At 45.4% G+C, this 71,371-nt stretch overlaps 3 protein-coding genes across 7 annotated transcripts; 1 reads left to right on the plus strand and 2 right to left on the minus strand.

The window, feature by feature from the left end:
- Positions 1–9,020: 9,020 nt before the first annotated feature.
- LOC106603890 (RING finger protein 145) lies at positions 9,021–48,382 on the minus strand. Of its 2 annotated transcripts, none has more exons than XM_014198103.2 (11): positions 48,319–48,382; positions 46,235–46,448; positions 30,637–30,745; positions 30,255–30,346; positions 15,500–15,735; positions 15,181–15,356; positions 14,785–14,925; positions 14,408–14,590; positions 14,019–14,166; positions 11,767–12,123; positions 9,021–11,378 (listed from the first exon to the last, which is right to left on the minus strand). In XM_014198103.2, exons 2-11 carry the CDS (start codon positions 46,416–46,418, stop codon positions 10,914–10,916), a joined length of 2,091 nt encoding a protein of 696 aa, XP_014053578.1. In that variant the 5' UTR covers positions 46,419–46,448; positions 48,319–48,382; the 3' UTR covers positions 9,021–10,913. The 2 variants fall into 2 exon arrangements, with proteins under 2 accessions (XP_014053578.1, XP_014053577.1); XM_014198102.2 differs by having other exon boundaries at positions 48,176–48,370.
- A 6,724-nt stretch (positions 48,383–55,106) lies between these two features.
- LOC106603889 (ubiquitin-like domain-containing CTD phosphatase 1) lies at positions 55,107–63,564 on the plus strand. Of its 3 annotated transcripts, none has more exons than XM_014198099.2 (11): positions 55,107–55,319; positions 55,775–55,952; positions 56,123–56,214; positions 56,422–56,507; positions 56,677–56,792; positions 57,000–57,098; positions 57,178–57,215; positions 57,483–57,581; positions 57,689–57,805; positions 62,902–63,029; positions 63,164–63,564. In XM_014198099.2, exons 2-11 carry the CDS (start codon positions 55,799–55,801, stop codon positions 63,189–63,191), a joined length of 957 nt encoding a protein of 318 aa, XP_014053574.1. In that variant the 5' UTR covers positions 55,107–55,319; positions 55,775–55,798; the 3' UTR covers positions 63,192–63,564. The 3 variants fall into 3 exon arrangements, with proteins under 3 accessions (XP_014053574.1, XP_014053575.1, XP_014053576.1); XM_014198100.2 differs by having other exon boundaries at positions 55,126–55,315; XM_014198101.2 differs by lacking the exon at positions 55,107–55,319 and adding an exon at positions 55,432–55,617.
- Positions 63,565–66,185: 2,621 nt separating this feature from the next.
- On the minus strand, positions 66,186–70,338 carry LOC106603888 (interleukin-12 subunit beta). Of its 2 annotated transcripts, XM_014198097.2 has the most exons (9): positions 69,745–70,338; positions 69,504–69,600; positions 69,012–69,296; positions 68,787–68,892; positions 67,666–67,844; positions 67,292–67,443; positions 66,927–67,051; positions 66,587–66,617; positions 66,186–66,481 (listed from the first exon to the last, which is right to left on the minus strand). In XM_014198097.2, the coding sequence occupies exons 2-8, from the start codon at positions 69,598–69,600 to the stop codon at positions 66,590–66,592; spliced, it is 972 nt and encodes a 323-aa protein (XP_014053572.1). In that variant the 5' UTR covers positions 69,745–70,338; the 3' UTR covers positions 66,186–66,481; positions 66,587–66,589. The 2 variants fall into 2 exon arrangements, with proteins under 2 accessions (XP_014053572.1, XP_014053573.1); XM_014198098.2 differs by lacking the exon at positions 66,587–66,617.
- Positions 70,339–71,371: the final 1,033 nt, after the last annotated feature.

Consider the following 71,371-nt stretch of genomic DNA (forward strand, 5'->3'; position numbering starts at 1 on the left):
CGGTTTTGTAGCAGTGGCTTCTTCTTTGCTGAGCGGCCTTTCAGGTTATGTCGATATAGGACTCATTTTACTGTGGATATAGATACTTTTGCACCCGTTTCCTCCAGCATCTTCACAAGGTCCTTTGCTGTTGTTCTGGGATTGATATGCACCAAAGTACGTTCATCTCTAGGGGACAGAACACGTCTCCTTTCTAAGCGATATGACGGCTGCGTGGTCCCATGGTGTTTATACTTGCATACTATTGTTTGTACAGATGAACGTGGTACCTTCAGGCGTTTGGAAATTGCTCCCAAGGATGAACCAGACTTATGGTGGTCTACCATTTCTTTTGATTTTCCTATGATGTCAAGCAAAGAGGCACTGGGTTTGAAGGTAGGCCTTGAAATACATCCACAGGTACACCTCCAATTGACTCAAATTATGTCAATTAGCCTATCAGAAGCTTCTAGAGCCATGACATTTTCTGGAATTTTCCAAGCAGTTTAAAGGCACAGTCAACTTAGTGTATATGTAAACTTCTGACCCACTAGAATTGTGATACAGTGAATTATAAGTGAAATAATCTGTCTGTAAACAATTGTCATGCACAAAGTAGATGTCCTAACCTACTTGCCAAAACTATAGTTTGTTAAGTGGTTGAAAAATTGAGTTTTAATGACTCCAACCTAAGTGTATGTAAACTTCTGACTTCAACTGTACATATGGACGAGCGATGTCAGAGCAGAACAGTCTAAGATACAGTAGAATAGTGTAGAAAAACAGTATATACATATGAGATGAGTAATGCAAGATATGGAAGCATTTTTAAGTGAATGAGATACTGTAGAATAGTATAGAAAAACAGTATATACATGTGAGATGAGTAATGCCAGATATGTAAACATTATTAAAGTGACTAGTGTTCCATTTCTTAAAATGGCCAGTGATTTCTAGTCTATGCCTATAGGCAGCAGCCTCTAATGTCCTAGTGATGGCTGTTTAACAGTCTGATGGCCTTGAGATAGAGACTGTTTTTCAGTCTCTCAGTCCCCGCTTTGATGCACCTGTTCTGACCTCGCCTGGATGATAGCGGGATGTACAGGCAGTGGCTTGGGTTGTTGATGTCCATGATGATCTTTTTGGCCTTCCTGTGACATCGGGTGCTGTAGGGGTCCTGGAGGGCGGAAGTTTGCCCCCCGGTAATGCATCACCCTCTGGAGAGCCTAGCTGTTGCGGGCAGTGTAGTTGCTGTACCAGGTGGTGATACAGCCCGACAGGATGCTTTCAATTGTGCATCTGTAAAAATGTGTGAGGGTTTTAGGTGACAAGCCACATTTCTTTAGCCTCCTGAGTTTGAAGAGGCTCTGAGCCCTCACCTCCTCCCTGTAAGCTGTCTTGTCATCGTTAGTAATCAAGCCTACTGCTGTTGTCGTCTGCAAACTTGATGATTGAGTTGGAGGCGTGCTTGGCCACGCATTCATGGGTGAACAGGGAGTACAGGAGGGGGCTGAGCACCCACCCTTGTGGGGTCCCAGTGTTGTGGATCAGCGGAGGTGACGTTTCCTACCTTCGCCACCTGGGGGCTGCCCATCAGGAAGTCCACGATCCAGTTGCACAGGGCGGGTTTCAGACCCAGGGCCTCAAGCTTAATGATGAGCTTGGAGGGTATTATGGTGTTGAATGCTGAGCTGTAGTCAATGAACAGCATTCTTACATAGGTAATCCTCTTGTCCAGATATAGGGCTAGGGCAGTGTGCAGAGTGATGGCGATTGCATCGTCTGTGGATCTATTGGGGCGGTAAGCAAATCGAAGTGGCAGGTAAGGTAGAGGTGATAGGGTCCTTGACTAGTCTCTCAAAGCACTTCATGATAACAGGAGATCGCTACTGGGGGATAGTCATTAAGTTCAGTAACCTTTGCCTTCTTGGGTACAGGAAAAATGGTGGCCATCTTGAAGCATGTGGGGACAGCAGACTGGGATAGGGAGAGATTGAATATGTCCGTAAACACACCAGCCAGACAAATCTCAGCTTTACATAGGTTGGTAGATGCATTTCATCAAACATCAATAATACAGAAACTTCTCATTGCTTTAACTACTGCTGGAATGTTTAGCCTAAGCTATTTATTATCAATGTCCAACGGGACGCCAAAGATAAAACCTTTTACCAGTGCCCTGTTTCGAAAATCAAAAAAACTGTCCACTTCATGCGTCAATAATTTTGTGAGCCACAATGCACACTCCTATTGCTCTTTAGATACACACGATAGCAACACCATATCAATACCTGGTTACTATGACTACATGATATCAACACCATACCACTCCTGGTTACTATGACTACACAATATCAATACCTAGTTACTATGACTACACGATATCAATACCATACCACTCCTGGCTACTATAACGACACGATATCAATACATGGTTACTATGACTACACGATATCAACACCTGGTTACTATGACTACACGATGTTACATTTACATTACATTTAAGTCATTTAGCAGACGCTCTTAGAAGGTTTGAAGGATTACTTTATCCTATCCCAGGTATTCCTTAAAGAGGTGGGGTTTCAGGTGTCTCCGGAAGGTGGTGATTGACTCCGCTGTCCTGGCGTCGTGAGGGAGCTTGTTCCACCATTGGGGTGCCAGAGCAGCGAACAGTTTTGACTGGGCTGAGCGGGAACTGTGCTTCCTCAGAGGTAGGGGGGCCAGCAGGCCAGTGGTGGATGAACGCAGTGCCCTTGTTTGGGTGTAGGGCCTGATCAGAGCCTGAAGGTATGGAGGTGCCGTTCCCTTCACAGCTCCGTAGGCAAGCACCATGGTCTTGTAGCGGATGCGAGCTTCAACTGGAAGCCAGTGGAGAGAGCGGAGGAGCGGGGTGACGTGAGAGAACTTGGGAAGGTTGAACACCAGACGGGCTACGGCGTTCTGGATGAGTTGTAGGGGTTTAATGGCACAGGCAGGGAGCCCAGCCAACAGCGAGTTGCAGTAATCCAGACGGGAGATGACAAGTGCCTGGATTAGGACCTGCGCCGCTTCCTGTGTGAGGCAGGGTCGTACTCTGCGAATGTTGTAGAGCATGAACCTACAGGATCGGGTCACCGCCTTGATGTTAGTGGAGAACGACAGGGTGTTGTCCAGGATCACGCCAAGGTTCTTAGCACTCTGGGAGGAGGACACAAGGGAGTTGTCAACCGTGATGGCGAGATCATGGAACGGGCAGTCCTTCCCCGGGAGGAAGAGCAGCTCCGTCTTGCCGAGGTTCAGCTTGAGCTGGTGATCTGTCATCCACACTGATATGTCTGACAGACATGCAGAGATGCGATTCGCCGCCTGGTTATCAGAAGGGGGAAAGGAGAAGATTAATTGTGTGTCGTCTGCATAGCAATGATAGGAGAGACCATGTGAGGATATGACAGAGATAAACACCATACCACTCCTGGTTACTATGACTACACAATATCAATACCTGGTTACTATGACTACACGATATCAATACCATACCACTCCTGGCTACTATAACGACACGATATCAATACATGGTTACTGTGACTACACAATATCAATACATGGTTACTATGACTACACGATATCAATACCATACCACTGCTGGTTACTATGACTACACGATATCAATACCATACCACTGCTGGTTACTATGACTACACGATATCAATACCATACCACTGCTGGTTACTATGACTACACGATATCAATACCTGGCTACTATGACTACACAATATCAATACATGGTTATTATGACGACACGATATCAATACCATACCACTCCTGGTTACTATGACTACAGCCACTTATCCCAACGCCTTCTTCACCATCCTTGTTTCCCAAATGAACATCCTTATTCAAAAAACATACTCCAACAAGCAACAATTTATCAGACTCATTTTCCACAACAATTTTTGCCCTTTTTGTTCACTGTTGTCTACCCATTATTCTCACTAACTGTACTCAACACGCTTTCCGCCATCTCAACCCATCCCTCGCAGTCAATAACCCATCCCTCGCAGTCAATTTACCCATCCCTCGCAGTCAATAACCCATCCCTCGCAGTCAATTTACCCATCCCTCGCAGTCAATAACCCATCCCTCGCAGTCAATAACCCATCCCTCGCAGTCAATTTACCCATCCCTCGCAGCCAATAACCCATCCCTCGCAGCCAATAACCCATCCCTCGCAGTCAATAACCCATCCCTCGCAGTCAATAACCCATCCCTCGCAGTCAATAACCCATCCCTCGCAGTCAATTTACCCATCCCTCGCAGCCAATAACCCATCCCTCGCAGTCAATTTACCCATCCCTCGCAGTCAATTTACCCATCCCTCGCAGTCAATTTACCCATCCCTCGCAGCCAATTTACCCATCCCTCGCAGTCAATTTACCCATCCCTCGCAGTCAATTTACTCATCCCTCGCAGTCAATTTACTCATCCCTCGCAGTCAATTTACCCATCCCTCGCAGTCAATTTACCCATCCCTCGCAGTCAATTTACCCATCCCTCGCAGTCAATAACCCATCCCTCGCAGTCAATTTACCCATCCCTCGCAGCCAATAACCCCATCCCTCGCAGCCAATAACCCCATCCCTCGCAGCCAATAACCCCATCCCTCGCAGCCAATAACCCCATCCCTCGCAGCCAATAACCCTTCCCTCGCAGCCAATAACCCTTCCCTCGCAGCCAATAACCCTTCCCTCGCAGTCAATAACCCTTCCCTCGCAGCCAATAACCCTTCCCTCGCAGCCAATAACCCTTCCCTCGCAGCCAATAACCCTTCCCTCGCAGCCAATAACCCATCCCTCGCAGCCAATAACCCTTCCCTCGCAGCCAATAACCCTTCCCTCGCAGCCAATAACCCTTCCTTCGCAGCCAATAACCCCATCCCTCGCAGCCAATAACCCTTCCCTCGCAGCCAATAACCCATCCCTCGCAGCCAATTACCCTTCCCTCGCAGCCAATAACCCTTCCCTCGCAGCCAATAACCCTTCCCTCGCAGCCAATAACCCATCCCTCGCAGCCAATAACCCATCCCTCGCAGCCAATAACCCATCCCTCGCAGCCAATAACCCATCCCTCGCAGCCAATAACCCATCCCTCGCAGCCAATAACCCATCCCTCGCAGCCAATTACCCATCCCTCGCAGCCAATTACCCTTCCCTCGCAGCCAATAACGCATCTCTGCAGTTACATGCTAGTTCGGTTGAAAGACGGCTAATGACTGCATGTGGGGGCATTTAAATGGGGAGCTCCACCCCTTTCAGGTGGACTTTATTGTTCTTAACAAGCTTTAATGGAGGTGTGTGGTGACCAATGAGGGGAGGGCTCCCCTCCAGGTAGGAGAGGAGTGGGAGGAGTTTGAATATGGTTTAGTTTAGAGCAGGGGCGTCAAACTCATTCCATGGAGGGCCTAGTATCTGTCGGATTTTGGTTTTGCCTTTCAATTAAGACCTAGACAACCAGGTGAGGGAAGTTCCTTGCTAATCAGTGACCTTAATCAATCAAGTCCAAGGGAGGAGTGAAAACCCGCAGATACTCGGCCTTCCGTGGAATGAGCTTGACTCATGTTTTTTTTAGAGCATTCATTTACAGATCATTCAGGAAAGTGTTCAGACCTTTCCACATTTTGTTGTTACAGCCTTATTCTAAATTTGATTAAATTGTTTTTTCCCCACTCATCAATCTACCCCATAAAGACAAACCAAAAACAGGTTTTTAGAATTTTTTGCAAATTCATATATATATATATATATATAAAAAACAGAAATATCACATTTACATAAGTATTACTACCCAAATGCGATGGTATGCATGCAACGCTTTATTATTAAGGTGATTGTGTTCCATTCGTTCCGGTACCGCAGAACTCCCCAGGCCCCCCCCCAACCCCCTCTCTCTGACTTTTTGTTCCGGCACATCCACAGTCAATAGTGACCAGCTCTTTCAGTAGATCCAGACTGACAGAACAACAGAACTGGTCCTGATTCAACTGAATTCCCTGCTGGGCCATTTAGCTGTTTACTCTCACACAGAGACAAAGATCAGACTTGTTTTCTTTGAAATGATAGTTGGGAGAGGGAACTTCTTGATTCTTATAAATGGCTACATAGGAGAATCTCAATTGCGCACTCTTCACGTCCTTTCTCCTCGCCTCCTTCTCAAAATCCATTGGAGAAGGTCAGAAGGGAGGGTATCTCTGGCTTTCTAATCCAATGTGTTTTGAGAAGGAAGCGAGGACGTGAGGAGTATGCAATTGAGATTATCCCATTGAGTGAGCGAGAACTAGAGATAGACAGAGGACTCCTCTTTTTGCACCATCTCCCAGATGTGTGGGTTTATATCATAGAGATGGAAAAGAGGGCATACCTCGCATCTTTGCCATTGATCCTTTCTGTGATCATTTCTATGACAGCAAAATTTGCCTTTTGAAAATGTTAGCCTCATTTGGTACTTGTGATTGGGCTCTATAGATGGAATTTGTCCATGGAAACCTTGGAGTTTATAGGCCATGTCCTGTGACTGACCATGTGTTTGAACAATGCTAATTTATTTGAGTGACAAAGATTTTATAAAAACATATTAGAACATTTAAAAAAACAGTAATGACGTCAAACAAAATACGTTTGCTAAATTTAAAGATGCACTATGCAGAAATCGCTCCGCCATTTCGTGGTTGTTAAATTTCAGTTGACAGAATCATTGTAACCAGGTTTTTCCAAAGTGGTTCATGGCAATTACGAAAAGATACGTTACAGTGAAGTCGTTGTGGCTACAGTATTGTACGTACAACTCATGGTTGTTCACCATCCAAGACATTTTAGAAAATACACAATCTCAATGTAATAACATGTGTATTACCAGTTATTTACACAATAAGACTTGAGGTATGGTATACAGCCAATATACCACAGCTAAAGGGAGAGCCTGGACTCAGATCTTAACTGCGGTATAGTGGCCATTTATCACAAACCCCTGAGGAGCCTTATGGCTATTATAAACTGGTTACTAATGTAATTAGAGCAGTTAAATTAATATGTCATACCTATTGTATAAGGTCTGATTTCCCATGGTTTTCAGCAAATCATAATTCAGGGCTCAAACCATCCAGTTTATATGGTATACGGTCTGTGTATTGTAAAGTGGGACTGACAGACTTGACAAACTTTAATGCAGTGCCAGCGCAGGCTCCAAAAACGTGGGTGTCTGTCTGTGCTAAACTCAAGACCAGGGAAGAACCTCAACTGCTTCCTCCTTGCATCCTCTCTCCTCACCTCATTCTCAAAACCCATTGGAGGTTGTCAGAGAAGAACACCCCTCACTCAAATCTTACCTCACCTCCTTCGGAAGCATAGGCCGTTCTCCATCACACTGATCTGGGAAGTCTTCTCCAGCTAATTCCACCCCATGCCAGTTCTCTTCACATTTGCCTCCACCTTCCACCCCTGTGGCCTTTTCATTTCTTTTATGTAACCTTTATTTAACTAGGCAAGCCAGTTAAGAACAAATTCTTACTTACAATGACGGCCTACACCGGCCAAACCTGGACGACACTGGGCCAATTGTGCGCCACCCTATGGGAGTCCCAATCACGGCCGGTTGTGATACAGCCCAGGATCGAACCAGGGTGTTGTGACGCCTCTAGCACTGAGATGCAGTGCCTTAGACCGCGGCTCCACTCGGAGCCCTTGTGGGTTTTATTTAACTTGGCAAGTCAATTAAGAACAAATTCTTATTCACAATGGCGGCCTGCGGGGTTCCAGGGTACAGCCTGCGGGGTTCCAGGGTACAGCCTGCGGGGTTCCAGGGTACAGCCCGGGGGGGTTCCAGGGTACAGCCCGGGGGGGTTCCAGGGTACAGCCCGGGGGGGTTCCAGGGTAGAGGGTACAGCCTGCGGGGTTCCAGGGTAGAGGGTACAGCCCGCGGGGTTCCAGGGTACAGCCCGGGGGGGTTCCAGGGTACAGCCCGGGGGGGTTCCAGGGTAGAGGGTACAGCCTGCGGGGTTCCAGGGTACAGCCCGCGGGGTTCCAGGGTACAGCCCGCGGGGGTTCCAGGGTAGAGGGTACAGCCCGCGGGGTTCCAGGGTACAGCCCGGGGGGTTCCAGGGTACAGCCCGGGGGGGTTCCAGGGTACAGCCCGGGGGGTTCCAGGGTACAGCCCGGGGGGTTCCAGGGTACAGCCCGGGGGGTTCCAGGGTAGAGGGTACAGCCTGCGGGGTTCCAGGGTACAGCCCGCGGGGTTCCAGGGTACAGCCCGCGGGGTTCCAGGGTACAGCCCGGGGGTTCCAGGGTACAGCCCGGGGGGGTTCCAGGGTAGAGGGTACAGCCCGCGGGGGTTCCAGGGTAACAGCCCGGGGGGTTCCAGGGTACAGCCCGGGGGGTTCCAGGGTACAGCCCGGGGGGGGTTCCAGGGTACAGCCCGGGGGGGTTCCAGGGTACAGCCCGGGGGGGTTCCAGGGTACAGCCCGGGGGGTTCCAGGGTACAGCCCGGGGGGTTCCAGGGTACAGCCCGCGGAGTTCCAGGGTACAGCCTGCAGGGTTCAGCCCGCGGGGGTTCCAGGGTAGAGCCCGGGGGGGTTCCAGGGTAGAGCCCGGGGGGGGTTCCAGGGTAGAGAGCCCGCTGGGTCCCAGGGTAGAGAGCCCGCTGGGCCCCAGGGTAGAGAGCCCGCTGGGTCCCAGGGTAGAGAGCCCGCTGGGCCCCAGGGTAGAGAGCCCGCTGGGCCCCAGGGTAGAGAGCCCGCTGGGCCCCAGGGTAGAGAGCCCGCTGGGCCCCAGGGTAGAGAGCCCGCTGGGCCCCAGGGTAGAGAGCCCGCTGGGCCCCAGGGTAGAGAGCCCGCTGGGTCCCAGAGTAGAGCCTGCTGGGTCCCAGAGTAGAGCCTGCTGGGTCCCAGGGTAGAGCCTGCTGGGTCCCAGGGTAGAGCCTGCTGGGTCCCAGAGTAGAGCCTGCTGGGTCCCAGAGTAGAGCCTGCGGGGTTCCAGGCAAATTTCTTACCAAAACAATTTGACTGGAAATCAGCATTCAGAGGTCGTCATTCTTTTTATTTAAAAAAAGAAGCCCTAAAAGCTCATTATTTTAGTTGTCAAAAGAAACATTACATTCCAAATGCTCAAAGTCCTCTTCAAATGTCATGATGTATGTAAAATACTATACAGTCTTAGTCGCTTCTCCCAATATAGATTCAAGAAAATGTCCAAAAGCCACCAATTAATTGATGGAACGTTTGACAAGTTTGATCATACATAATACTATGTATTCATTCTCAAAATTGTAACAAATAATACTGTTTTAGGTCAATTCAGCGCTGGCAACTCCCTCAATCTGTGATCAGCTCTCTCACACTTCTACCGAGAGGGTAACTAAAGTGTTCACGCAAGCCTCTGATCACTTCATACTGGGGCGGGGTGCAGCTTCAACACTGAATAGCAGGCATATCAAAATTCCTCTTCACATACAATATAAATGTTTATATACACACATTTATATAGGGCTTTTCCTCATACATACCAAAAATATTTGGTACCTGACAAAAAGACAACTTTGGAGCGTTGCTATAAATGACAGCGCAAATGGCTACATTACATATCATGAAAATAGAAGTTCCTATGGCTATCGGACGGTGACTGCATGCAAGCCTAAGCGTGCATAAAGCTTCTACATCAAGTGCCATGTGTGTCTGTTCTCTTCAGTATGAATTCATTTCATCTAAAACACACCCGGGGAACATTGGTGTCTTCCACCTACACACCAGCCTGCCCTGCCCCTGGACTTGGTAACATTCAGGTTGTGTAACAGGCCCCCCGGCCCAACCAGGGCAGGCCCCCCGGCCCAACCAGGGCAGGCCCCGGGGGGGGGCAACTCTAACGTTGGTGATCTACAGAGGCTCAAATTCCTTGATAAAATGTAATTCTAATTAGCAGTGAAATACAGCCCAATTGGAATATATTGGGATGTTGAATGAGCGTTAATGAAACTACAAAATGCTGTGGCTGTGTTTTGTCCTCTGCTTAATGGGTGTACAGTAGAACGCAACTGTCAAATTCAAAGCTGCATTTTGTTGATAAACTCAGTGGCCTTGTGTTTAGAGTTTCCACCCTGAAATTGGAAGGTTGTGAGTTCAATCCCGGCCCAGTCCTACCAAAGACTGAAGAAACGGGACACGATTTGTATCTACTTGGGACTCCGTGTTAAAGAGAGCGATGGGGGTAAGGCCCTGCGATAGACTAGTGGAGGGGTAGACAACCCTGTTCCTGGACTATCACAGCTACTGCAGGATGTTGTTCCAACGAGGCAGCACACCAGACCAACTGAGCTAACTGATCAGTTCAGTGATTGACTAAACTCAACCCACCTGTTCCTTCCAGGTTGGTTAAACCGAAACATGAAGTGCCTGCAGCTCTCCAGAACCAGGGTTGCCGACCCCTGGACTAGTGTCCTGTCTAGTCAACCTGCCTCATGCTACAGAAACAGATCTGCTGCTATCAGTCCTCCTGGCTAGCACAAGGCTACTTACACATTTTGTCGTCAAGTGGGAGAAGTCGATGCATATTTCTCAACAGTGAAATGTAATGATGTTCAGTATGGCATCTCAGACTCAAACAGCACTAAAGTCAGCATCAGATTTCATACAATCCTATAGGATTAATAACCATGAAATGTTAATGAGTTTAAAACCAACATTTAAGAAACAGGCCAACAAATAGATGAGTTCATTAAGGGGGAGGTGTTGGATAGTGGCAACAGGAAGTCAGTCCAACAGTTAACCAGCCACCTCCATCTTGGTTCTACGTATTGGCCACTTAGTCTTTAGCTGTGTGTGAGGTGGTGGTGTGTGAGGTGGTGGTGTGTGAGGTGGTGGTGTGCAGGAGTGAGGATCAGAGGCAGCAGAGGCTGGCAGACCGTTGTAGATCTGACTAGAGTTCAGCTCCACATGCTGTGGATGATGCTGCTGCAGGTGAGAAGGCAGACTGCTGGGGCTGGCGATGCCGGAGACAAGACTCCCCCGGGCCCTGTGACAGACCAGCCACCTGGCCCTCCAAATACACACTGTCCACTGTGTCAGCCTGCTGGGGGCGCAGCTCTAGGTTAGGGTTAGCAGAGGAGGAAGAGGGGCTGGCTTGGCTCCCTTCAACTGGAACACCATTCTGAGTAACGCTTTGGTCCCCCTCAGCCACTGGCTCTCCTTGCCCAGCCTCTGCTGGGTTGGGATTGGCTGGTAGAATGTCCTGGGTGGGTGCAGCGGTGGCATTGGCAGGCTGTGATTGGCTCTTCAGCTGTTTGTGACAGAGGGGGCAGGTCTCCTGTACATAAACCCACTTCTTGAGACAGCCAGCGTGGAAGAAGTGGCTGCAGGGAGTAATGACAGCTGACTTCATGTCCTACAGGAAGGGACAAGACACTGGTTAACTACTGAAATGGTAAAGCCTACTACAATACCAGATTCAACATGGACCCTTTTCTGATGAGTGGAAGTATCAGTTACATATCCTTATTCAAACTAAACTTTCCTTCTCTATGAATAATAAATCTAGATGTTTTATGTTGAAGCAGAATCGACTACATATCTCCTCTAGCTGTACTGTCGTCCACTTCAAACCAGAAGGCTTTTAAAACATTTATCAGACCAATAATGTTGGTCTCAAACACTCACTTTTCTCTTCAAGCATGCACACTTCTTTCCGTGCGCACGCACACACACACACACACACACACACACACACACACACACACACACACACACACACACACACACACACACACACAAACCTGATAGCAGATGGAGCAGATGTCGTTGTACTTCTCCAGCTGCAGGTCAGAGGCGGTGGGCAGGCTCTTGATCTTGTTGACGGCGTCTCGGCGCAGCAAGAAGCTCTGCCAGCCCAGCTGTGCACGCAGCCAGACGTTGTAGTAGGAGTGGATGAAGATGATGGTGGAGCCCATCACCGTCCACTCCCCGAACACCGTCTCAGACACGCCATAGGCCACCACCACGAGCGCCACCAGGAACTCCAGCAGCCGGTAGGTTCCGTTCACGTAGTAGATGACGTCGTCCATGTTCTGTACGGGCTCCTTACGGACCTCCTCCACCATGAACAGGATGTAGATAAGCAGGGTGCCCAGCACCTAGGGAACAGGGACAGTGAGGGCAAGCGGTTAGGATCACAGGTCATATACACAAACTAAATCAGTAAGATCTACTCCTTTCTGTTAAAGGACACTTCAGGTCTTCGTACCAGAATGTTCTAAAAACTAATCACCAAGGCGTTTCCAAAGATATTGATGATGTTTTAGATCTTCCTGAAATGAAATCCATAGAAAGGTAATTTGGGGGAAGGACATAGCTTTGAAATCTGGATCCAAAATAATGATTGAGAAATAACTAATTAAAGTTGGGAAACTTGACATTTTGGTCTTACCCAGGCCTAATCGTAAACATTAAGACCCCCTAGGGGACTTCAGTTATCATTTAATTGGCTTATCAATGTAATAAGCTTAAATCATCTTTGTTGTTCTAAATCCTGTTGTGATAGTTCAGTCTGACAGCCCCTGCTTCAATTCAGTTGGGCTTGAATGACTGGGGCATCAGATGAAATATTCACAGCCATTGGAGGCTCAGGGGTCCAGCCTTAACACGAGTCCCCTGATCAGACTGTCCGTCAATCTGTGGTGGAAGCTTCGGAGCTTTCTAAAAGTACAAGACATTACTAGGTAATGTTCATGGCCCTCTGATGAAGAGATTATAGACAGCCATCCAGTTAACATTAAGACATTACTAGGTAATGTTCATGACCCTCTGATGAAGAGATTATAGACAGCCATCCAGTTAACATTAAGACATTACTAGGTAATGTTCATGACCCTCTGATGAAGAGATTATAGACAGCTATCCAGTTAATATTAAGACATTACTAGGTAATGTTCATGACCCTCTGATGAAGAGATTATAGACAGCTATCCAGTTAATATTAAGACATTACTAGGTAATGTTCATGACCCTCTGATGAAGAGATTATAGACAGCCATCCAGTTAACATTAAGACATTACTAGGTAATGTTCATGACCCTCTGATGAAGAGATTATAGACAGCCATCCAGTTAACATTAAGACATTACTAGGTAATGTTCATGACCCTCTGATGAAGAGATTATAGACAGCTATCCAGTTAATATTAAGACATTACTACCGTTAGTGTGTAGACGCGTCAAAGCCTGTCTTGGTGTCACCTGAAACATGAGTAGATTGAGAATAAAATATATTTTAAGGATAATTAAAAAGTACCCTTTTTGTTTATATTGGTTTTAAAACATTCTCTACAAGTACATAACATTTCCAGAGTGGGATCTCTGCTACTGAAGTAAACATTTTGGATACAGACTTTAATAAGGTATGCCAAACATCCTTTACCCAAAGCACCTTTCTTTGGATCTTATTTCAGGGAGATCCAAAACATCAAAGGACCAATCACGTGTTGACGCCACCTGTCGGAGTGTGCTGGGTTTCCTGTATTTCAGAGGTAACGTAAACTCACAGGTGGCCAGGAAATAGCAGGGGGTAGCTTACAGTCCTTACCGTGCCCGTCCCGTCACCATGTGTCTCCACAGCAACAGAGCATGGTGTGTGTGCATGTGTCTCCATAGCAACAGAGCTTGGTGTGTGTGCATGTGTCTCCACAGCAACAGAGCTTGGTGTGTGTGCATGTGTCTCCACAGCAACAGAGCTTGGTGTGTGTGTGTGTGCATGTGTCTCCACAGCAACAGAGCTTGGTGTGTGTGTGTGTGCATGTGTCTCCACAGCAACAGAGCTTGGTGTGTGTGTGTGTGCATGTGTCTCCACAGCAACAGAGCTTGAGGTGTGTGTGTGCGTGTGTCTCCACAGCAACAGAGCTTGAGGTGTGTGTGTGTGTGCATGTGTCTCCACAGCAACAGAGCTTGGTGTGTGTGTGTGCGTGCGTCTCCATAGCAACAGAGCGTGGTGTGTGTACATGTGTCTCCACAGCAACAGCTTGGTGTGTGTGTACCTGCAGTGAGGTGAGGATGCTGGAGGAGATGATGATGAGGAGCCAGAAGTCCATGAGGAAGAACTGGCAGATCATGTAGGCCATGTAGGCTGGGAAGACCAGCAGGAACAAGCACAGGCTCACGGCCCGGAAGTGCTTCCACAGGCTCCTGAACAGAGCAACCACCAGCACACCTATTAGATGGGATCCGCCTCAGAGGGGATTGAGAAAGTTCTGTCCAATTCAATCATATAGTTGGGTTTACATCTTAAGTTACTCTGCTGCCCATTTCTCTGTATAAATAAAGGTTAAATACATTTCTCTCTCTCTGTTTGGATGAACCTATGGGCCCTAGTCAAAAGCAGAGCAAAAATAAAGTCACATTTCAAAATCAGCCTTGAACGTCTTACTTGTCCCGGGAGGCCCCTAGTGCCAGTACAATGGGGTCAGCTATCTCCAGCATGGACTGTAGGATGGAGGCCACCACGATGAAGAGGATGATACTCAGGAGGAAGGCTCGGTGGATGACCTGCAGTTCGATCAGACCTGTCTGTACAGCCAGGATCAGTAACGTGATGCCCTCTGTCATCCCCCTGAGATGGGAGGGAGGGAGGGAAGTAGGGGGAAAGAGAGATTCAGAAATACTCCGTCTTTTTAAAATTATGTCAGAAAGGAAAATGGTTCCTCAGTGTTCAAACCTGTGGTCCAAAGAACACACTTAACAGACATGAACACAGAGCATCACAAGGGCTGAATGAGAAGGCAGCTGGGCGGGCAGCGGACTGACCGGTGCATGGTGTTGTCATTCATGAAGGCTCGGTAGCCCTGCAGGTAGAACTTGCAGAGGGTGAGGACGCCCAGCGCCACGAAGGAAACGGTGAAGACCAGGCCCAGCAGGGAGTAGGGGGTGCTGCAGCACTCTGCAATACTGGGGGGACAAGGAGAATTCATCACTAAACTTATTCAAAGGTCATGCATGTATTTGTAATAGATGGACCACATCCCATTTTCTGGGATTTAAAACAGACGTGAGTGAAACTGTAGAACTTGACTCAATAACGTTGAGAAAAAGTTCCAGAGAAACAGGTCAGCTTGGGTTGAAAACCTCTCGCATGCCACACGGGATAAACATTCCATGACAGAAACTGCAACACCACGAAAGTGTTTGTAGTGCTGGTCCCACCTGGTGAGGAACAGGAAGAGCAGCCTCTCTCTGGAGGTGGGCTGGTCCCGGCTACTGAAGTAGCTGTAGATCTGCAGGGCGAACAGAACCAACCAGAAGCACATGAAGAGGACTGGCAGAACCAGCTGGTTCCACAAGGACATCCCCAGAGCCAGCAGCCCGTATACCTCCACCACCTGGGCACAAAGAAGGGGATGGTTAGCTACTATAAATAAAATAGAAAACACATCCAGACAGCTGGTAGATTTCCAGCCTCCTGAGAGGGGAAAAACACTGAGGATCGGTGATAATGGACTGACTGAATGTCCTCCAGTTTCACCTGCACCAGCTCCCTGTAGGCGGTCTTGGCCAGGTTGTAGGGCACCAGCAGGTTGGAGGCCAGGAAGTAGATGACCTCGAGGCCCGTGAAGATCATGGCGAAGCGGTTGATGAACACGATGGTCTCCAGGGGAACCAGACAGAGACGGGCCACCAGGGGGAGCAGGTGAGCAGAGAACAGCCAGATCCTCTTGGTCTGCATGACGCAGGAGCACAGGGTGCACACCACCAGCTGAGCTGGAGAGAGAGAGACAGGAGGGACGGGGTTAATACACAGGGTGCACACCACCAGCTGAGCTGGAGAGAGAGAGACACAGGAGGGACGGGGTTAATACACAGGGTGCACACCACCAGCTGAGCTGGAGAGAGAGAGAGACACAGGAGGGACGGGGTTAATACACAGGGTGCACACCACCAGCTGAGCTGGAGAGAGAGAGAGACACAGGAGGGACGGGGTTAATACACAGGGTGCACACCACCAGCTGAGCTGGAGAGAGAGAGACACAGGAGGGACGGGGTTAATACACAGGGTGCACACCACCAGCTGAGCTGGAGAGAGGAGAGACACAGGAGGGACGGGGTTAATACACAGGGTGCACACCACCAGCTGAGCTGGAGAGAGAGGGACACAGGAGGGACGGGGTTAATACACAGGGTGCACACCACCAGCTGAGCTGGTGAGAGAGAGAGACACAGGAGGGACGGGGTTAATACACAGGGTGCACACCACCAGCTGAGCTGGAGAGAGAGGGACACAGGAGGGACGGGGTTAATACACAGGGTGCACACCACCAGCTGAGCTGGAGAGAGAGAGAGACACAGGAGGGACGGGGTTAATACACAGGGTGCACACCACCAGCTGAGCTGGAGAGAGAGAGAGACACAGGAGGGACGGGGTTAATACACAGGGTGCACACCACCAGCTGAGCTGGAGAGAGAGAGAGACACAGGAGGGACGGGGTTAATACACAGGGTGCACACCACCAGCTGAGCTGGAGAGAGAGAGAGACAGGAGGGACGGGGTTAATACACAGGGTGCACACCACCAGCTGAGCTGGAGAGAGAGAGAGACACAGGAGGGACGGGGTTAATACACAGGGTGCACACCACCAGCTGAGCTGGAGAGAGAGAGACACAGGAGGGACGGGGTTAATACACAGGGTGCACACCACCAGCTGAGCTGGAGAGAGAGAGAGACACAGGAGGGACGGGGTTAATACACAGGGTGCACACCACCAGCTGAGCTGGAGAGAGAGAGACACAGGAGGGACGGGGTTAATACACAGGGTGCACACCACCAGCTGAGCTGGAGAGAGAGGGACACAGGAGGGACGGGGTTAATACACAGGGTGTAGGTGAACATCCACAGCTGCGGTGTAGTGACACAGAACAGCTGAATCTTAAGAGAAAGTAAAGATCTGACTGAGAAAACAATTAAAGCATTGACGATTTTGCAAGTTACATTTACAATGCCCTCGAGGACAAATAAGGGCAAAACGCACCTCAAAAAGAGTACACTGAGGCAGGCAGGACTGGCATCTTTACTGCTACATGCCCCAAGTTGACTGGGATGACAGTGCTAACATGCTACTGCACTAGAAAGAGACTAGAGATGGATTGAGACACAGTGAAGACCATGTCAAACCCAGTCTCTCTCTCTAGGAGCTGATGTGACTTCCCCGAGGCTGGTGAGGACAGCACAGTGACTTCCCCGAGGCTGGTGAGGACAGCACAGTGACTTCCCCGAGGCTGGTGAGGACAGCACAGTGACTTCCCCGAGGCTGGTGAGGACAGCACAGTGACTTCACCGAGGCTGGTGAGGACAGCACAGTGACTTCACCGAGGCTGGTGAGGACAGCACAGTGACTTCCCCGAGGCTGGTGAGGACAGCACAGTGACTTCCCCGAGGCTGGTGAGGACAGCACAGTGACTTCACCGAGGCTGGTGAGGACAGCACAGTGACTTCACCGAGGCTGGTGAGGACAGCACAGTGACTTCACCGAGGCTGGTGAGGACAGCACAGTGACTTCACCGAGGCTGGTGAGGACAGCACAGTGACTTCACCGAGGCTGGTGAGGACAGCACAGTGACTTCACCGAGGCTGGTGAGGACAGCACAGTGACTGGGCCAAGAGGTCCCTGCCTACAGCTGCTCTCCTCTTGCTAGAAAACATGACATTGTCATTTAGCAGACGCTCTTATCAGAGCAACGTAAAGGAGGAATAAGGTTTAAGTGCCTTGCTCAAAGGCACAGAGATAATTCACCTAGTCGGCACGGAGAGTTGACCAAGCGACCTTTCGGTTACTGGCCCAACACTCTTAACAGCTAAGGCTACCTGACATCTAACCAACATGAACTCCATGTGACATGCAGAGCTCAAGGCAGGACAGGACAACAACGGTTGATGGGCATTTTACATTATTTCACTTTATCTGCTCTTGACCAAAATCAGAATGACACAAATGCAGAGGTAAACACAGGACAGACTGCTATTTTCACCACGATTGAACTGATTGTTACAAAAAGTGTCTGGTGTTTTGCATTGATCTGTGTCAGGACAGAAACTACATTGTGTGCATGCCTGTAATGATTATTTGAAGTGGGGAGAACAGCATAGTGAGGGCAGACTGGAGGGCTAAATGAGCAGTAGCAGCTCAACACACCATAAAAACTACATTCAAACTTGTTTTTTTTAGATTAAGAATTTAAAATATCATGGTATTTCCTGGAATTTGAAATATCATGGTACTTCCAACGCCTATTCCCCCTCAGGAGACTGAAAAGATTTCGCATGGGTCTTCAGATCCTCAAAAAAGTTCTACAACTGCACCATCGAGAGCATCCTGACTGGTTGCATTGCCGCCTGGTATAGCAACTGCTCGGCATCCGACCACAAGGCGCTACAGAGATTAGCATGTATGGTCCAATACATCACTGGGGCTAAGCTTCCTACCATCCAGGACCTCTATATCAGGCGGTGTCAGAGGAAGGACCTACAATTTTTCAAAAACTGAGGCTAGTAGTGAAAGGTGGGACTGTGTTTAGTTAGTTACCCATGAGGCTGGTGGTTACCTAAGCATCATTTCATTTAAACAAAGCTTTTTCATTGTTAAAACAAACCTACAATTTCTCCAAAAAGGAACTATTCCACCAGTATTTTAGAGAAATGAGAGTACTTCTCTGATTGAATCTAAAAAGGTCAAAGTTCAATGACAATCCCTATTCAAGACCGCAAAACTCAAAGCCAAGGAATCAACCAGTCCCTCCCCTTGTTAGGGAAAGGGTTCCCATCGTTAAAAGTAGCAGAGGGTTACCTAACAGAAGCAGAATCTGCTCATCATCAGGTCATTATATAACGGCATTTCACAGGCAGGCCTCCTATTCATGATGACATAAGACACTGGTTGCTTGCTTCTTCCCCTTTCGGGCTTTCAGCCCTTTACTGAGCTCTGAACACAACAATAGTATGACCAGTCGTATTTTTAGAAGAGGCGGCTCCCACACCCCAGTAAGCTAAAAGCCTACAGATACTGCAGAACCACAACAAGCTTCCCTCTTATGAAAGAAGCAGTGCAACAAAGAAATACATCAATGAGAGCGCGAGCGTGGGGGAAAGGTAGAGATTAAAAGAGATATTGAGAGGCCTGTCAGAGTTGTGGGCGTCCCCTTTGTTACTGGAAGACTGACTGTATTCAGACGCACTACCTCGTTGTGTGCTCCCCATTAGAGAGCTGAGGAGCTCTGCGGCAAACGACATCTCAGAGCAACACATTCAATAGCACCCACCTCAAACACCCTACCTACTGCCTATGATGAAGTTAGTTAGTTACCTATGAGGCTGGTAGTGAAAGGTGGGACTGTGTTCAGTTAGTTAGTTACCTATGAGGCTGGAGGTGAAAGGTGGGACTGTGTTCAGTTAGTTAGTTACCTATGAGGCTGGTAGTGAAAGGTGGGACTGTGTTCAGTTAGTTAGTTACCTATGAGGCTGGAGGTGAAAGGTGGGATTGTGTTCAGTTAGTTAGTTACCTATGAGGCTGGTGGTGAAAGGTGGGACTGTGTTCAGTTAGTTACCTATGAGGCTGGAGGTGAAAGGTGGGACTGTGTTGAGGTAGTTACCTATGAGGCTGGTAGTGAAAGGTGGGACTGTGTTGAGGTAGTTACCTATGAGGCTGGTAGTGAAAGGTGGGTCTGTGTTTAGTTAGTTAGTTACCTATGAGGCTGGTAGTGAAAGGTGGGACTGTGTTTAGTTAGTTACCTATGAGGCTGGAGGTGAAAGGTGGGACTGTGTTTAGTTAGTTAGTTACCTATGAGGCTGGAGGTGAAAGGTGGGACTGTGTTTAGTTAGTTAGTTACCTATGAGGCTGGTAGTGAAAGGTGGGACTGTGTTCAGTTAGTTAGTTACCTATGAGGCTGGTGGTGAAAGGTGGGACTGTGTTTAGTTAGTTAGTTACCTATGAGGCTGGTAGTGAAAGGTGGGACTGTGTTTAGTTAGTTACCTATGAGGCTGGTAGTGAAAGGTGGGACTGTGTTCAGTTAGTTACCTATGAGGCTGGTAGTGAAAGGTGGGACTGTGTTTAGTTAGTTAGTTACCTATGAGGCTGGTGGTGAAAGGTGGGACTGTGTTCAGTTAGTTAGTTACCTATGAGGCTGGTAGTGAAAGGTGGGACTGTGTTTAGTTAGTTAGTTACCTATGAGGCTGGTGGTGAAAGGTGGGACTGTGTTCAGTTAGTTAGTTACCTATGAGGCTGGTAGTGAAAGGTGAGACTGTGTTTAGTTAGTTAGTTACCTATGAGGCTGGAAGTGAAAGGTGGGACTGTGTTTAGTTAGTTACCTATGAGGCTGGTAGTGAAAGGTTGGACTGTGTTCAGTTAGTTAGTTACCTATGAGTCGGGTAGTGAAAGGTTGGACTGTGTTTAGTTAGTTAGTTACCTATGAGGCTGGTGGTGAAAGGTGGGACTGTGTTCAGTGAGTTACCTATGAGGCTAGTAGTGAAAGGCGGGACTGTGTTTAGTTAGTTACCTATGAGGCTGGTAGTGAAAGGCGGGACTGTGTTTAGTTAGTTAGTTACCTATGAGGCTGGAGGTGAAAGGTGGGACTGTGTTCAGTTAGTTACCTATGAGGCTGGTAGTGAAAGGTGGGACTGTGTTCAGTCAGTTAGTTACCTATGAGGCTGGTAGTGAAAGGTGGGACTGTGTTTAGTTAGTTACCTATGAGGCTGGTAGTGAAAGGAGGGACTGTGTTTGTTTAGTTAGTTACCTATGAGGCTGGAGGTGAAAGGTGGGACTGTGTTTAGTTAGTTACCTATGAGGCTGGTAGTGAAAGGTGGGACTGTGTTTAGTTAGTTACCTATGAGGCTGGTGGTGAAAGGTGGGACTGTGTTCAGTTAGTTAGTTACCTATGAGGCTGGTAGTGAAAGGTGGGACTGTGTTCGTTTAGTTAGTTACCTATGAGGCTGGTAGTGAAAGGTGGGACTGTGTTCTTAGTTAGTTACCTATGAGGCTGGTAGTGAAAGGTGGGACTGTGTTTAGTTAGTTACCTATGAGGCTGGTGGTGAAAGGTGGGACTGTGTTCAGTTAGTTAGTTACCTATGAGGCTGGTAGTGAAAGGTGGGACTGTGTTCAGTTAGTTAGTTACCTATGAGGCTGGTAGTGAAAGGTGGGACTGTGTTCAGTTAGTTAGTTACCAATGAGGCTGGAGGTGAAAGGTGGGACTGTGTTTAGTTAGTTACCTATGAGGCTGGTAGTGAAAGGTGGGACTGTGTTCAGTTAGTTACCTATGAGGCTGGTAGTGAAAGGTGGGACTGTGTTTAGTTAGTTACCTATGACGCTGGTAGTGAAAGGAGGGACTGTGTTTGTTTAGTTAGTTACCTATGAGGCTGGTAGTGAAAGGAGGGACTGTGTTTAGTTAGTTAGTTACCTATGAGGCTGGTAGTGAAAGGTGGGACTGTGTTTAGTTAGTTACCTATGAGGCTGGTAGTGAAAGGTGGGACTGTGTTTAGTTAGTTACCTATGAGGCTGGTGGTGAAAGGTGGGACTGTGTTTAGTTAGTTAGTTACCTATGAGGCTGGTAGTGAAAGGTGGGACTGTGTTCAGTTAGTTACCTATGAGGCTGGTGGTGAAAGGTGGGACTGTGTTTAGTTAGTTAGTTACCTATGAGGCTGGTAGTGAAAGGTGGGACTGTGTTCAGTTAGTTAGTTACCTATGAGGCTGGTAGTGAAAGGTGGGACTGTGTTTAGTTAGTTACCTATGAAGCTGGTAGTGAAAGGTGGGACTGTGTTTAGTTAGTTACCTATGAGGCTGGTAGTGAAAGGTGGGACTGTGTTAGGTTAGTTACCTATGAGGCTGGTAGTGAAAGGTGGGACTGTGTTTAGTTAGTTAATTACCTATGAGGCTGGAGGTGAAAGGTGGGACTGTGTTCAGTTAGTTAGTTACCAATGAGGCTGGTAGTGAAAGGTGGGACTGTGTTCAGTTAGTTAGTTACCAATGAGGCTGGAGGTGAAAGGTGGGACTGTGTTCAGTTAGTTAGTTACCTATGAGGCTGGAGGTGAAAGGTGGGACTGTGTTTAGTTAGTTAGTTACCTATGAGGCTGGTAGTGAAAGGTGGGACTGTGTTCAGTTAGTTAGTTACCTATGAGGCTGGAGGTGAAAGGTGGGACTGTGTTCAGTTAGTTACCTATGAGGCTGGAGGTGAAAGGTGGGACTGTGTTTAGTTAGTTAGTTACCTATGAGGCTGGTAGTAAAAGGAGGGACTTTGTTTGTTTAGTTAGTTACCTATGAGGCTGGTAGTGAAAGGAGGGACTGTGTTTAGTTAGTTAGTTACCTATGAGGCTGGTAGTGAAAGGTGGGACTGTGTTTAGTTAGTTACCTATGAGGCTGGTAGTGAAAGGAGGGACTGTGTTTAGTTAGTTAGTTACCAATGAGGCTGGAGGTGAAAGGTGGGACTGTGTTTAGTTAGTTACCTATGAGGCTGGTAGTGAAAGGTGGGACTGTGTTTAGTTAGTTAGTTACCTATGAGGCTGGTAGTGAAAGGTGGGACTGTGTTTAGTTAGTTAGTTACCTATGAGGCTGGTAGTGAAAGGTGGGACTGTGTTCAGTTAGTTAGTTACCTATGAGGCTGGTGGTGAAAGGTGGGACTGTGTTTAGTTAGTTAGTTACCAATGAGGCTGGTTTTGAAAGGTGGGACTGTGTTTAGTTAGTTAGTTACCAATGAGGCTGGAGGTGAAAGGTGGGACTGTGTTTAGTTAGTTACCTATGAGGCTGGTAGTGAAAGGTGGGACTGTGTTTAGTTAGTTAGTTACCTATGAGGCTGGTAGTGAAAGGTGGGACTGTGTTCAGTTAGTTAGTTACCCTTGAGGCTGGTGGTGAAAGGTGGGACTGTGTTTAGTTAGTTAGTTACCTATGAGGCTGGTGGTGAAAGGTGGGACTGTGTTCAGTTAGTTAGTTACCTATGAGGCTGGTAGTGAAAGGTGGGACTGTGTTCAGTTAGTTAGTTACCTATGAGGCTGGTAGTGAAAGGTGGGACTGTGTTTAGTTAGTTAGTTACCTATGAGGCTGGTAGTGAAAGGTGGGACTGTGTTTAGTTAGTTAGTTACCTATGAGGCTGGTAGTGAAAGGTGGGACTGTGTTTAGTTAGTTAGTTACCTATGAGGCTGGTAGTGAAAGGTGGGACTGTGTTCAGTTAGTTAGTTACCTATGAGGCTGGTAGTGAAAGGTGGGACTGTGTTTAGTTAGTTAGTTACCTATGAGGCTGGTAGTGAAAGGTGGGACTGTGTTTAGTTAGTTACCTATGAGGCTGGTAGTGAAAGGTGGGACTGTGTTTAGTTAGTTAATTACCTATGAGGCTGGTAGTGAAAGGTGGGACTGTGTTCAGTTAGTTAGTTACCTATGAGGCTGGAGGTGAAAGGTGGGACTGTGTTCAGTTAGTTAGTTACCAATGAGGCTGGTAGTGAAAGGTGGGACTGTGTTCAGTTAGTTAGTTACCAATGAGGCTGGAGGTGAAAGGTGGGACTGTGTTTAGTTAGTTACCTATGAGGCTGGTGGTGAAAGGTGGGACTGTGTTCAGTTAGTTAGTTACCTATGAGGCTGGTAGTGAAAGGTGGGACTGTGTTCAGTTAGTTAGTTACCTATGAGGCTGGAGGTGAAAGGTGGGACTGTGTTCAGTTAGTTACCTATGAGGCTGGAGGTGAAAGGTGGGACTGTGTTTAGTTAGTTAGTTACCTATGAGGCTGGTAGTAAAAGCAGGGACTTTGTTTGTTTAGTTAGTTAGCTATGAGGCTGGTAGTGAAAGGAGGGACTGTGTTTAGTTAGTTAGTTACCTATGAGGCTGGTAGTGAAAGGTGGGACTGTGTTTAGTTAGTTACCTATGAGGCTGGTAGTGAAAGGAGGGACTGTGTTTAGTTAGTTAGTTACCTATGAGGCTGGTAGTGAAAGGTGGGACTGTGTTCAGTTAGTTAGTTACCTATGAGGCTGGAGGTGAAAGGTGGGACTGTGTTTAGTTAGTTAGTTACCAATGAGGCTGGAGGTGAAAGGTGGGACTGTGTTTAGTTAGTTAGTTACCTATGAGGCTGGTAGTGAAAGGTGGGACTGTGTTCAGTTAGTTAGTTACCTATGAGGCTGGAGGTGAAAGGTGGGACTGTGTTCAGTTAGTTAGTTACCTATGAGGCTGGAGGTGAAAGGTGGGACTGTGTTTAGTTAGTTACCTATGAGGCTGGTAGTGAAAGGTGGGACTGTGTTTAGTTAGTTAGTTACCTATGAGGCTGGTAGTGAAAGGTGGGACTGTGTTCAGTTAGTTAGTTACCTATGAGGCTGGTGGTGAAAGGTGGGACTGTGTTTAGTTAGTTAGTTACCAATGAGGCTGGTTTTGAAAGGTGGGACTGTGTTTAGTTAGTTAGTTACCAATGAGGCTGGAGGTGAAAGGTGGGACTGTGTTTAGTTAGTTACCTATGAGGCTGGTAGTGAAAGGTGGGACTGTGTTTAGTTAGTTAGTTACCTATGAGGCTGGTAGTGAAAGGTGGGACTGTGTTCAGTTAGTTAGTTACCCTTGAGGCTGGTGGTGAAAGGTGGGACTGTGTTTAGTTAGTTAGTTACCTATGAGGCTGGTGGTGAAAGGTGGGACTGTGTTCAGTTAGTTAGTTACCTATGAGGCTGGTAGTGAAAGGTGGGACTGTGTTCAGTTAGTTAGTTACCTATGAGGCTGGTAGTGAAAGGTGGGACTGTGTTTAGTTAGTTAATTACCTATGAGGCTGGTAGTGAAAGGTGGGACTGTGTTCAGTTAGTTAGTTACCTATGAGGCTGGAGGTGAAAGGTGGGACTGTGTTCAGTTAGTTAGTTACCAATGAGGCTGGTAGTGAAAGGTGGGACTGTGTTCAGTTAGTTAGTTACCAATGAGGCTGGAAGTGAAAGGTGGGACTGTGTTTAGTTAGTTACCTATGAGGCTGGTGGTGAAAGGTGGGACTGTGTTCAGTTAGTTAGTTACCTATGAGGCTGGAGGTGAAAGGTGGGACTGTGTTTAGTTAGTTAGTTACCTATGAGGCTGGTAGTGAAAGGTGGGACTGTGTTCAGTTAGTTAGTTACCTATGAGGCTGGTAGTGAAAGGTGGGACTGTGTTCAGTTAGTTAGTTACCTATGAGGCTGGAGGTGAAAGGTGGGACTGTGTTTAGTTAGTTACCTATGAGGCTGGTAGTGAAAGGTGGGACTGTGTTTAGTTAGTTACCTATGAGGCTGGAGGTGAAAGGTGGGACTGTGTTTAGTTAGTTAGTTACCTATGAGGCTGGTAGTGAAAGGAGGGACTGTGTTCAGTTAGTTAGTTACCTATGAGGCGGGTAGTGAAAGGTGGGACTGTGTTTAGTTAGTTACCTATGAGGCTGGTAGTGAAAGGTGGGACTGTGTTTAGTTAGTTAGTTACCTATGAGGCTGGTAGTGAAAGGTGGGACTGTGTTTAGTTAGTTAGTTACCTATGAGGCTGGTAGTGAAAGGTGGGACTGTGTTTAGTTAGTTAGTTACCTATGAGGCTGGTAGTGAAAGGTGGGACTGTGTTCAGTTAGTTAGTTACCTATGAGGCTGGTAGTGAAAGGTGGGACTGTGTTTAGTTAGTTAGTTACCTATGAGGCTGGTAGTGAAAGGTGGGACTGTGTTTAGTTAGTTACCTATGAGGCTGGTAGTGAAAGGTGGGACTGTGTTTAGTTAGTTAATTACCTATGAGGCTGGTAGTGAAAGGTGGGACTGTGTTCAGTTAGTTAGTTACCTATGAGGCTGGAGGTGAAAGGTGGGACTGTGTTCAGTTAGTTAGTTACCAATGAGGCTGGTAGTGAAAGGTGGGACTGTGTTCAGTTAGTTAGTTACCAATGAGGCTGGAGGTGAAAGGTGGGACTGTGTTTAGTTAGTTACCTATGAGGCTGGTGGTGAAAGGTGGGACTGTGTTCAGTTAGTTAGTTACCTATGAGGCTGGTAGTGAAAGGTGGGACTGTGTTCAGTTAGTTAGTTACCTATGAGGCTGGAGGTGAAAGGTGGGACTGTGTTCAGTTAGTTACCTATGAGGCTGGAGGTGAAAGGTGGGACTGTGTTTAGTTAGTTAGTTACCTATGAGGCTGGTAGTAAAAGCAGGGACTTTGTTTGTTTAGTTAGTTAGCTATGAGGCTGGTAGTGAAAGGAGGGACTGTGTTTAGTTAGTTAGTTACCTATGAGGCTGGTAGTGAAAGGTGGGACTGTGTTTAGTTAGTTACCTATGAGGCTGGTAGTGAAAGGAGGGACTGTGTTTAGTTAGTTAGTTACCTATGAGGCTGGTAGTGAAAGGTGGGACTGTGTTCAGTTAGTTAGTTACCTATGAGGCTGGAGGTGAAAGGTGGGACTGTGTTTAGTTAGTTAGTTACCAATGAGGCTGGAGGTGAAAGGTGGGACTGTGTTTAGTTAGTTAGTTACCTATGAGGCTGGTAGTGAAAGGTGGGACTGTGTTCAGTTAGTTAGTTACCTATGAGGCTGGAGGTGAAAGGTGGGACTGTGTTCAGTTAGTTAGTTACCTATGAGGCTGGAGGTGAAAGGTGGGACTGTGTTTAGTTAGTTACCTATGAGGCTGGTAGTGAAAGGTGGGACTGTGTTTAGTTAGTTAGTTACCTATGAGGCTGGTAGTGAAAGGTGGGACTGTGTTCAGTTAGTTAGTTACCTATGAGGCTGGTGGTGAAAGGTGGGACTGTGTTTAGTTAGTTAGTTACCAATGAGGCTGGTTTTGAAAGGTGGGACTGTGTTTAGTTAGTTAGTTACCAATGAGGCTGGAGGTGAAAGGTGGGACTGTGTTTAGTTAGTTACCTATGAGGCTGGTAGTGAAAGGTGGGACTGTGTTTAGTTAGTTAGTTACCTATGAGGCTGGTAGTGAAAGGTGGGACTGTGTTCAGTTAGTTAGTTACCCTTGAGGCTGGTGGTGAAAGGTGGGACTGTGTTTAGTTAGTTAGTTACCTATGAGGCTGGTGGTGAAAGGTGGGACTGTGTTTAGTTAGTTAGTTACCTATGAGGCTGGTAGTGAAAGGTGGGACTGTGTTTAGTTAGTTAGTTACCTATGAGGCTGGTAGTGAAAGGTGGGACTGTGTTCAGTTAGTTAGTTACCTATGAGGCTGGTAGTGAAAGGTGGGACTGTGTTTAGTTAGTTAGTTACCTATGAGGCTGGTAGTGAAAGGTGGGACTGTGTTTAGTTAGTTACCTATGAGGCTGGTAGTGAAAGGTGGGACTGTGTTTAGTTAGTTAATTACCTATGAGGCTGGTAGTGAAAGGTGGGACTGTGTTCAGTTAGTTAGTTACCTATGAGGCTGGAGGTGAAAGGTGGGACTGTGTTCAGTTAGTTAGTTACCAATGAGGCTGGTAGTGAAAGGTGGGACTGTGTTCAGTTAGTTAGTTACCAATGAGGCTGGAGGTGAAAGGTGGGACTGTGTTTAGTTAGTTACCTATGAGGCTGGTGGTGAAAGGTGGGACTGTGTTCAGTTAGTTAGTTACCTATGAGGCTGGTAGTGAAAGGTGGGACTGTGTTCAGTTAGTTAGTTACCTATGAGGCTGGAGGTGAAAGGTGGGACTGTGTTCAGTTAGTTACCTATGAGGCTGGAGGTGAAAGGTGGGACTGTGTTTAGTTAGTTAGTTACCTATGAGGCTGGTAGTAAAAGCAGGGACTTTGTTTGTTTAGTTAGTTAGCTATGAGGCTGGTAGTGAAAGGAGGGACTGTGTTTAGTTAGTTAGTTACCTATGAGGCTGGTAGTGAAAGGTGGGACTGTGTTTAGTTAGTTACCTATGAGGCTGGTAGTGAAAGGAGGGACTGTGTTTAGTTAGTTAGTTACCTATGAGGCTGGTAGTGAAAGGTGGGACTGTGTTCAGTTAGTTAGTTACCTATGAGGCTGGAGGTGAAAGGTGGGACTGTGTTTAGTTAGTTAGTTACCAATGAGGCTGGAGGTGAAAGGTGGGACTGTGTTTAGTTAGTTAGTTACCTATGAGGCTGGTAGTGAAAGGTGGGACTGTGTTCAGTTAGTTAGTTACCTATGAGGCTGGAGGTGAAAGGTGGGACTGTGTTCAGTTAGTTAGTTACCTATGAGGCTGGAGGTGAAAGGTGGGACTGTGTTTAGTTAGTTACCTATGAGGCTGGTAGTGAAAGGTGGGACTGTGTTTAGTTAGTTAGTTACCTATGAGGCTGGTAGTGAAAGGTGGGACTGTGTTCAGTTAGTTAGTTACCTATGAGGCTGGTGGTGAAAGGTGGGACTGTGTTTAGTTAGTTAGTTACCAATGAGGCTGGTTTTGAAAGGTGGGACTGTGTTTAGTTAGTTAGTTACCAATGAGGCTGGAGGTGAAAGGTGGGACTGTGTTTAGTTAGTTACCTATGAGGCTGGTAGTGAAAGGTGGGACTGTGTTTAGTTAGTTAGTTACCTATGAGGCTGGTAGTGAAAGGTGGGACTGTGTTCAGTTAGTTAGTTACCCTTGAGGCTGGTGGTGAAAGGTGGGACTGTGTTTAGTTAGTTAGTTACCTATGAGGCTGGTGGTGAAAGGTGGGACTGTGTTCAGTTAGTTAGTTACCTATGAGGCTGGTAGTGAAAGGTGGGACTGTGTTCAGTTAGTTAGTTACCTATGAGGCTGGTAGTGAAAGGTGGGACTGTGTTTAGTTAGTTAGTTACCTATGAGGCTGGTAGTGAAAGGTGGGACTGTGTTCAGTTAGTTAGTTACCAATGAGGCTGGAGGTGAAAGGTGGGACTGTGTTTAGTTAGTTACCTATGAGGCTGGTGGTGAAAGGTGGGACTGTGTTCAGTTAGTTAGTTACCTATGAGGCTGGAGGTGAAAGGTGGGACTGTGTTTAGTTAGTTAGTTACCTATGAGGCTGGTAGTGAAAGGTGGGACTGTGTTCAGTTAGTTAGTTACCTATGAGGCTGGTAGTGAAAGGTGGGACTGTGTTCAGTTAGTTAGTTACCTATGAGGCTGGTAGTGAAAGGTGGGACTGTGTTTAGTTAGTTAGTTACCTATGACGCTGGTAGTGAAAGGTGGGACTGTGTTTAGTTAGTTACCTATGAGGCTGGTAGTGAAAGGTGGGACTGTGTTTAGTTAGTTACCTATGAGGCTGGTAGTGAAAGGTGGGACTGTGTTTAGTTAGTTACCTATGAGGCTGGTAGTGAAAGGTGGGACTGTGTTTAGTTAGTTAATTACCTATGAGGCTGGTAGTGAAAGGTGGGACTGTGTTCAGTTAGTTAGTTACCTATGAGGCTGGAGGTGAAAGGTGGGACTGTGTTCAGTTAGTTAGTTACCAATGAGGCTGGTAGTGAAAGGTGGGACTGTGTTCAGTTAGTTAGTTACCAATGAGGCTGGAGGTGAAAGGTGGGACTGTGTTTAGTTAGTTACCTATGAGGCTGGTGGTGAAAGGTGGGACTGTGTTCAGTTAGTTAGTTACCTATGAGGCTGGAGGTGAAAGGTGGGACTGTGTTTAGTTAGTTAGTTACCTATGAGGCTGGTAGTGAAAGGTGGGACTGTGTTCAGTTAGTTAGTTACCTATGAGGCTGGTAGTGAAAGGTGGGACTGTGTTCAGTTAGTTAGTTACCTATGAGGCTGGAGGTGAAAGGTGGGACTGTGTTTAGTTAGTTACCTATGAGGCTGGTAGTGAAAGGTGGGACTGTGTTTAGTTAGTTACCTATGAGGCTGGAGGTGAAAGGTGGGACTGTGTTTAGTTAGTTAGTTACCTATGAGGCTGGTAGTGAAAGGAGGGACTGTGTTCAGTTAGTTAGTTACCTATGAGGCGGGTAGTGAAAGGTGGGACTGTGTTTAGTTAGTTACCTATGAGGCTGGTAGTGAAAGGTGGGACTGTGTTCAGTTAGTTAGTTACCTATGAGGCTGGTAGTGAAAGGTGGGTCTGTGTTTAGTTAGTTAGTTACCTATGAGGCTGGTGGTGAGAGGTGGGACTGTGTTCAGTTAGTTAGTTACCTATGAGGCTGGTAGTGAAAGGTGGGACTGTGTTCAGTTAGTTACCTATGAGGCTGGTAGTGAAAGGTGGGACTGTGTTTAGTTAGTTAGTTACCTATGAGGCTGGTAGTGAAAGGTGGGACTGTGTTTAGTTAGTTAGTTACCTATGAGGCTGGAGGTGAAAGGTGGGACTGTGTTTAGTTAGTTAGTTACCTATGAGGCTGGTGGTGAAAGGTGGGACTGTGTTCAGTTAGTTACCTATGAGGCTGGTAGTGAAAGGTGGGACTGTGTTCAGTTAGTTACCTATGAGGTTGGTAGTGAAAGGAGGGACTGTGTTCAGTTAGTTACCTAGGAGGGCGGTGGAGAAGCGGTTCATGGACAGTGGCTCCAGGTAGAGCGGTCCCTCGTACCCAGAATGCAGCTCACTGCAGACATAATCCCTAAAAACAATAAGACAAACTAGAGATGAGTTCACCTCCTGCAGTCACACCTGCAATCCTCAGTCCTCACTGGCTAGATACAGAAATATCCCTCAGAATTCAGCAAATTAAACACCCAGAGCCTGTAGAAGCTTGAGTCACTCAATAATATTACTCTTAACCATTTTCACATTGCTCCATAAAACAGGTAACAATCACAGCACGCAATGGCTTTTTAAAATGACCTTCCAAATACAGTTCACTCCTTGCTAACAATTTAAAGTCTATGTCTGCATGTCTCGCTCTCTCACCTGGAGACTTGGTGTCCAGCGAAGAGCAGCAGGGCAGTGAGCACGTACAGGTAGAGCTTCACCAGGTGTTGACGAGGCAGAGTCAGGAGCACCAGGCTGAGGATGTAACCTGTCACACAGCAGAACAGAGACATTCAGTCAGGAGCACCAGGCTGAGGATGTAACCTGTCACACAGCAGAACAGAGACATTCAGTCAGGAGCACCAGGCTGAGGATGTAACCTGTCACACAGCAGAACAGAGACATTCAGTCAGGAGCACCAGGCTGAGGATGTACCCTGTCACACAGCAGAACAGAGACATTCAGTCAGGAGCACCAGGCTGAGGATGTAACCTGTCACACAGCAGAACAGAGACATTCAGTCAGGAGCACCAGGCTGAGGATGTAACCTGTCACACAGCAGAACAGAGACTTTCAGTCAGGAGCACCAGGCTGAGGATGTAACCTGTCACACAGCAGAACAGAGACATTCAGTCAGGAGCACCAGGCTGAGGATGTAACCTGTCACACAGCAGAACAGAGACATTCAGTCAGGAGCACCAGGCTGAGGATGTAACCTGTCACACAGCAGAACAGAGACATTCAGTCAGGAGCACCAGGCTGAGGATGTAACCTGTCACACAGCAGAACAGAGACATTCAGTCAGGAGCACCAGGCTGAGGATGTAACCTGTCACACAGCAGAACACAGACATTCAGTCAGGAGCACCAGGCTGAGGATATACCCTGTCACATAGCAGAACAGAGACATTCAGTCAGGAGCACCAGGCTGAGGATGTAACCTGTCACACAGCAGAACAGAGACATTCAGTCAGGAGCACCAGGCTGAGGATGTAACCTGTCACACAGCAGAACAGAGACATTCAGTCAGGAGCACCAGGCTGAGGATGTAACCTGTCACACAGCAGAACAGAGACATTCAGTCAGGAGCACCAGGCTGAGGATGTAACCTGTCACACAGCAGAACAGAGACATTCAGTCAGGAGCACCAGGCTGAGGATGTAACCTGTCACACAGCAGAACAGAGACATTCAGTCAGGAGCACCAGGCTGAGGATGTAACCTGTCACACAGCAGAACACAGACATTCAGTCAGGAGCACCAGGCTGAGGATGTAACCTGTCACACAGCAGAACAGAGACATTCAGTCAGGAGCACCAGGCTGAGGATGTAACCTGTCACACAGCAGAACAGAGACATTCAGTCAGGAGCACCAGGCTGAGGATGTAACCTGTCACACAGCAGAACAGAGACATTCAGTCAGGAGCACCAGGCTGAGGATGTAACCTGTCACACAGCAGAACAGAGACATTCAGTCAGGAGCACCAGGCTGAGGATGTAACCTGTCACACAGCAGAACACAGACATTCAGTCAGGAGCACCAGGCTGAGGATGTAACCTGTCACACAGCAGAACAGAGACATTCAGTCAGGAGCACCAGGCTGAGGATGTAACCTGTCACACAGCAGAACAGAGACATTCAGTCAGGAGCACCAGGCTGAGGATGTAACCTGTCACACAGCAGAACAGAGACATTCAGTCAGGAGCACCAGGCTGAGGATATACCCTGTCACACAGCAGAACAGAGACATTCAGTCAGGAGCACCAGGCTGAGGATGTAACCTGTCACACAGCAGAACACAGACATTCAGTCAGGAGCACCAGGCTGAGGATGTAACCTGTCACACAGCAGAACAGAGACATTCAGTCAGGAGCACCAGGCTGAGGATATACCCTGTCACACAGCAGAACAGAGACATTCAGTCAGGAGCACCAGGCTGAGGATATACCCTGTCACATGAAAGGGAGACAGTGAATCAGAGGGAGGGAACTGTACAGCACAGCACCATGAAGTGGAATACATATTCACTTCAATTAGACATGATAGCCCACTCAGTAACACTAAAGCAGAAACACCAGCTAGCTGTGATGTGGGTAAGTCCAGCTTGCCACACAGCAGTGGTCCAGCAAACTACAGACTGTTTTTAGTGGGTGGGTGCGCCAATAGGTGGGGGTCCCATTGTTCATAGGGTTTGGCTGCTGCTCTAGTCCCCAGAGGATTGGTGGAAACGGTATAAAGCAGGCAGTTTGTGTTGCCTTGAAAGCAGTCACCAGGGAAGTGTATTGAATCATGTCGTGTTTCAACTGTCTTTATGTGTTCCCTTCCTGTAAGACCTGTCTTAATGCACTGATGTTGGGTGGGAAGCTGGTTAAGACCTGTCTTAATGCACTGATGTTGGGTGGGAAGCTGGTTAAGACCTGTCTTAATGCACTGATGTTGGGTGGGAAGCTGGTTAAGACCTGTCTTAATGCACTGATGTTGGTGGGAAGCTGGTTAAGACCTGTCTTAATGCACTGATGTTGGGTGGGAAGCTGGTTAAGACCTGACTTAATGCACTGATGTTGGGTGGGAAGCTGGTTAAGACCTGTCTTAATGCACTGATGTTGGGTGGGAAGCTGGTTAAGACCTGTCTTAATGCACTGATGTTGGGTGGGAAGCTGGTTAAGACCTGTCTTAATGCACTGATGTTGGGTGGGAAGCTGGTTAAGACCTGTCTTAATGCACTGATGTTGGGTGGGAAGCTGGTTAAGACCTGTCTTAATGCACTGATGTTGGGTGGGAAGCTGGTTAAGACCTGTCTTAATGCACTGATGTTGGGTGGGAAGCTGGTTAAGACCTGTCTTAATGCACTGATGTTGGGTGGGAAGCTGGTTAAGACCTGTCTTAATGCACTGATGTTGGGTGGGAAGCTGGTTAAGACCTGTCTTAATGCACTGATGTTGGGTGGGAAGCTGGTTAAGACCTGTCTTAATGCACTGATGTTGGGTGGGAAGCTGGTTAAGACCTGTCTTAATGCACTGATGTTGGGTGGGAAGCTGGTTAAGACCTGTCTTAATGCACTGATGTTGGTGGGAAGCTGGTTAAGACCTGTCTTAATGCACTGATGTTGGTGGGAAGCTGGTTAAGACCTGTCTTAATGCACTGATGTTGGGTGGGAAGCTGGTTAAGACCTGTCTTAATGCACTGATGTTGGGTGGGAAGCTGGTTAAGACCTGTCTTAATGCACTGATGTTGGGTGGGAAGCTGGTTAAGACCTGTCTTAATGCACTGATGTTGGTGGGAAGCTGGTTAAGACCTGTCTTAATGCACTGATGTTGGTGGGAAGCTGGTTAAGACCTGTCTTAATGCACTGATGTTGGTGGGAAGCTGGTTAAGACCTGTCTTAATGCACTGATGTTGGTGGGAAGCTGGTTAAGACCTGTCTTAATGCACTGATGTTGGGTGGGAAGCTGGTTAAGACCTGTCTTAATGCACTGATGTTGGGTGGGAAGCTGGTTAAGACCTGTCTTAATGCACTGATGTTGGGTGGGAAGCTGGTTAAGACCTGTCTTAATGCACTGATGTTGGGTGGGAAGCTGGTTAAGACCTGTCTTAATGCACTGATGTTGGTGGGAAGCTGGTTAAGACCTGTCTTAATGCACTGATGTTGGGTGGGAAGCTGGTTAAGACCTGTCTTAATGCACTGATGTTGGGTGGGAAGCTGCGAACAGTTTCCCTGTGACCAGTCTGGTGTTTGTTCCGACCAGTGTAGGTCAGACTTCCTCCTCTGGTACTTTATGGTGTTTACTTGTTCATTAAATGTTTGGTCCGTCGGTTATTGAGATACTTTTACCTCACACACACACACACACACACACACACACACACACACACACACGTTATTGACTAAACGTTTATCCCATGTGTAACTGTTGCTTTTGTCGCACTGCTTTGCTTTATCTTGGCCAGGTCGCAGTTGTAAATGAGAACTTGTTCTCAACTGGCCTACCTGGTTAAATAAAGGTGAAATATTATTATTAAAACACCAGATTTTTTTTTAAGGGACAAAAAGACACTGTCAACTGCTAGTCTAACACATAAGGGACAGATTTAACACAGGCGTCCACGACTGTCTGACTGGCCTTCACTTCATGTAGAATCCTGCAACAACTGTTATTCCAATCCTCTCAGTAATACAGAGGAGTAGTGAGGACAGTGAAAGCAATAATCCTGCCCTCCCTCCACCATCTTGGTTGAGCACGGCCTGTAGGAGTCAGCCGGAACAGTTCTAGACAAAGTCACCAGGCACTAATACACTCGGGACTCACTGGCTGACTTGGACCCAGCAATACATATGGCAATTCACCCTTGGGATTCTGTTAGCAAACAGCCAACACACCCAGGAAACCACAACTCTCTCCATCATCCGCTGTGAGTGAGTGAGTGGAAGTCAAACGTGCAACTAAACCTGATCAAACGTTTAGTAGAGATCAGGGAGCATGACATAAACAGTTAGCCATCGAGGCTTGAAGAATGGTCAGTGGACTGAGTCATTCTGGAGAGACAGAAACTTAAAGACTAACATACCCACCCACAGAAACTGCAACCCTCCCATTGCTGTAAGGGTGAGAGGTCAGCATGTCTGGGGGCTATGATATTTGTGCTTTAAAAACTCACATCATTTTCCATGATTGATTCAGGATTATCTGTAATCATGGTAGCATCCACATTAATGTAGAAGTGTTCAGAAACATTCTATTCACCATGAGTGATTCCAAAATGACACATGATTTACCAATCAGTTATTGTGCACAAAATCTGAATCAACCAAAAACTGCAAATGCATCCAACATGTTTGTAGAGTCACAAGCTTGATGTAACCACTGCCCAGTATGAATGTTACCAAGACCTTAACTATTCACTACATTAATACAAGTGAATTGGTCCCAATATTTTTAGTCCCCTAAAATGGAGTGACTGTGTACAAAAAGTGAAATAATTCCCAATATGGATGAAAATACCTTTAAGTGTAAACTGACAGTGTACACTTTAACCTCAGTCATTGTATCAAGTGCTGGAGTACAGAGCCAAAACAACAAAGCGCTCACCGTTCATGATTCTACCTCCCTTGAGAACCAAAATGATTGTGATCCTCTCTCTCGGATCGCCACAGGCTGACTGAAGTCAATGTTGTAGGTGAGCCCAGACACTAGCGTGCGAGTGGCCCGGTCAGTCAGGATGAGCCAGCCTCACAGTGAAAGCCAGGGTGACGGGAGATTAGAGGGGGGGCAAGCTTAACCCTCCCTCCCTTCTCCCCCTCAGACTGTGGCTGTAGCCATGAGCGGATCCCGCTTATATAATCCTGAGAGTTAGAGCTATATTCTGCCGGCCAGCCCGACCAGACAAGTCACTGCTGTCAATAGGCTCATCTGGCTGCTCAGTCAAAACCGTCACAGAGCACTAAACAGAAACATGTGAAGGGACGAAGGGAGAGGGTAAGCACTGCTGACGTAATGCCTTGAACGAATCCAGAACCCAAATAGAACCTTCATTGGAAGTCCATGCGGTATCTGAACAGAACAAGCTCTGGCTTTAGAGAGCCTGTGTTCAGTGCTTTCCTTCAGGGATGAATATGAGTCAGTGTAACATTGTGTGGGGCTTTGGTTGGAGGCTCCCGCTCTTCACTCAGAGTTGCAGTAGTAGGGCTGGGAATTACCAGGGACCTCACAATATGATAGTATCACAATACTTTGGTGCCGATAGGATATGATTCCATACGTATAGTGTGATTCTATACTGTGATTTTATTGCGATTCGATGTTCCAAACATATTGCTCACTATACGTCTGCTGCAGAGGGACCATAGAGAGGCATGAGAAAATGAGTTTAGATCAGTCATGGAAATAAAGTGCTGAAAACATTGGCTCCCTATTTAAAGAGACGGAGAACAAGCTATAGAAGGAAAAATACAGGAGTTTTGGCGCAGGTACAGCCGACTAGCTAAAAATAAATATTGCAATATTGAAAAATATACATACACACAAAATATATATGTATACACATACACAGCGCATTCAGACCCCTTGACTTTCTCCACATTTTTTTACATTACAGCCTTATTCTAAAATTGATTAAATTGTCCTCCCCTTAATCTACACACAATAAATACCGACAAAACAAGACGTTTAGACATTTTTGCTAATAAAAAATGTACATAAGAATTCAGACCCTTTGCTGGATCGATGTGTACGACAGCGTGTTCCAGTTCCGCCAATATCCAGCAACTTCACACAGCCATTGAAGAGGACTGGGACAACATTCCACAGGCAACATCCAACCACCCGACTGGTGTCCCACCAGAGCAGCCCGACTGGTGTCCCACCAGAGCAGCCCGACTGGTGTCCCACCAGAGCAGCCCGACTGGTGTCCCACCAGAGCAGCCCGACTGGTGTCCCACCAGAGCAGCCCGACTGGTGTCCCACCAGAGCAGCCCGACTGGTGTCCCACCAGAGCAGCCCGACTGGTGTCCCACCAGAGCAGCCCGACTGGTGTCCCACCAGAGCAGCCCGACTGGTGTCCCACCAGAGCAGCCCGACTGGTGTCCCACTCCCCTTTTATTTAAAAAGGTATCTGTGACCAGATGCATATCTGTACTTACAGTCATGTGAAATCCATAGATTAGGGCCTAATTAACTGTAACTCAGTAAAATCTTAGAAATTGTTACGTTTATATTTTTGATCAGAATAAAGTTAAACCCTCTTCTCCTAAAATTAAATATAAAAGAGGCGCACAGACAAATGATAAAGTGACTATAAAAGGTAATTTCCTGTCCTGTGCCTGGGGGAGGTCACATTATTTCATATAAAACTAATACAGCGGTCCTCGTGATATAGCTAGGCCCGTGAGGGGCGGGGACAGGCCCGTGAGGGGCGGGAGTGAGTAACTGAATTGTGCACAGAGAAGAAGCCTTCCAGCCATTGGTCAGGAGCAGCCATGTGTGTTATGAACAGAGCACATACTACTCCTGTAGGTAAGCCAACACGGGCTAGAGTTGGTTTTGGTTTCTGTTTCAAAAAGGGGTTTAGGTGGTGGGCGTGACCAGGGGTGTGGCAGGGGGTCCGGTTGGCTTGTAGGTGCAGCAAAGTTCTAGAGACAATTTTAGCAGCCCCTTATCTTCGCGGTGAATCTTTTCATTTACGCCAACTTCCTGCAATTAAGAACATTTATCCATGGAACTTAGATTTAAAAAAACGCTATTTTAAAACAAATTTCATGCGATTCAACTTTCTGCCATGGGGCTGAGTGAATTGAGGTTTTAAAGCAAATTTCCTGCAACTATTTCAAATTTTGGCTAATGTGGTGTTCTTTTGCTTGAACATAAAATCTATACTGCTAAATGTTTTGGGAATGTTCTATTCCCCACCGTCTAGCTTTTATTTTGATGATTGTTAAAATATATTAGGTCCATTATCTTCTCTGCATACTTTATATCTGGTTTAGGTTTACACAGCGTTTTTCCATCCCGATTTCATTTTTGTATAATTTCATTTTATTTGACAGTTTGAACTTATGCTTAGGCGGCCTGACAAGGATATCAATGGCAGAAAAATCCTTGCGTTTAACAGTTTAACGAGCCGTTAATCCACAGCAATTTACTATGCAAAGTCATGCAGACAGGACAAATAGTTAACCGATGTGATAGAACCATCTGTGGGGGCAGTACCGATACGCCGTCCCCGATAGATACGCCGTCCCCGATAGATACGCCGTCCCCGATAGATACGCCGTCCCCGATAGATACGCCGTCCCCGATAGATACGCCGTCCCCGATAGATACGCCGTCCCTGCCCATAAACAAAAGAGTTGTAGACAGGCTGCTACAGCATGTACCAAAAGCCCTCAGATTCAAAATATTAGGTGAAACCTAGAAACACAGAAGAATATATTTTCTCCCTCCCCAAGACAAACACACAGAGGTTCAATTCAGTTCACTGTGTTCTGCTGTTCATCAGCAGATACCAAGCTCATCGTCTCATCCACCAAAGAAAGTGTGTGCTTACACACAAAATACAAAGTTAACCAAAAACAGTCATTCCCATTGATGATTAGCGTATCTATCTAGTGACTGCAGTAAAGGGTGTTTTAATGGTCTGTAAGCTGGTTATCATGGCCTGTACCACCTCCACTCTCCTCCCATGGGAAGAAAATGGCTTCTTTGAGATCACTCAGTCCTACTCCCTGCATGACGTTAGGCCGGCCCGCCCACACACACAGAGCGCGTGGCGCTAGGCCGGCCCGCCCACAGAGCGCGTGGCGCTAGGCCAGCCCGCCCACAGAGCGCTAGGCCGGCCCGCCCACAGAGCGCGTGGCGCTAGGCCCGCCCACAGAGCGCGTGGCGCTAGGCCCGCCCACAGAGCGCGTGGCGCTAGGCCCGCCCACAGAGCGCGTGGCGCTAGGCCAGCAAAGTGAGTCAACAGTCTTTAGCCTGCCTAAACGAGAGTCACATACCCAACCCTGCTGCCAGCTTTTCCCCATAGCTCACACTGTCTGTCTACTACACAATTATCCAGCAGTCTGACCTGCTGATAATGGGAGCCGCCATGCCTTGTACAGTACAGATCACTATGCCAAACCACAAAACAGTATCATTGGTTAAATCCTCTTTGCACATTAAGATAAAATACACTAACTGGAATAGCAGACGTGCTGTCAGCAGATTGACTTATTTTCCGCCGAGCATCACGGAAAGTCCCATTAAAATACTTGTCTTGGATTGTGGAAAAAAGCTAAAGGCAGATGGAAGGAGAGAAATGTGACCGAGCCAACGCTTCACCATGATGACAAAGTACAACAACAAAAAGTGGCTGTAGACAAGCAGATGTTTAAGGTCAGGCCATGCTTAACTATGGCATCGTTTCACTGTTTAATGATCCTGATGACCTCATGCCCTTCTGTTCTGGTCTGAAACACAAGCATCAGCCAAGTATGATTGATTTTGTCTAAAAGCTCAAGTCATTTGTCTCGACAACAAAGTCTAACATCAGGCATGGACCAAAAGGGTCTCTGGAAAATGGGTTTTATGATGCAAGGAACCACTTCACAATTAATGATCATATATTAATAACAGAATCAAACAAAAACATAAGCTAATAGGCAGAGGGTAGCTTTCAGGCATATTCAAGCCTGCCTCAAAACAACACCGCCCATTTAAGTCTCATGGAGACTGGTTGGCCTAGAAAAATTACAGCAACATTACAACCAGATACTTGTCTTTATTCTATAGGCCTAAAGTTCCTCATTCAATAAATCAGGGATCAAATGGCTAATCTATTTCAAAGTGGCGAGGAAAACTCATTTGAGGAATCAGGCAGAATTCGTTTTTAAATCGGCAATAAGAGGTTTATTTGAGCAATTGAAGGATTCAAGGGAGCCCTCGGGACAGGGAGCCCTCGGGACATAGCGGGACAGGGAGCCCTCGGGACATAGCGGGACAGGGAGCCCTCGGGACATAGCGGGACAGGGAGCCCTCGGGACATAGCAGGACAGGGAGCCCTCGGGACAGGGAGCCCTCGGGACATAGCGGGACAGGGAGCCCTCGGGACAGGGAGCCCTCGGGACATAGCGGGACAGGGAGCCCTCGGGACAGGGAGCCCTCGGGACAAAGCGGGACAGGGAGCCCTCGGGACATAGCGGGACAGGGAGCCCTCGGGACATAGCGGGACAGGGAGCCCTCGGGACAGGGAGCCCTCGGGACAGGGAGCCCTCGGGACAGGGAGCCCTCGGGACAGGGAGCCCTCGGGACATAGCGGGACAGGGGGCCCTCGGGACATAGCGGGACAGGGGGCCCTCGGGACATAGCGGGACAGGGAGCCCTCGGGACATAGCGGGACAGGGAGCTCTCGGGACATAGCGGGACAGGGAGCCCTCGGGACAGGGAGCCCTCGGGACATAGCGGGACAGGGAGCCCTCGGGACATAGCGGGACAGGGAGCTCTCGGGACATAGCGGGACAGGGAGCCCCTCGGGACAGGGAGCCCTCGGGACATAGCGGGACAGGGAGCCCTCGGGACATAGCGGGACAGGGAGCCCTCGGGACATAGCGGGACAGGGAGCCCTCGGGACAGGGAGCCCTCGGGACAGGGAGCCCTCGGGACAGGGAGCCCTCGGGACATAGCGGGACAGGGAGCCCTCGGGACATAGCGGGACAGGGAGCCCTCGGGACATAGCGGGACAGGGAGCTCTCGGGACATAGCGGGACAGGGAGCCCTCGGGACAGGGAGCCCTCGGGACATAGCGGGACAGGGAGCCCTCGGGACATAGCGGGACAGGGAGCTCTCGGGACATAGCGGGACAGGGAGCCCTCGGGACAGGGAGCCCTCGGGACATAGCGGGACAGGGAGCCCTCGGGACATAGCGGGACAGGGAGCCCTCGGGACATAGCGGGACAGGGAGCCCTCGGGACATAGCGGGACAGGGAGCCCTCGGGACAGGGAGCCCTCGGGACATAGCGGGACAGGGAGCCCTCGGGACATAGCGGGACAGGGAGCCCTCGGGACATAGCGGGACAGGGAGCCCTCGGGACATAGCAGATCTTGATTATTTACAAGTTAATCTCTATATACTCTACCTACACAAAGAGCTGCTTACCCCTCGGAGGGAAGTAAGCCTACATGAGAAATAAGGGCTAATTAGCTCTACCCCCCTGTAGCATTATACTAACAAAAACATGTTTTAACCTGCTCCGCACAGCCTATTCATCTATCTTTAGAGCCCAAACAGACAGGAGAAAATGTATAACGAGTTGGCTTCGTGCCCAGAGATAAGGACGAATAACAAACCACTCCTTTGTGTGGTGTATGAAGAGGTTACTGGAGAGCTTCAACTCAAGCATTTACACAGCCTTAGACTAACAAAACCATTTTACACCCACAAAAAGGCAACTATGACAAGTTTATCTACAAACTTCAGTCAAGTTTCTGGGGAGATCTATTGACAGCACGATAGAAATATTCTGATTGGCTAATGTTGTCAGAATCACATGGCCAATGACGAATAGAGGGGAATCCCAGTTTTCCAACAATGTCAGATTTTTTCATCAACTGCCAATATTAAGCACTGGAAGGGTGATTCTACAACAGGAGTAGCCTTATTTGGTTTATTAATGCTCCCGTTTATCAAGGTTTAGGACATTGGACAGGACAATGACTTTAATAGATGCTATTAGTTAATACTGTGAAAACTAGTCAGGGTACACTATATGTTATGAATTGGCTATGTAGTTAGTCTGTTTAATAGACTAGCCTAACTGCTGCAGCAACGTCCATCTCTCAATCTCCTCAGGCCCACCTGCACACACACACAGTGTCTTCAGAAAGTATTCACACACACGCTACTTTTCCCACATTTCATTGGTTACAGCCGAATTTAAAATGGATTAAATTTACTCTCACTGGCCTACACACACACACACTACTCCATAATGTAAAAGTAGAATTATGTTCTTAGATCTATTTACAAATTAATACATTTTAAGCTGAAATGTCTTGTATAAAACAACTATTCAACACCTTTGTTATGGAAAGCCTAATTCAGTTCAATGTGCTTAACAAGTCACATAATAAGTTGCATGGACTCACTGTGTGTTCAATAAAAGTGTTTAACATGATTGTTGAATGACTACCTCATCTCTGTACCCCACACAAGGTCCCTTAGTAGAGCAGTGAATTCCAAATCACAAAGACCAGGGAGTTTTTACAATGCCTCGCAAAGGGCACCAAATGGTAGATGTGTAAAAATGTTAAAAAGCAGACATTGAATATCCCTTTAAGCATGGGGGAAGTTAATTACACCTACAGCACCCGACATCACAGGCAGGCCAAAAAGATCACCAAAGACAACCACCACCCGAACCACTTCCTGTTCACCCCGCTATCATCCAGAAGGGGAGAGGGGGATACCTAGTCAGTGGTAGAACTGAATGTATTCAACTGAAAAGTGTCTTCCACATTTAACCCTCTAAATCAGAGAGAAGTGGGGGGGGGGACTTTAAACCCTCTGAATCAGAGGTACGGGGGGCTGCCATAATTGACATCAAGTAGTCGGGCCCCCCGGAACAATTGGTTAACTGCCTTGCTCATGGGCAGAACGACAGATTTGTACCTTTTCAGCTTGGGGATTCGATCCAGCAACCTTTCGGTTACTGGCCAAACGCTCTAACCACTAGCAAGGTCAGTACAGGTGCATCAAAGATGGGACTGAGAGACTGAAAAACAGCTTCCATCTCAAGGCCATCAGACTGTTAAACAGCCATCACTAGCACAGAGAGGCTGCTGCCAACATACAGACTTGAAATCATTGGCCACATTAATAAAATGGAGCACTAGTCACTTTAATGTTTACACATATTGGATTACTCATCTCATGTGTTTACTGTATTCTATACTGTATCTTAGTCTATGCCGCTCTGACATTGCTCATCCATATATGAATATATTCTTAATTCCTTTACTTAGATGTGTGTGTATTAGGTCGTTTTTGAATTACTTGTTAAATATTGCTGCACTGTCGGAACTAGAAGCACAAGCATTTGCCTACACTCGCAATAACATCTGCGACCAATAACATTTGATTTGAATTCCACTTTGGATGGTGTATCAATAGACCCAGCCACTACAAAGTTACAGGCGTCCTTCCTAACTCAATTGCCTGAGAGAAAGAAAACCACTCAGGGATTTCACTACGAGGCCAATGGTGACTTTAAAGTAGTTAGAGTTGAATGGCTGTGAGCAACCTGCGGATGGATCAACCTTGTCGTGACTCCACAATACTAACTTAAATGACAGAGTGAAAAGAAGGAAGCCTGTATAGAAAGAAATAAAAAGGTAGCAAAGAAATGAACATCATGTCCTGAATAAAATGTGTTGTTTGGGACAAATCCAACAGAGCACATTGAGCACCACTTCATCTTTTCAAGCACGGCAGTGAATGCATCATGTTATGGGTATGCTTGTCATCGGCAAGGACTAGGGAGTTTAGGATAAAAAGAAACAGAATAGATGGGCAAAATCTTAGAGGAAAACCTGGTTCAGTCTGCTTTCCAACAGAGACAATTTCACCCTTCAGCAGGACAATGACCTAAAACAATGACCAAATACACACTGGAGGTGCTTACCAAGATGAAATTGAATGTGCCCGAGTGGCTTAGTTACATATTCAACTTAAAACGTACTTGAAAAATCTATGGAAAGACTTGAAATTGGCTGTCTAGTAATGATCAACCACCAACTTGACAGCGCTAAAATAATTTTTAAAAGACTGCAAATGTTGCACAATCCAGGTGTGCAAAGCTCTTAGAGACTTACCCAGAAAGACTCACAGCTGTAATCACTGCCAAAGGTGATTCTAACATGTTTTGATTCAGGGGTGTTAACACCTAAGTAAATTTGATCTATTTTATTTTCAATACATTTGCAAAAATGTCTAAAAACATTGTTTTCACTGTCATTATGGGATATTGTTTGTAGATGGGTGAGAAATCAATTTGATCCATTTTGAATTCAGGCTGGAATAAATGATGGAATAGGGGCACTGTACTCAGGATTCACATACCAAGACTTTTCCAGGATTGTCATGACCATACAAACTCCGTTTTCTGACCAAAAAGTAACCTATAACTGGTCAAAAACGTACTAACTAGCAAGGAATATGAACACGTGGCTACACACGGGTCTGCGCTTTGACTGCAAAAGTGCATTTTGTGACTGCAGGTGATGGAAAGACTGCCCGTCAACGCAGAAATCTGAAGTGAGCAACACATTGCGTCTGGAGGACACTTATCTAATTATTTCATATTGTGATTTCAATCTATAGTCTACTTGTCCAATTATTATTATTAATAATAATAATAATAATAATAATAATCATAAATCATATTTTGACTTGCCCCCAGACAAGCGATATGAGATGTCAAGCCCTGCCTCCACTGAGCTCTTAGTAAAAGGCCAGGCCCACTCAACCAGAGCATAGCCATACTGGATTTGTTTTTAACTAGGCAAATGAGTTAAGAACAAATTCTTATTTACAATGACGGCCTACCCCGACGACGCTGGGCCAATTGTGCGCCGTCCTACGGAACTCCCAAACACAGCCGGTTGTGATACAGCCTGGAATCAAACCAGGGTCTGTAGTGACGCCTCTAGCACTGAAATGCAGTGCCTTAGACCACTGTGCCACTCGGGAGCCCAAAATTAGCAGTATTGTGTGTGCCTGTATTAATGTGCCATTATGAATACAAAATTCACCAGTATAAATTGCAGAGGAGATGCTGACATGAATCAAAGACATTACAGCCATGATGCAAATTCTGAGTACAAACAATGTCAGTCATCCTTTGTGCCATTCATTTTATCCTGTCTCAGCTTTGAACCTGAAAGCATTTATAAACACAAAGCAAGACTTAGTAGGTTCAAAATTGCTGAACATAAACTATATAATGTATTCCATAAATTACATTCATATGCATGAGACACAAGCATGAAAAACAGGGTCCTAGTTACAGGCTACAGCTGCAGTGTTTTTCCTGGTCAGGGCACACTAGAGATAGATTATTTTGGGTGTAGTGCTGAACTATTGGCTAACACCGCAAGCCTGTTTGATAGTTTGGATATGATCATCGTAGTGTACAGTATTTGTTACGGATGTGATATTTAAAAAAATATATATATTACACACACACACACACACACACACACACACACACACACATACATACATACATACATACATACATACATACATACATATCACAATGTCACTGGAGAGTTCATCTACTCTGAGGTGCAAAGCCCCCAGTCTTTTTAAAAAAGACTATGTCTAATAAGTAACTTATTTCCATTAAATTAACTTAAATATATTTTATATCATTCATTTCCCTGAGCCTTCTTTGACCCTTGAAATGCTCTGTCTGATTGTGTGGCTGTTAGAAGAACAAATTAAGATATTTCCATGCCTGATTGGCTGATAGGATGGTTTAGAGCACACCCCTGAATGGTCATTGGTCTATTATAATAAGATTGGATTGTGACATTATGATCTGGGCCAAAAACTCCACCCCTCCTGAATAGATCATTCCCATTTTGTGTAAGAGCCATATATCTATCTATCTCTCTATCCATCCATCCATCCATCCATCCATCCATCCATCCATCCATCCATCTATCCATATATCTATTTATCTATCTCTATCCATCTATCTATCTATCTATCTATCTATCTATCTATCCATCTATCTATCTATCCATCTATCTATCCATCTATCTATCCATCTATCTATCTATCCATCTATCTAGGAAAATCACATTAACTGCACTGCCCCTTTAACAGTTCATGCAAAGTTCATGGCCACTCAAAAAAGTGCAAACTTCTATAGTAGCCAAGAAAATTCACAACTCATCTGACATTTACCAACCGATTAAATTCATTAGTAAGCATGTAACATTACATTTACCTTGGGGGGGACCACTTTAAAATATGTTTATCATAAGATGGACCACTAGAAATGTATTGTAAGTGTATGGGTGAATTTGTCAAAATGTGCTGCTTAAAATGTACACAGTTGCTATAAATGAGAACTTAAAGGCCTGCAGAAGTGGCATGACCAATTGCAGTAGCACTGAAAAAGGTGAGGAGTGTGTGTGTGTGTGTGTGTGTGTGTGTGTGTGTGTGTGTGTGTGTGTGTGTGTGTGTGTGTGTGTGTGTGTGTGTGTGAGCAAGGTACTGACCTACATAGTGCAGGTAGAGAGCCAGGTACTTGTACTGGAAGAGGGGGTTGTTGTTGAGACTGCTCCTCTGGATCTTCTGGAAGAAGGAGCTGACATCCCAGCGGTAGAGTACCTCCAGCAGCATGATGCTGGGGACCCGTAGCCCCACGTTCAGCACCGCTTCCAGCTTGTCCTTCAACGCCATGGCCCCGACACAGCACGCTACAACCTAAGACTGAACAGGGCGGATAAGGAGTAGGGAGAAGAAAGCAAAAGGTGAGCAGTCTCAAGTGCTATTACATGTAGGCTAAATATTTGTTTTTATTAAACAGCAGCAAAATTCTGTTTTCTCAGAGCTCCAATTCCATAGATTCACCTATGTTATGTGGTGTTTCATAAACCCATTCCCAGGGAAGCATGCACAAGTTGCTGTAAAGGATTGATAAACACAGTTGTATTTGACCAAGAAGAACTTAACACTTCAAGCCTCTGCCTGCATGTTCAGACAAATCGAGTCTAACGAGGAAGGAAGGAACTATATAGACTAAAAATGCCTGCACAGAAAGTGTTGTAATTCCACAAGTCAAGCCTGAAGTACAGGCAATGAGACCATATTAGGCAACATGGGGCTGGATGTCACTTTCACAATAAAATTTAAAATAAAGGAAAAAGAGTGGACTTGTGGGAATAGATGTAATAAATGTTAATTTCTGCATTTCATTTATTGTCACCTCTCACTATGGGTCTACATAGCGGGCAATTTTCCAAGAATCCTACATGCTTGGTTGAGCAGGATCAATGTGAATGAAAAGCTATTCATCTGCCCCACAGCCAATCATCCCAACTGGTCCCAGCATCTGCCTGAAACTGTAAACATTCCTTCCATAGTGGAAAGTTAGTAAGGCGTATGATCATGATGCTGCTTGCCTGTCCTTTCACACGGTCTGTATTACACCCATCATGTAAAAAAAAACATGCTAATAAAGACAGACACTGATGGAGGGTATACCCCATTCCATAGAATTACATATAGAACTTATTTAATGGATCTCTGAGATCCCATCCCCCTGGCCCTCATTTTCAGACCATACAGGTCCACGGTAAAAACAATAGCTTAAACACTGTACTTATAAGTAAACTGGCTAGCTAACGTTAGCTACATCACTTTGGAATTCACACGTATCAGTCATGACTGACTGTCCAGAAACGTCCCGTTAACTAATAAGACCACTTCTAATTATGATTACATAACCGAAATGACGTGAAATACGGTCATACCACCACCAGTTACCGGATCACGTTCTGCTGAGGGTGAAGTTATTAAAGCGATTCAAGTTTAGCTCGGCGTCTAAATACGCTACATGGACGGCTTGTTGTTGCTTGGCTCTGAGCGTTATGACATTAACTTTAGTAACATCGCCTAACGTCAGCCACGGCTAGTTAACCGAAACCAGTTGTGCCCCGCAAGAAAGGTGCTGAATAATCACATCTTTATCGTCATCTCATTTTCAATTCTGTTATGTAGCGATCTACAATTATGTGAATTTGACGGGTCGTAAAATGAGGCAAGATGCTAAAGAAGTCACTGCATCATGCATGTTAACATAGCGGATGGGCAGAGGTAGGACTTAGAAAACTGCACTGGGTGGCATCTAGCTAACGTTCCGTCAAAAGCTAACATTAGCTAGCTGCTAAAACATCCTTACTAACTGTTAACGTTAACATTACAAACATCTGGTATTGCTAAGTACCACCATGCATAGTTAGCAAACAAAACACGTAACCACAACATCAACAGCTGCTCACGATAAAAATGAATTTAAGTTAGCAACAGTTGGCTAGAAGCATTGCTTGTTACGCCTTATAACCGCACTGCATGTGACGACGTGTAGCTAGTCAGCTAGCGAAGTTAGCTTGCTGTCGCGTTATCAACGTTGTCCCACGGAAAAGCAAAGAACCTACATTGCGAGAACGACGTTAAACTCAGTTTGATGATGTTTCTCCGGTCGAATATCAAACATTTTAACTAGGCGTCTCCCAAATGAACGGTTGAAATGATGTCATTTTCTCGGTGGGTGGAATCGTCCGCTCTCCTCACATCTCACCCAGCTAGGTAGCGGCTTCATCATGAACAAGTGTCTATTGAGCATGCGCAGCTTCATCATGAACAAGTATCTATTGAGCATGAGCGGCTTCATCATGAACAAGTATCTATTGAGCATGCGCAGCTTCATCATGAACAAGTGTCTATTGAGCATGCGCAGCTTCATCATGAACAAGTGTCTATTGAGCATGCGCGGCTTCATCATGAACAAGTATCTATTGAGCATGCGCAGCTTCATCACGAACAAGTGTCTATTGAGCATGCGCGGCTTCATCATGAACAAGTATCTATTGAGCATGCGCAGCTTCATCACGAACAAGTGTCTATTGAGCATGCGCAGCTTCATCATGAACAAGTGTCTATTGAGCATGCGCGGCTTCATCATGAACAAGTATCTATTGAGCATGCGCAGCTTCATCACGAACAAGTGTCTATTGAGCATGCGCGGCTTCATCATGAACAAGTATCTATTGAGCATTCGCAGCTTCATCACGAACAAGTGTCTATTGAGCCTGCGCAGCTTCATCACGAACAAGTGTCTATTGAGCATGCGCGGCTTCATCACGAACAAGTATCTATTGAGCATGCGCGACTTCATCACGAACAAGTGTCTATTGAGCATGCGCGGCTTCATCATGAACAAGTATCTATTGAGCATGCGCAGCTTCATCATGAACAAGTGTCTATTGAGCATGCGCAGCTTCATCATGAACAAGTGTCTATTGAGCATGCGCGGCTTCATCATGAACAAGTATCTATTGAGCATGCGCAGCTTCATCACGAACAAGTGTCTATTGAGCATGCGCGGCTTCATCATGAACAAGTATCTATTGAGCATGCGCAGCTTCATCACGAACAAGTGTCTATTGAGCATGCGCGGCTTCATCATGAACAAGTGTCTATTGAGCATGCGCGGCTTCATCACGAACAATTATCTATTGAGCATGCGCAGCTTCATCACGAACAAGTGTCTATTGAGCATGCGCAGCATCATAATGAACAAGTGTCTATTGAGCATGCGCAGCTTCATCATGAACAAGTGTCTATTGAGCATGCGCAATTCATCATGAACAAGTATCTATTGAGCATGCGCAGCTTCATCATGAACAAGTATCTATTGAGCATGCGCAGCTTCATCATGAACAAGTATCTATTGAGCATGCGAGGCTTCATCACGAACAAGTGTCTATTGAGCATGCGCAGCTTCATCATGAACAAGTATCTATTGAGCATGCGCGGCTTCATCATGAACAAGTATCTATTGAGCATGCGCAGCTTCATCAAGAACAAGTGTCTATTGAGCATGCGCAGCTTCATCATGAACAAGTGTCTATTGAGCATGCGCGGCTTCATCATGAACAAGTATCTATTGAGCATGCGCAGCTTCATCACGGACAAGTGTCTATTGAGCATGCGCAGCTTCATCATGAACAAGTATCTATTGAGCATGCGCAGCTTCATCATGAACAAGTATCTATTGAGCATGCGCAGCTTCATCACGAACAAGTGTCTATTGAGCATGCGCAGCTTCATCATGAACAAGTATCTATTGAGCATGCGCAGCTTCATTACGAACAAGTGTCTATTGAGCATGCGCAGCTTCATCATGAACAAGTGTGTATTGAGCATGCGCAGCTTCATCATGAACAAGTATCTATTGAGCATGCGCGGCTTCATCATGAACAAGTATCTATTGAGCATGCGCAGCTTCATCATGAACAAGTGTCTATTGAACATGCGCAGCTTCATCATGAACAAGTGTCTATTGAGCATGCGCAGCATCATAATGAACAAGTGTCTATTGAGCATGCGCAGCTTCATCATGAACAAGTGTCTATTGAGCATGCGCAATTCATCATGAACAAGTATCTATTGAGCATGCGCAGCTTCATCATGAACAAGTATCTATTGAGCATGCGCAGCTTCATCATGAACAAGTGTCTATTGAACATGCGCAGCTTCATCACGAACAAGTGTCTATTGAGCATGCGCAGCTTCATCATGAACAAGTATCTATTGAGCATGCGCGGCTTCATCATGAACAAGTATCTATTGAGCATGCGCAGCTTCATCAAGAACAAGTGTCTATTGAGCATGCGCAGCTTCATCATGAACAAGTGTCTATTGAGCATGCGCAGCATCATAATGAACAAGTGTCTATTGAGCATGCGCAGCTTCATCATGAACAAGTGTCTATTGAGCATGCGCAATTCATCATGAACAAGTGTCTATTGAGCATGCGCAGCATCATAATGAACAAGCGTCTATTGAGCATGCGCAGCTTCATCATGAACAAGTGTCTATTGAGCATGCGCAGCTTCATCATGAACAAGTGTCTATTGAGCATGCGCGGCTTCATCATGAACAATTATCTATTGAGCATGCGCAGCTTCATCACGAACAAGTGTCTATGGAGCATGCGCGGCTTCATCATGAACAAGTATCTATTGAGCATGCGCAGCTTCATCACGAACAAGTGTCTATTGAGCCTGCGCAGCTTCATCACGAACAAGTGTCTATTGAGCATGCGCGGCTTCATCATGAACAAGTATCTATTGAGCATGCGCGGCTTCATCACGAACAAGTGTCTATTGAGCATGCGCGGCTTCATCATGAACAAGTGTCTATTGAGCATGCGCAGCTTCATCATGAACAAGTATCTATTGAGCATGCGCGGCTTCATCATGAACAAGTGTCTATTGAGCATGCGCGGCTTCATCATGAACAAGTATCTATTGAGCATGCGCAGCTTCATCACGAACAAGTGTCTATTGAGCATGCGCGGCTTCATCATGAACAAGTATCTATTGAGCATGCGCAGCTTCATCATGAACAAGTATCTATTGAGCATGCGCAGCTTCATCACGAACAAGTGTCTATTGAGCATGCGCAGCTTCATCATGAACAAGTATCTATTGAGCATGCGCAGCTTCATTACGAACAAGTGTCTATTGAGCATGCGCAGCTTCATCATGAACAAGTGTGTATTGAGCATGCGCAGCTTCATCATGAACAAGTATCTATTGAGCATGCGCGGCTTCATCATGAACAAGTATCTATTGAGCATGCGCAGCTTCATCATGAACAAGTGTCTATTGAACATGCGCAGCTTCATCATGAACAAGTGTCTATTGAGCATGCGCAGCATCATAATGAACAAGTGTCTATTGAGCATGCGCAGCTTCATCATGAACAAGTGTCTATTGAGCATGCGCAATTCATCATGAACAAGTATCTATTGAGCATGCGCAGCTTCATCATGAACAAGTATCTATTGAGCATGCGCAGCTTCATCATGAACAAGTGTCTATTGAGCATGCGAGGCTTCATCACGAACAAGTGTCTATTGAGCATGCGCAGCTTCATCATGAACAAGTATCTATTGAGCATGCGCGGCTTCATCATGAACAAGTATCTATTGAGCATGCGCAGCTTCATCATGAACAAGTGTCTATTGAGCATGCGCAGCTTCATCACGAACAAGTGTCTATTGAGCATGCGCAGCATCATAATGAACAAGTGTCTATTGAGCATGCGCAGCTTCATCATGAACAAGTGTCTATTGAGCATGCGCAGCTTCATCACGACCAAGTGTCTATTGATCATGCGCAGCTTCATCATGAACAAGTGTCTATTGAGCATGCGCAGCTTCATCATGAACAAGTGTCTATTGAGCATGCGCAGCTTCATCATGAACAAGTGTCTATTGAGCATGCGCGGCTTCATCATGAACAAGTATCTATTGAGCATGCGCAGCTTCATCATGAACAAGTGTCTATTGAACATGCGCAGCTTCATCATGAACAAGTGTCTATTGAGCATGCGCAGCTTCATCACGACCAAGTGTCTATTGATCATGCGCAGCTTCATCATGAACAAGTGTCTATTGAGCATGCGCAGCTTCATCATGAAGAAGTGTCTATTGAGCATGCGCAGCTTCATCATGAACAAGTGTCTATTGAGCATGCGCGGCTTCATCATGAACAAGTATCTATTGAGCATGTGTGGGAGAAAGGTAGACTTGCTGAGGGAAAGAAAAATAGAAATACATTAGCTAGCGAAAGAGGAGACTGGCAGCAGGCCCTGAGTGGAAATAACAGATGGCCACATGTAACCGATGTGAAACGGCCAGGCAAGCTGTATGTATGGCCATGACTAAATATATGCCAAGCGTAAGCATGCAATGCAGGCATTATTTTCATATCCATATGAGGAGAGTCTAGCCATCAATATGTTAGAGCTAAAAGCAGATATGGGCGTTATCCATTGGGTTGAAAGAAAAAGGTGGCAGGACGCATAGGGGGTTTTACCTCATTTACATAAAGGATGGACCTAATTATATTCTTAAAACAATTTTCCACGACACATGCGCAGATTCATCAAGAACAAGTGTCTATTGAGCATGCGCAGCTTCATCATGAACAAGTGTCTATTGAGCATGCGCAGCTTCATCATGAACAAGTGTCTATTGAGCATGCGCAGCAGCTGTAATGAACTCCTTGCTGGTCAGAGAGATGCTGTATTTTTTGGTTATTTTTATTGTCAACAGCTTCCAAATTTGTTCGTTAAGTTTGCAATGCTCAACAGAAAATACGATTTGAGATCTCTGGAATCAGGTAATTACAGGTGGAATATGCAAAAATCGCACTGCCATTTAATGTTGCTAAAATTCTAATAATTCGCCTAATTTCAGTTTGTGAAAATCATTGTACCATCTAAATCATTGTGAAATATATTTTCAATAACCAAAAATATTGTATATTCAGCTGTTTGAAGCTGGTGTACAAAACAGAAAGTAAAAGACGCAAAAACGAAATGTAAGTAGTTGTAAATGAGAACTTGTTCTCAACTTGCCTACCTGGTTAAATAAAGGTGAAAATAAATAAATAAAATAAAAAGTAAGGGAAGTATAGGAATAGCACACATAGAACATATCTACTGCTTCTTAGACTTCCTTTCATTAAGAATTACAGATCTATAACTAATATTTCTATGTGGATTTTGTCCGGGTCAACTAAAAAGTTACATATTGCAGCTTTTGTTTGATGTACACATGATGTTAGTATATAAACATTTAGCCCTAGTACCTTTACACAGGTAGACTTGCTCTGTCAGCCAAAACAGCCAAATACTCCATGTAAACATGAATTGATTCTGAATTGCAATTAGGTTCTAGAAACATAAAGCCCTTTACTTTCATATCAAATTAAAAGAATTCATGAATTTCACAAATGCAAAATATACACTCACTGTATACTGTTTTAATGGATTTATCACAGTTGCAGCCAACAGTATTGTTCAGTGACAACACGTTTCTGGCGGCCTTCTTCCATTATGAGCATGTTACACTAACCAAAAATATAAATGCAACATGTAAAGTGTTTGTCCCATGTTTCATAAGCTGAAATAAAAGATCCCATACATTTTCCATATGCACAAGAAGCTTATTTCCGGACCGGACCAAAAATCAATGTCCAAGGATGTGGAAATCAAGGCCGTTCTAGACTGCACCAAAAAAAGATGTCCAAAAGGCGTCCGCGTCGGTCCGTGCTTACTGAGATGCCTAGAGTGTTGCCTGAAATTGAACTGTATGATTGTCCATCTATATGGTAAGCCTACCTTTTGTCAAACACCAGAAAAAGACGGCCAAAAGACATCAGCTCTGGGGTGTAGTCTACCATGTCTGCCAGCAATGGAATTGGATGAATGCCCACCACTTGTAAAACAGGCCGTTGCATTGGTTTATTAGTCCTGATTCCTGTAATGAATCAACTTTGGCTATTTAAACACTGAATATCAGCAACCCAACTGTATCATGAGTTATTATGAGCCTATTTGCAATGTGTTTACACAGCGGGAAATGCAGAAGTATTTTATTTTTCCCTATGATCAGCTTTTCAAAAATTGATGGATACAAACTTGAAACTACTGATCATGACAATGTGGTGAAACTCCAGTACAACAGTTGTGATTGTCCATTTTACTTTGACCTGTCCAGTTTTTAGGATATGTTGTTTGTTAACATGACTGCGCATGTTTTATTTGATTGAGCGCCAAGTTATTAAGGCTATTTGATCGAAGAAACCTGCAAGATGTAAAAAGTAAATGTCTCATTACATTGTCATCCATTTTATCTCCAACCTGTAGGCTACAGAAAAGGACACATACTATTTCTGCCAAGTCCTATATGTGCTACGGGATTTATGTTAGGTACAAATATACGAAACGTTGGTGGAGCTGCAGCGATGAGTCTCTCCAACATCACCCTAGAGAGGCGCAATGGGAATGGACAAGCTAAATATTACCCATCCTTGCATTTGACAAAGTGAGCCCTGCTTATCACAGGGCGGCATCAGCGCTCACCTAAAAAGCCCATATGCCACTGGTTAAGAGAAATTGTCATTGTTTTTGGACAGTATTATGTGAGGTTGTATGTGTTGTTTGAGGTGCGTCTTGGTGTGTTTAGCTCAGCAAATGGCGCCATAGGTGAGCGCCTGATCCTGCCTGATGAGGACCGGCAGTGAGAAGACGCCTTCTGTCCAATCACTCTGATGTGGAATGGAACAGAGACGCATGGTTGAATGGCTCTAAAATACTTCCATAGAGTTGAAAATAAATCTAACTTTTTAGACAAAATAAAATTACATACAACAGCACAAAGCCGACATTTAGGTGAATCAATATAACTTAAAGTATATTATTCGGTGATTGTGTAGTTAAAAATGGGATGAGTCAATGCATTTACAAGCCCTGGCTATTGAACCTTTATCTCTTGCTATTTGTCTCCATCTGTCGGTATTTTAGTATTCCACCACCCACAGGAAGTTAGAAACGAAGCGCGCTCGGTAACAAACCGGGCGACAGAAACGAGTGCTGATTAAACAACACTGAATGAAACTGAGTTTTAAGAAATCACTTACTTTATACATTTATTACACGTCGTAGCACGTGTTCCTGCACACCACAGAAACGAAAGGATTTGTGGCACACCGCAATTTGTAGGTATGAATGCGCATCTGATTGTCTTTACTCTTGTAAAAATAACAGTCCATGGCTGGCAGGCCATCGAATTAGCTCGCTAGCTAGCTCGATCTGGATGAGAGACACGCAAGTCATTTTTTCTTAGTAATGCCAGACATTATGTTCATTTTTTTCAATCATCATTTGATTAGATTGCATCTGAGTGATTGATAAATTGCGGATAATAACTAGCTAGCTAACGTTAGCTAGCTAGCTAATTTACTGAATGGCGTGAGCTGAATCTATCTACAAAGATAACACTAGGCCATCCCTAACCGAGGTAGCTAACTAACAAAACTATATGGTAGCCACATTAAACTTAATTTATAACTTGTTTTCATTGCAAAGTACTGGAAGCAATGCATCTCCAATAAGATTGCTATGCTGTCATGGTTTCTGGATGTGTAGCTGAGAGTTATTATTCTGATCTCGTGCAGGTGTTGCAGGAGGTTCGCACCAGCATGTCTGTGTCTGTGATCATTAAATGGGGTGGGCAGGAGTACTCCATCAGGACACTCTCCGAAGAGGACACTGTGCTGGACCTCAAGCAGTCCATCAAGTCCCTGACAGGGGTTCTCCCAGAGAGGCAGAAACTTCTAGGATTAAAGGTCAAAGGTAAAACCCATCTGTGGATGGCAGATGTAAAGGCCAATAACTGTTTTACTGCATTTGAGAGCTAATTGGCACGTGCAGCACAGATTGTATGGAAGTATTTTCCCTCTCACGTTTCACACCATTGTGGATATCTGATTCATCACGTCTTAATGGTTCTGTCTCTCTCCCAGGCAAACCAGCAGAGGACCAAGTGAAGCTGGGTTCACTGAAGCTGAAACCCAATACCAAGATCATGATGATGGGCAGCAGAGAAGAGAGTCTGGTGGGTTCCACTTCCTTCTGCTCTTGTACTAAACTGTACGGTGAACCATTCCACACCTAGGACTGTGATTGGTGAAGCCTGCTTCCAGATGTTTACCAGAAGCAATGTCACGACAAGCACCGACTTGTAGAGTGTTGATTTTCTAACTTTAGCATGTCAAAGCCCTAGGCCTCATAACACTCAATCGATTTGTTTTGTTTTGTGAAGGAAGAAGTTTTAGCACCTCCCCCAGAGAATGATGACATTGTCAATGACTTTGACATTGAAGAAGAGGTGATTGAAGTACAGAACAGGTGCAGTAGGACTTTGCAGATCCAAATAATTTATACTGTAGTTTCAGTCATCCAAGTAATGAATTGATTCGACTCAAACTTCGCTTGGCACTCTACGGTATGTTTTCTAAGATCACATAGTCAGTCCAATGTCTTGTTTTAACTTAATGCCCTTTATTGTTTTCTTTAGAGAGGAGAACTTGGCTAAGATAGCCCGCCGTGTCAAAGACTACAAAGTGGAGGGGATGAACCCACCCAGGGCAGGAAAGAGTCTGTTAGTACTAGATGTGGACTACACGTTGTTTGGTGAGTAGGAAGACTTTCATAACTGCACTGGGAACTGCTGTTTGCCTAGTTAAGTGATTTAATAATTACACCATTTTCTAAATATGAAACATATTCTAAGATGTTAGAATATTATTGGAAGATTTTATACCTTTGTCCTTCTGCTGTTTTGGGGTTGTGTTTTTTCAAACGTTTGAGCATGTTTCTCTATGATTTGTTTCATTCCAGATCACAAGTCATGTGCCGAGACGGGACAAGAGCTCATGAGGCCTTTTCTCCATGAGTTCCTGACCTCGGCATATGAGGACTATGACATCGTCATCTGGTGTAAGTACCAAACTGCTTGTTTTGATGTACATGGAAAGTTTAACTTAACTGCCCCTATTTTGTGTTTAATTTGTTCTAGCTGCCACGAGTATGAAGTGGATTGATGCTAAAATGAAAGTAAGTATTCCCTTCTGAAATGTTGATATTTAAAAATGTTTTTTTATCAGTCTCAATTTGTTGACTCTTCATGGCCAGAAAGGGGCAGTGTTTCCCCAAATATATTTTTCCCAACATGTAAACTTCCATTGAGAGCACTATACACATGCATATTGAGTAGCAGTGATTTAATATGCGGTATTGACCTGTAGTATAGAATGTCAGATTAGATGTTGTCTTCCTGTTGTGGTGTATGTGACTGTCTCCCCGTGCCCTCTGGTTTCTCAGGAGCTGGGAGTGACAGACAACCCTAACTACAAGATCACCTTCATGCTGGACAGTGCAGCCATGATCACAGTGCACACGCCTAAGAGGGGTGTAGTGGAGGTGAGTGGGCCTACACTGGAGCAGACAACCTCATAAATCCCACTCATTCATGTCCCAGTTGCCTGGTGGAACTGTCTCCAGTCAGTGTTGTGGTGGGTGTGTTTCAGGTGAAGCCTCTTGGGGTGATATGGGGAAAGTACAGTGAGTTCTACAGCAAGAGGAACACTATCATGTTTGACGACATTGGCAGAAATTTCCTAATGAACCCACAGAACGGACTGAAGGTAAGTTCTGGTAGAACTTACATGACAAGACCGGACGTTTCTTTGCTTCACTTGCGGTTGTTTGAGACGGCATTTATTATCATTGGAAGTGTGAATTTAAAAAACTATATTTAACCTTTATTTAACGAGGCAAGTCAGTTAAGAACAAATTCTTATTTACAATGACAGCCCACCAAAAAGCAAAAGGCCTCCTACGGGGACGGGGGCTGGTATATAAAATAAAAACATTATTTATATATATATATATATATATATATGACAAAACACACATCACGATAAGAGAGACAACACTACATAAAGAGAGACCTAAAACAACCACATAGCAAGGCAGCAACACATGACAACACAGCATGGTAGCAACACAACATGACAATAACATGGTAGAAACACAACATGGTAGCAACACAACATAACAACAACATGGTAGCAGCACAACATAACAACAACATGGTAGCAACACAACATAACAACAACATGGTAGCAACACAACATAACAACAACATGGTAGCAGCACAACATAACAACAACATGGTAGCAGCACAACATAACAACAACATGGTAGCAGCACAACATAACAACAACATGGTAGCAGCACAACATAACAACAACATGGTAGAAACACAACATAACAACAACATGGTAGCAGCACAACATAACAACAACATGGTAGCAGCACAACATAACAACAACATGGTAGCAGCACAACATAACAACAACATGGTAGCAGCACAACATAACAACAACATGGTAGGAACACAACATGGTAGAAACACAACATAACAACAACATGGTAGCAGCACAACATAACAACAACATGGTAGCAGCACAACATAACAACAACATGGTAGCAGCACAACATAACAACAACATGGTAGCAGCACAACATAACAACAACATGGTAGGAACACAACATAACAACAACATGGTAGCAACATAACAACAGCATGGTAGCAACACAACATAACAACAGCATGGTAGCAACACAACATAACAACAACATGGTAGGAACACAACATAACAACAACATGGTAGCAACACAACATAACAACAACATGGTAGCAGCACAACATAACAACAACATGGTAGGAACACAACATAACAACAACATGGTAGCGACACAACATAACAACAACATGGTAGCAGCACAACATAACAACAACATGGTAGCAGCACAACATAACAACAACATGGTAGCAACACAACATAACAACAACATGGTAGCAGCACAACATAACAACAACATGGTAGCAACACAACATAACAACAACATGGTAGCAGCACAACATAACAACAACATGGTAGCAGCACAACATAACAACAACATGGTAGCAGCACAACATAACAACAACATGGTAGCAGCACAACATAACAACAACATGGTAGCAGCACAACATAACAACAACATGGTAGCAGCACAACATAACAACAACATGGTAGCAGCACAACATAACAACAACATGGTAGGAACACAACATGGTAGCAACACAACATAACAACAACATGGTAGCAGCACAACATAACAACAACATGGTAGAAACACAACATGGTAGCAGCACAACATAACAACAACATGGTAGCAGCACAACATAACAACAACATGGTAGCAGCACAACATAACAACAACATGGTAGCAACACAACATAACAACAACATGGTAGCAACACAACATAACAACAACATGGTAGCAACACAACATAACAACAACATGGTAGCAGCACAACATAACAACAACATGGTAGCAGCACAACATAACAACATGGTAGCAACACAACATAACAACAACATGGTAGCAACACAACATAACAACAACATGGTAGCAACACAACATAACAACAACATGGTAGCAACACAACATAACAACAACATGGTAGCAGCACAACATAACAACAACATGGTAGCAACACAACATAACAACAACATGGTAGCAGCACAACATAACAACAACATGGTAGCAGCACAACATAACAACAACATGGTAGCAGCACAACATAACAACAACATGGTAGCAGCACAACATAACAACAACATGGTAGCAGCACAACATAACAACAACATGGTAGCAACACAACATAACAACAACATGGTAGCAGCACAACATAACAACAACATGGTAGCAACACAACATAACAACAACATGGTAGCAACACAACATGGTAGAAACACAACATAACAACAACATGGTAGCAGCACAACATAACAACAACATGGTAGCAGCACAACATAACAACAACATGGTAGCAGCACAACATAACAACAACATGGTAGCAGCACAACATAACAACAACATGGTAGCAGCACAACATAACAACAACATGGTAGCAGCACAACATAACAACAACATGGTAGGAGCACAACATAACAACAACATGGTAGCAACACAACATAACAACAACATGGTAGGAACACAACATAACAACAACATGGTAGCAACACAACATAACAACAACATGGTAGCAGCACAACATAACAACAACATGGTAGGAACACAACATAACAACAACATGGTAGCGACACAACATAACAACAACATGGTAGCAGCACAACATAACAACAACATGGTAGCAGCACAACATAACAACAACATGGTAGCAGCACAACATAACAACAACATGGTAGCAACACAACATAACAACAACATGGTAGCAACACAACATAACAACAACATGGTAGCAGCACAACATAACAACAACATGGTAGCAGCACAACATAACAACAACATGGTAGCAGCACAACATAACAACAACATGGTAGCAGCACAACATAACAACAACATGGTAGCAGCACAACATAACAACAACATGGTAGCAGCACAACATAACAACAACATGGTAGGAACACAACATGGTAGCAACACAACATAACAACAACATGGTAGCAGCACAACATAACAACAACATGGTAGAAACACAACATGGTAGCAGCACAACATAACAACAACATGGTAGCAGCACAACATAACAACAACATGGTAGCAACACAACATAACAACAACATGGTAGCAACACAACATAACAACAACATGGTAGCAACACAACATAACAACAACATGGTAGCAACACAACATAACAACAACATGGTAGCAGCACAACATAACAACAACATGGTAGCAACACAACATAACAACAACATGGTAGCAACACAACATAACAACAACATGGTAGCAGCACAACATAACAACAACATGGTAGCAACACAACATGACAACAACATGGTAGCAGCACAACATGACAACAACATGGTAGCAGCACAACATAACAACAACATGGTAGCAGCACAACATAACAACAACATGGTAGCAGCACAACATAACAACAACATGGTAGCAGCACAACATAACAACAACATGGTAGCAGCACAACATAACAACAACATGGTAGCAACACAACATAACAACAACATGGTAGCAGCACAACATAACAACAACATGGTAGCAACACAACATGACAACATGGTAGCAGCACAACATAACAACAACATGGTAGCAGCACAACATAACAACAACATGGTAGCAACACAACATGGTAGGAGCACAACATAACAACAACATGGTAGCAACACAACATAACAACAACATGGTAGCAGCACAACATAACAACAACATGGTAGCAGCACAACATAACAACAACATGGTAGCAACATAACAACAACATGGTAGCAACATAACAACAACATGGTAGAAACATAACAACAACATGGTAGAAACATAACAACAACATGGTAGCAACGCAACATAACAACAACATGGTAGCAACACAACAACAACATGGTAGAAACATAACAACAACATGGTAAAAACATTATTGGGCACAGACAACAGCACAAAGTGCAAGAAGGTAGAGACAACAATACATCACGCAAAGCAGCCACAACTGTCAGTAAGAGTGTCCATGATTGAGTCTTTGAATGAAGAGATGGAGATAAAACTGTCCAGTTTGAGTGTTTGTTGCAGCTCGTTCCAGTTGCAAGCTGCAGCGAACTTTCAATAGTCTGAGAAAAATCTGCTCTGTTTCTGAGGTCGTGGTACTTTCTGGATGGAGGATAAAAAGGGAGTGAGAGAGACCAGCTCACCCCGTTATGACGAGGTTTTTTTACCTTACAGGTTGATAACCACATTGTCGTCCATCATTTACATTTTAGTCATTTAGCAGATGCTCTTATCCAGAGTGACTTACACTAGTGAATGCATACATTTCATACATTTTTTTTTTTCTTCGTACTGGCCCCCCGTGGGAATCGAACCCACAACCCTGGCGTTGCAAACACCATGCTCTACCAACTGAGCTACAGGGAAGGTCCATCAGTTCAGTTTGGTACTTAGAACACACATTGCATTTAGAACGCGTTGCAAAAATGTCACTAAAGGGGTGAACTAATCAGTTCTCCTCACTGGTTACATGGACGGACATGTGTGTTAACCGAGGTGGAGATGCTATGAAATCCACTAGAGCAGACCAGTAAAATGCAGTGTAATTACACTTCTATAGACCCCAACAGTATTTAGAGGCTGGCGTAATATTTGCTCTAATGTGATGGCCGGCCATTATAAGAGATGTTTGTTTGAGAGTCTGGGCTCTATTTCAACAAACCTAATGTAATGCTATCGTAGCGCTGGAAGTCCAGCCATCGTTACCACTAAGACCACATTTTGGTTGGGTCTTAAATATCCCCACCAGTGCTGCCTGAAATTGGTTCCTATAAGAGAGGTACATTACCAATCCTGGGCTAGGGTTGGAAAATAGATGTGTGAAGGCTTTAACAGGTGAATTGCAAACTAGTGTGTGTTTTGACAATAGTAGTGGCTTAAGGCCAGATGAAAATAGAGCCCTCTGCATTTTAATGTCAGTTTTCAATAAGTAACCTTACCAAAACCTTACCAAAACCTTACCAAAACTTACCAAAACCTACCAAAACCTTACCAAAACCTTACCAAAACCTACCAAAACCTTACCAAAACCTTACCAAAACCTACCAAAACCTACCAAAACCTACCAAAACGTAACAAAACCTACCAAAACCTCCCTGGGTCTTCGAGTTGTCAGCTGTCATTATGGTGTTCATTTTGATACAACCCATTTTCAATGTTTCCCCCCCTTTAGATTCGTCCATTCATGAAAGCGCACTTAAACCGTGAAAAAGACAAAGAGCTCTTCAAACTGTCTCAGTATCTTAAAGAGATTGCCAAACTGGAGGACTTCTCTGGTCTCAACCATAAGCATTGGGAGAGGTAAGGTTACTGATTCTGCAGCTAACTTCGTCTTAACGTACCTTCCTGTTGTTTTGCTGCTTCAGTCCTGACCTTTTTTCTACTAGATGATCATAGCTTTGTGACAATTGCTGTGTTGTGGTGTATGTCTGCAGGTATCGCGCAAAGAAGCAGAGCCAGTGAGAGCATTGTTGTGGATGTGTGAAGGGATGGTCATTCCTCAACCAGGAACAGTGCTAGACACTCAAGCCCTCTACTACTACTGCCTGTTTCTGACTGGGAGCTGTTTCCTATTGTTTGGCTTGTTTTTTAAACTTCTGTTCTTCCCTCATCTATGTCTTTCTCTATTGACTTCAGTCTGGGAGACAAAGTAAATACTATACACCTATCAGTACTCAGTTTACACCTATCAGTACTCAGTTTACACCTATCAGTACTCAGTTTACACCTATCAGTACTCAGTTTACACCTATCAGTACTCAGTTTACACCTTTCAGTACTCAGTTTACACCTATCAGTACTCAGTTTACACCTATCAGTACTCAGTTTACACCTATCAGTACTTAGTTTACATGCAATGGTTTTTTGTTAGGTTTCACCCAATCGTTCTTTCAGATTACTGACTGTCATCTGTAGCTATGACACTTAACCTCAGAGTTATACGAACATGAGTTTGTTCTGGACTGATAGTGTTCTGTATTCTCTTTTCTCTCCTCTCCCCCTGGCTCTCTCCCCTCCCCCTGGCTCTCTCCTCTCCCCCTGGCTCTCTCCTCTCCCCCTGGCTCTCTCCCCTCCCCCTGGCTCTCTCCCCTCCCCTGGCTCTCTCCCCTCCCCCTGCGGCTCTCTCCTCTCCACCTGGCTCTCTCCTCTCCCCCCTGCGGCTCTCTCCCCTCCCCCTGCGGCTCTCTCCCCCCCCCTGGCTCTCTCCCCTCCCCCTGCGGCTCTCTCCCCTCCCCTGCGGCTCTCTCCCCTCCCCCTGGCTCTCTCCTCTCCCCCTGGCTCTCTCCTCTCCCCTGGCTCTCTCCCCTGCCCCTCCCCTGGCTCTCTCCCCTGCCCCTCCCCCTGGCTCTCTCCCCTGCCCCTCCCCTGGCTCTCTCCCCCCCCCTGGCTCTCTCCCCTCCCCCTGCGGCTCTCTCCCCCCCCCCTGCGGCTCTCTCCCCTCCCCCTGCGGCTCTCTCCCCTCCCCCTGCGGCTCTCTCCCCTCCCCCTGCGGCTCTCCCCTCTCCTCTCCCCCTGGCTCTCTCCCCTCCCCCTGCGGCTCTCTCCTCTCCCCCTGGCTCTCTCCTCCCCCTCCCCTGGCTCTCTCCCCTCCCCTGCGGCTCTCTCTCCTCCCCCTGGCTCTCTCTCCTCCTCCTGGCTCTCTCCCCTCCCCCTGCGGCTCTCTCCCCTCCCCTGGCTCTCTCCCCTCCCCCTGCGGCTCTCTCCCCCTCCCCTTGGCTCTCTCCCCCTCCCCTGGCTCTCTCCCCTCCCCCTGCGGCTCTCTCCCCTCCCCCTGCGGCTCTCTCCCCCTCCCCTTGGCTCTCTCCCCCTCCCCTGGCTCTCTCCCCTCCCCCTGCGGCTCTCTCCCCTCCCCCTGCGGCTCTCTCCCCCTCCCCCTGCGGCTCTCTCCCCCCTCCCCCTGCGGCTCTCTCCCCCTCCCCCTGCGGCTCTCTCCCCTCCCCCTGCGGCTCTCTCCCCTCCCCCTGCGCCTCTCCTCTATGACACCACCATACCACGTAGATGTATTGAAGCTGGCGCAGTCACTGATTGAAGCTGGCGCAGTCACTGATTGAAGCTGGCGCAGTCACTGAGTTACCGAGTGCACAGTCTGACACTGAGGTGGATTAGGTCTCTATTAGGAGTGTGACGTCTGTATCCTGCTGCTGGTCACAGAGGTCATTTCAGAAGGAGACGGTGACGTTGTCCATCAGGCAGTTTTTAGTTTTTCCTCATTGGCTGTTGACGTCAGCTATGCCTGCCTGGAAACCAAATATATCTCTGTACCTGGTTACAATATTTTTCTAAATGATGCATTTGACCCAACTTTGATTTGAACTGAACATTTCTTTCATATTCTCAGGCAATTGTTAGGTCCACTGAACCAAACAATAGTTGTTGTAGTGGAGTGACTGAAAATAAATGGGGAAAGGGGGGGGGGGCGGCTGGGGGGGGGGGCAATTAAAGGCATTGTGTTTGGCAGACTCAGCCCAAGCACTAGACACTAAACTCAGATCAGAGTTGTCCTCTTTTCTGAGGTTTATTTGTAAATAGAGTTGTATATTTTCAGTTGGAAGAAGGGATATGGTTCAGAGCATTGAGTCGGACACATTTTTATCCGTTACTAGTTTTCTGTTTAAAAGGCAAATGAACATTCTCTGACAGTAATTCAACATTTGCTTTATCCATTGGCAGTAACACTAGAGCGTTCATTCTCTCACGCCATCCTGCAAAGTTATTCAATAAGCTAAAGATCAACTGCATTCAGAGGAAATGAATTAATGTCGGGGTTTACAGAATATTTTAAACTCTTTATCTGTTTTGGACTGTCAAATATTTATTTTACAGAGACTTCCTTACTACTTTGTTTTCTTGTAAACAATGTTTTGCTACCTTCATGTCCGGTATCAAAGGTAAATGTATAAATATGCATTTCAGTTGTTAAATGATGGTACTATCATTTTATTTAACTAGGCAAGTCAGTTAAGAACAAATTCTTATTTACAATGACATTTAACAAGCTGTGCATACTTACCCATGCATCACAGGCCCTGAATACACATGTGGATGACTGACAATAGTAAATCATGTCTGTTGCTTAAGTAGCAGTGTTGAAAGTACAACCTACCTGCAGTGAATCCGCTCATCGTTTCCATTACATGGTCATCTAACAGACTCAACCTTTTATTGGTTTAGTTTTGTCCTGTGATATTTAATTAGCAGACTGTTGTATGTCAGAAAACATGGACATGTTTTAACGAGTGGACACTGGATTCCTGTTGTGAACATATCCCCATTGTAAATTAAAATATTTTTTACAAAAGCTCCTTTTCCAGTCTGATTTTTATACACAGTCAGTTACGTTAGTGCAACCATTGTAAAAACGAATTCTAGTGCCTTGAAAGGTGATAATTTAAAAAAATATATATACAAATGACGATTTGCTGATTCAGATGCATAACAAATGAACAGGGGCATGTATCTGAGTGCAGGGCTTTTATTTTTTGCATCTTTTTCATTATTTAGACAAATATTCATGCTACAGTAATGAAAAACATGAGATAAATAACATAAATCATGGTTACATTTCAGAACTATTACAAATTAATAAATAACTTTACTTACATTCAAATTACAACAATCATAATATACTACATTGCATTTTATTTTCTTTGGTATAATGTAAAACAATATCTGTTCAGTGACGAGACATATTTGGATGTGAAGGTTGGAGCTGAGGGATGACGTCTCTTCATCTGGATGTGCTTTCCTTTTTACTATTAAGAGAAAGAAATTGGATATTTTTCTAGAAACTTCACATTAACTGAAAAATGATGTTGAAATCACATACTATTCAAATGTTATAGGTTGAGCCATCATACCTGTCAATGTTTCTTATATTTATGCTTTACCCTGTTGTACAAAGACAGACAGTCACTAACCATTCGTCTATACAGTTTAGCACTGTTGAAAGCTTGACACTCCTAAACTTCTCATAAAGCTGTGTATAAGAGCTAATCATATCAAATGTTATTTGTCCAATGCGCCGAATACAACAGGTTTAGACCTTACAGTGAAATTCTTACTTACAAGCCCTTAACCAACAAAGCAGTTTTAAGAAGAAAAAAAAAAAACGTTTTAAGAAAGTATTTACTAAAATAAACTGAAGAAAATAATAAAGCAATTGAAAAAGCTAGAGAGCTAGTGAAAAAGACTACTCACTCAAAATCAGTCCACTGACACCAGGGACAGTCCACCAGTTCATCCTTCGCCCGGAGGCAGAAACGATACTTCTTGGAGCTGTGAACCACGGTTAACTTTGTGTCTTTGGTTTCTTTTAGAAGGACCTATATCAAGAGAGGAGAAATGGTACCCTCACCTTAGAATTTCATCCCTGGTGCTAATGTTCTTCTACACATTAATTCATGTATGAAGTCACAATTACAGAGTACCGTGTTGTAAAAGTAATGATTGTAAAGATTGACCAAGTATCACAGACTAGATTAAATGGTTAATCAAAACATTATCACAAATCGCGATGTTGAGGATTTCAAGAACAATATTGTTGTATAAAAATGGGCTTCTACCTGTTTTTCAGAGTCACAGTTTTCCCTGGCGTGAACCACTTTGACCTGGAATGTGAGGGGGTAGTAAGAGCGTGGGAGGCTCCACGTATCAGGGTACTCCCACTGAAAGGTGTTCCCCTCCACCTTGGTGATGTGGATCTTGTCTGTCTTCACTGACGAGGGAGAGAAGGAGACCAGACAGAACCAATATTAGTGAAGGTTCAAATTGGATGAAGCGGTGGCCATATGAATCCTATGATGTACTGCATAACAGAAAGCATGTCTACATGAAACAAGGATGGAATGACATGTACTGTATATTAACCTGAATGATGTGACAATGCTAATTCCAGGGAATGAGTGTGGAGGACATGTTTTCCTTGGCCTCACTGTACCTATTTCTCGTATGTAGAACGGTGTAACGGTGTAGTCCTCTAAGAGGTAGTTGCTCCTGAAGTAGACGGTCAGGTCGATACGGGACACCTCCTCAGCAAAGGAACAGCTGTCCAGGTCCTCACAGGTCAAACCTGCACCATCACTGTGAATGGAGCAGGAGAAGTTTCTGCCAGAGAACCTGGATGAGGGACACAAATCTCCTGGTTAGCCTTGGGACTTCTCACTCTCTGAAAGAAGACTCATGTTCAAACATAACAACAAATCAAAAGCTCTTCACAGAGAGTCAGTGGAGAGTCAGTGGAGAGTTAGCAGAGAGTCAGTGGAGAGTCAGTGGAGAGTCAGTGGAGAGTTAGCAGAGAGTCAGTGGAGAGTCAGTGGAGAGTTAGCAGAGAGTCAGTGGAGAGTCAGTGGAGAGTTAGCAGAGAGTCAGTGGAGAGTCAGCGGAGAGTCAGTGGAGAGTTAGCAGAGAGTCAGTGGAGAGTCAGTGGAGAGTTAGCAGAGAGTCAGCGGAGAGTCAGCGGAGAGTCAGTGGAGAGTTAGCGGAGAGTCAGTGGAGAGTCAGCGGAGAGTTAGCGGAGAGTCAGTGGAGAGTCAGCGGAGAGTCAGTGGAGAGTTAGCGGAGAGTCAGTGGAGAGTCAGTTGAGAGGCAGCGGAGAGTTAACAGAGAGTCAGTGGAGAGTAAGCGGAGAGTTAGCAGAGAGTTAGCAGAGAGTCAGTGGAGAGTTAGCGGAGAGTCAGCGGAGAGTCAGCAGAGAGTTAGCAGAGAGTTAGCAGAGAGTCAGTGGAGAGTTAGCAGAGAGTTAGCAGAGAGTCAGTGGAGAGTTAGCAGAGAGTCAGTGGAGAGTCAGTGGAGAGTCAGCGGAGAGTCAGTGGAGAGTTAGCAGAGAGTTAGTAGAGAGTCAGTGGAGAGTCAGTGGAGAGTTAGCAGAGAGTCAGCGGAGAGTCAGTGGAGAGTCAGTGGAGAGATAGCACAGAGTCAGTGGAGAGAGCATTTGCACTGTTGTAGTATTAACTTCGACTAGCATCATTCATGTGACAAGATGAAATAATGTAACCATCAGTACATGAGATCAGCCCATTGGTCATACATATTTCATCTACTGTATGTTTGATGACTTACTGTCCTACTTGGACCAGAGCAACAACTGCTGATGTCCGATACTTGGTCTTCTTCCAAAAGCAATGAAATGTTCCATTGTAATTTTTTGCCAAACATCTTATGTACTCTGGGTAAAAAGAGAAACAGAATGAGAGAGGGTGGAAACTCTCTCTCTTACACACACGGACGCGCACGCACGCACGTATACACACACACAGACACACACACACAGACACACACACACACCATCTTCATCTGTGTCATGTGACTTCTCCAGGACGCGTCTCGTTCTGTTGGGTGATGGTATGTCCTGCACCAGCACCAGAGTGTGGTTAAGGTACTCCCCAGCAGCGTTGTGGCAGCTGTAGTTCGCTCCCATCATCTCCTCCACTTTCACCTTGATCTGGTTCCCTTGTCCTGCAAGCTCACTGTCCTTCATCCAGATCACCTCTGTGTCCTGATAGGAGTCCCCACAGAGCAGAGGGACCTGCGTCTCAGTGAAGATCTTCAGATCCACCTTCACCACCTTCACTGGGAACCACATGGCCACCACTCTTTTTAGTACAGCGTTCATGTCCAACGTTTTGTTTTACACAAATGTTTGAATTTCATTAGTCTCCCAACATAGGAATATTATGACAGCGTAAGTTATTCAATCAGAAGTAGATCGTGTATATGTCAGGAGGAGAAGACAGGTAAAGATGTGATATATTTATATATGTAGCCTGAAACATTCACCATTTGGCATGAGAGTCTCGATGGTCTCTGTCCCATACTGGCTGCTTGATGCCACATGAAGGATGAGATACAGGACATGGTGTAGGAACCTGTTCATCTGGCAGACAGAAAAAAAACAACTGTACTTTAAAGTTCATTTCTATGTATTGTATCTACATGTTAATGACGTTCTCCCGAACCAGACAAAGTTAAATAGATTTTAATCAACAAGGCTATATTGTAGAAGTATGTAATGTCTTACCTTGATAATGAGATAATGAGTGTTTCTCCTGGCTGGATTGTAGTATTGTCAGGTGGACCCAGACAGTATTTATAGATCAGTGGAACAGAAGTGAAACCAGTTCCAAGTAAGAGGAACTGATTACCTATCAGTCTCATTTTTTGTTGATGATCAGGGTTTGAGAATGTATAGTCAGTTAAGGTAAGCACTAGACTGCTGAATGGAAGGCCCTATTTTCTGGACTTCTGTGGAATGGTGACTGATGTCACTACCAATGTAGTGGTGATGTAATCCAGTCATCAGCTAATGGCCTGGTCACAAGTCCTGTGGCATCAGCAGTGGTACGGGGGAACTCATTCCCACTTTGGTCTAAGATGGACAGGAGAGCATTGTGATGTGTGGTTTGGGTTCCACGTGGTTCTTCAGTATAAAAGGCGTGTACACGCACACTTAAATCCCCTAAATACATTTCACTAGAGCAGGATTCAGGAAGCATATGTTTTTTTTTTTTTTCTGCATGAGCTGTCCTTCCTTATGATGAAAATATGAATGGTCAGTTCTTTCCTGAGGGAAATGTGCTTTGTCAGCGCATACAAAACCTCTATTGACCTCTGCTCTGCTATACAGTACTGCAGCGTGAATAAATCACTCCAATATCCCACACTAGTTTCTCTTTCTGAAGGGGCATGACGTGGTTCTTACTGTGGGCTACATCCATAGGCTACATCCATAGGCTACATCCATAGGCTATATCCATAAGCTACATCCATAGGCTATATCCATAGGCTACATCCATAGGCTACATCCATAGGCTACATCCATAGGCTATATCCATAGGCTACATCCATAGGCTACATCTATAGGCTACAACCATAGGCTACATCCATAGGCTACATCCATAGGCTCCATTCATAGGCTACATCCATAGGCTACATCCATAGGCTACATCCATAGGCTACATCCATAGGCTATATCCATAGGCTACATCCATAGGCTACATCCATAGGCTACATCCATAGGCTACATCCATAGGCTATATCCATAGGCTACATCCATAGGCTACATCTATAGGCTACAACCATAGGCTACATCCATAGGCTACATCCATAGGCTACATTCATAGGCTACATCCATAGGCTACATCCATAGGCTATATCCATAGGCTACATCCATAGGCTATATCCATAGGCTACATCCATAGGCTACATCCATAGGCTATATCCATAAGCTACATCCATAGGCTACATCCATAGGCTATATCCATAGGCTACATCCATAGGCTACATCCATAGGCTATATCCATAAGCTACATCCATAGGCTACATCCATAGGCTACATCCATAGGCTACATCCATAGGCTACATCCATAGGCTATATCCATAGGCTACATCCATAGGCTACATCTATAGGCTACAACCATAGGCTACATCCATAGGCTACATCCATAGGTTACATCCATAGGCTACATCCATAGGCTACAACCATAGGCTACATCCATAGGCTACAACCATAGGCTACAACCATAGGCTACATCCATAGGCTACACCCATAGGCTACATCCATAGGCTACATCCACAGGCTACATCCATAGGCTACAACCATAGGCTACATCCATAGGCTACATCCATAGGCTACATCCATAGGCTAT

Source organism: Salmo salar, chromosome ssa04, assembly GCF_905237065.1.
Source record: "Salmo salar chromosome ssa04, Ssal_v3.1, whole genome shotgun sequence".
Lineage (NCBI taxonomy): Eukaryota > Metazoa > Chordata > Actinopteri > Salmoniformes > Salmonidae > Salmo > Salmo salar.

Excerpts from the sequence above, each read along its gene's own strand:
- LOC106603890 (XM_014198103.2), bottom strand. The coding sequence starts at position 46,418 with ATGGCGTTGAAGGACAAGCTGGAAGCGGTGCTGAACGTGGGGCTACGG. Across the intron at positions 14,926-15,180 it reads CTCTTCCTGTTCCTCACCAG|TATTGCAGAGTGCTGCAGCA; the intron begins GTGGGACCAGCA and ends TTGTCCCCCCAG. Across the intron at positions 14,167-14,407 it reads CTAGGGGCCTCCCGGGACAA|GAGCCTGTGGAAGCACTTCC; the intron begins GTAAGACGTTCA and ends TGCTCTGTTCAG.
- LOC106603889 (XM_014198099.2), top strand. The coding sequence starts at position 55,799 with ATGTCTGTGTCTGTGATCATTAAATGGGGTGGGCAGGAGTACTCCATC. Across the intron at positions 55,953-56,122 it reads TCTAGGATTAAAGGTCAAAG|GCAAACCAGCAGAGGACCAA; the intron begins GTAAAACCCATC and ends TCTCTCTCCCAG. Across the intron at positions 57,216-57,482 it reads GGATTGATGCTAAAATGAAA|GAGCTGGGAGTGACAGACAA; the intron begins GTAAGTATTCCC and ends CTGGTTTCTCAG.
- LOC106603888 (XM_014198097.2), bottom strand. The coding sequence starts at position 69,600 with ATGAACAGGTTCCTACACCATGTCCTGTATCTCATCCTTCATGTGGCA. Across the intron at positions 69,297-69,503 it reads CGAGACTCTCATGCCAAATG|TGAAGGTGGTGAAGGTGGAT; the intron begins GTGAATGTTTCA and ends TGTGGTTCCCAG. Across the intron at positions 67,845-68,786 it reads GCTCTGGTCCAAGTAGGACA|GTTCTCTGGCAGAAACTTCT; the intron begins GTAAGTCATCAA and ends TCCCTCATCCAG.